This window comes from Leiobunum rupestre, chromosome 1 (genome assembly GCF_980474605.1).
Source record: "Leiobunum rupestre chromosome 1, qqLeiRupe1.1.hap1, whole genome shotgun sequence".
Lineage (NCBI taxonomy): Eukaryota > Metazoa > Arthropoda > Arachnida > Opiliones > Sclerosomatidae > Leiobunum > Leiobunum rupestre.
In genome coordinates this window covers 75,981,634-76,053,722 of record NC_143384.1, presented here as the reverse complement: position 1 = coordinate 76,053,722, position 72,089 = coordinate 75,981,634, and the positions used below count along the sequence as shown (strand labels likewise).

The 72,089-nt window shown below is 36.3% G+C and overlaps 1 long non-coding RNA gene across 1 annotated transcript; it reads right to left on the bottom strand.

Annotated features, from left to right (window-relative positions):
• Window positions 1–34,356: 34,356 nt before the first annotated feature.
• LOC149966645 (uncharacterized) lies at window positions 34,357–42,022 on the bottom strand. The gene is made up of 5 exons (XR_016480340.1): window positions 41,988–42,022; window positions 36,260–36,331; window positions 35,560–35,598; window positions 35,043–35,093; window positions 34,357–34,442 (listed from the first exon to the last, which is right to left on the bottom strand). It is a non-coding gene; the product is annotated as an uncharacterized LOC149966645 (long non-coding RNA).
• Window positions 42,023–72,089: the final 30,067 nt, after the last annotated feature.

Sequence of the window (72,089 nt, the reverse complement as noted above, 5' to 3'; positions counted from 1 at the left end):
TCACGATAGTAGAATATAATTGTTCCCCTCGGTATCAAGAGACGATGATGATAATAAGAAGTTTCCCCCCATTTTGGTTTGTTAGTATATAGTTTTTATATTTTTGTGTTAAATAAAGATTTTGTGATTGATTATAGACAAATGGTTTCCATTCTTAATTTTAATCTCTCCTATTTCCCTTTCCATTTCTTATGTAACCCCCTCTCTCAGATATCATTCACCCCACTAAAAGTCCACGGATCGCTCAGTGTCGCCATCTACCCACGCCTTGTTGAATTAATATCTTGGAGCAAGGGTAGGAATATTTTCTAGACCGTACTCGTTATCCCAAGTGATACAATACGCGTTGTTTGAGAAATATCATCCGAAAGGTTGCATGGCGTACTAGTTACCCGTCGTACATTAAATAATTTTCTCGCTTTTGGGGAGGGACGAACTTTTTAACCGAATATCTTCCCCTTTCCTTGTGGCTCAAAAAACACGTGTCCCATAAAAAAAGGGCTTCGGATAATTTCGGTTCATGTATTTCTGATCTTTCCACCATCATTTTTTCTACCGCTAGGACTACTGTTATAGAAAGCAGAGGGCGCCTTTCAATTCGGTCATGGCTGTTCCCATTTGTGGTTTCTGTAAGCAAGTCTGGGCTCCTATATATTTTGAATTTCGGTCAATAGATGACGACTTAGTACAAAGCTAAACAAGATGCTAAGCTACAATGTATCCTAAAATCAGATCCCTGGCTGCTGATTAGTTGTTTTTTTGACGTATTAACATAGACTATATAACATTTTAGTCATATATTTTTATCCAAAAATATATTATAACTGGCAATCCACTTACTGAATGTGGTTTGTGGATTTTATATAGAACGTACAAGAGGTTGGCTGCTGCATTTTGACTTTCGTGTAGGCAAATATCTCGTGTTTCGTTTTGTTTGATAAATATAAATACTTTATATTTATTAATTACTTAATTACTCATTTTTAGGTGCCACAGTCCCAAATTCATCCTTGTTTCAGACTTAAATCATTTTTTTAGAGTGACAATCGAGACTTATTTAAGGTTGCTTTAATTTGGTTTGAGTTTCAAATAAGTTGGCCAAAATAAAACGTATCTAAGACTTTTTTTAAACTGCCCCCTAGGAGCAAAAAACACTGCACCCCACACAAGGAGAACGAAACCCGTCCAAAGTCGTGTATATTCTTGGGTACAGTTTTCATTGGTTAGACGCTTTAGCGCCTGCTGCCGTCGAATGGGGAAAATACCGAAATTGTCTCCCCCCACCCACCCGTAAAACGTTCAGCGTAAGTGCTCGTCCAATGAAATTTGTACACAACCCTGCGTTTGCGTGTTTAAGGCTAGCTGCGTTATCTTTGTGTTTGTTGCTCCTACCTGCAAAAGTCCCAAATACATCCTTATTTTAGATTTATTTCAGCTCTGCGAAAGTCTTATTTAATACTCCTTATAACGGTTACTTTAAGTCTGATATTCCTCTAAATTAAGTCTTGTTTAAGATGAAAAAGAAGGCTTGTTTAATATTTAAATGTAAGTGTATACTGCTAGTGTTATTCTACACATGTTATTAGATGCAAATATAATATTAATTTGAGTCTCAATTTAAACTGCGAAAATAATGATTATTTTAGTCTCAATTTAAACTACAAAAATAATACCAATTCTGGTACTTATTTAAATCTTTTTTGTAGTTTTAAATCTATAAATGTGTGTGTTGACAGCTTGAAAGCATTATTCTCTACTTGAAATTAAGCACTCCTTTTGAATCAATATGACTTGATTTATATAATACAAAAACTTGGTGTTTAAATTTTACTTTCAGACTACATTCTGTCTTAATTAAGACATAATTCTTTTTCATCCTATTTACAGCCTAAAATAAATCTCCTGTTTTGGTGGGCGAGCTTTACTTTTCGATACTATCAATTATACATGTTGTTCAGTAAACAAATTATCGAGGGCTAATATTTGAAAATACATTTTTGCTAGGAATTTAATATTTTCAGATCGCATAGCACCGTTGGACCTCGAGACTCGGTTCCAATTAGAAGAGTGTTTGCCATCACATTGTATGTCCAAAGGGCTCTGAACCGATGTAAATAAGCCAATACAAAGGCCAGAAAATAAGCACCAAGAGATCATGCTTAGGTGTTAATTAATCCTTTGTGACTAATTATCAAAATAACTTAAGCCCAGGTTAGGTCGGTTGAAATAAATTTGGATTTACACAGTGATGGCGCACACTTTTCGAATCGGAACTAAGTGTCTAAGTCCAACGTTTCTCGTGACAGATTTTGGATGACCTTGAGGACATGGTTCAGGGTCATTGAGTTTTGTATCATCTAATGACCGCTGCACGTGCTTAGAGTTCTGAAAAATTAAATTCCTAGAAAAAATAGATTTTCAATTAATAGCACTGGATATTTTCTTAGCGGACATCCGATATACAGGGTCTTTTTTTTTGCTCGGAAAAGTGTTTTTTTTCAAAAACTATTTATAGTACCGATTTCAAATTTGGAAGGTCAATTCTCTATACCGGGGGACATCATTTTGAGAAATTTGAGAGTTTTCGGTAATGTTTTTCACCAATTTTGAAAAATTATTTTTCGACCACTAGGTGCGAGATAAAAAATTTCTATTATAAAGTTGTAGGCCGTCATCGAAAACCCTTAAAAATTGTTCACTCGACGAAAAACAATTTATTTATTAGTGAAAATTCGAGCTTGAAAAATTTACAAGTTGGTGAAGCCAAATTACGATTGTTTGAAACGATAATTGAAACCGAATTACCTAATCCAGTTGAAACTTTGCTTAAAAAACGACCGGATTTAAAAAACACGAGGCTATAGGTCAATCCTAAACATGCATTGGGTATTTAAAGGAAAACTTTGGGAGATTATTATCAGTGTTTGATAATATTTCGAACAATGCCTCGTTATTCAGTAGCTGAGCGTACCGAGATAGTTGCCATTTACTATGGAGAAGCAGCGCAAAACCTTAGAAGAGTTACGGATTACGGCTACTCTATCTCAAAATCAACCACTCTGTTGTTGAATATGTCATTAGATTATCAGGATTCCAACTGCTTTGTGTACTATTACTGAAAATTAGGGATGCAACGGATAACCGGAACCGGTACCGAGAAGAACCGAGTAAATTCTAGGAACCGGAACCGAAACCGGAACTGATAATATAACAATTTGATAACCGTAACCGGAAACGGAACCGATATTTTTTTAAAAAATGACAACCGAAACCGGAACCGGCACCGAGTTTTTCATTGTTTTAAACGGTTTTTAAACGGTTCTATAACTTTATTTACCAACATTTAGCGCATGTTGAAATTTAGTAATTAAACTTCCTAATTTACTACTAAGCTCATCTTTATCCAGATAACTCTATGAGGGTTTTCTACGTAACTGTCAACTGACACACCCTTACGTATTCTCAATTGAAAATGGGCTCGTCCTCCAAATGTTTGCTTTCAAAACTGGCATAATCTGGAAATCCGCGATAGTTTTAGTTTTACTTTCTTCAGTCGGAAAACTCGACACAATTTCACAAATGTAGCAAAGGCCACAAAAAATATTTGTCATCTACTGCTACTAGTGTGCCATCTGAGCAATTATTTAGTGGGGCAATGGGAAAGCATAATTTTTGATCCCCTTCGCAACCGACTTAGGGGAGAAACAGCAGAAAAGCCAGTGGCGTAAATAACGCCCCGGCAGACTTCGCAATGCGGGGGGGGGCTCCATCGAGGGGCCCCCAAATTGCCAATGGGACTGTGTACAGTCCAACCGCGCGAGGCCTCGTCTAGTTTTTTCTCTTGTCAGCTCAAGTTCATGTTTTACTTGCTTCATATATTTCTTTACGCTCTATTCCCTACATACCGAAAGGAACATGCTGAAGTTTGTAAAGTATCGAGACACGTGTTTTATAGCAGATCGTTAAACCTTGTAAATTAATAACTAAGTTGTGTTTCTGAATTTAAAGTTTTGAAGGTAAGGCTAATTCGTTTGCAAAATATAATCGCTGGCCTGGGTAGTTTTTGTCTAGAAAATTTCAACTTATGCATTTTCTTACATTTCACAAATGACAATGCTTATTGAAATAATATGGACTCCATTTAGAACGATATACTCAACTGAAACCAAAACGAGTCATAGAAATCCAGTCTTTATATTTTTCAATGAAATGAGGCAGGGGCGTAGGAACCAAGGGGGCAATGCCCCTCCCTAGAATTTTGCAAAATTGGTTGTATATTACACTACTTGGAATAATTCAGATTTACAATTGTTAGATAAAGTAGCCGTAACCCGTTACTAACTCGGAAAATATTAAAATTTATGTTTGTTCGATTGCTAAATAAACGGAATTTCCAAACTGCTTTGTTTACGTATGGTAATAACTTGCCACTTTCGGTGATAGAACGTTTGGCAGTTGGAAACCAGATGATTAAAGGCATATTAAACAACTCAGAGTGGTTGATTTTTAGATAGAGTAAGCATAATCCGTAACTTACTCGAAAAATATGAATAAAAATTCAATTTATCCCAAATTTCTTATGAATTATATTTTTACACATTGGAGCAATTTTAGAGGGTAAGACTGCAACAGTTAATAAATAATCTAAATAAGGACCACCCTACTGTATATACAGTGGGTTATTATTAATCAGCCTTTTCGTTTTGCGAAAATGTAGTTAAGCACGAGCCAACTCTTAATTTCAACGGTCACACTCTTTTTGGGCAGAACTATTGCCTCTATCACCCCAAAAACTAAGTCTTATGATTAAATTGCAAAATAAAGAAATATAAAGGTTGCTACATTTATCTAAGACAAAATAATTAAAACCTTGAAAATATGGAATCATGTACTTAAAAGCGGGCTACATTTTGTGTAAAGAGTCAGATCACCAATAATAAAATGCGAGTATGGGAAATTGAAATTAGCTGCGGACTAGACAGATAACTCGATTTACTACATATAGCATAAAACTTTAAAAAACATTTTTTTATCATGTAGTTGCAATTTCATGTGACATAGAAAACCCGTTTCTCATCTTTTCTCAAGGTCACGAAGAAGGGACCCGTGACAATTTTTAGTCTGAAAGTGAAAAATTTGTAACAAAGTTTTACCACTGTTCGAAAGGTGTGGTTAATTTATGTTACGCGTTTTACTGCTGCTCATTTCAATGCATTTGTTCAGTTGGATTTGCATGAATATGCAAGTCTTGAATGGACGATCAGGCTAAAGACAATTTATCGCTAGGCGACTAAAAATCAATTTATAGCATAAAGTGACATTATATTGTTTCTAAACCATATTAAAAATGGTCCTTTAAATAATCTTAGTTTTCAATTGATTAAAGATTGATGGAGTTAGATTCAGTATATAAAATATTATTAAGGTCCATTGTGCATTCCCAAACTGGGTGACTTAAATAAGTCCTATAGCTGACACAAAGCTTAAAATCTGCCTGGCCGTGATGTTAGAGACGTCATACGTCTATAGGCACCTAAAAAGGCAGCTTCCTCAATAAAAAGGTGGAGAGGAAGCATATTCTGTAATGCCGACACAAGCCAGTCTCTGTAGAGTGCGTGCGCAGATCAAACTGCACAGTCTTTAAAGTAACTCTTGGCCACCAGACCACAGCTGCATAGTACTGGATAGGTCTGACGATCATAGTGTACAGCCAGTACACAGCCCTGGGGGAGAGAGAACCCCCCTTGTGGGCAACCACGACTGGTGGGGACCATAAGGGAGTCTTCCAGCAAGGAGGATGTCACTTTTCGGTCTGTTAACATAGATTTGATACCAAATCTTTTCGCAGCCTTCAGTATAAAATATTAATACAGGGTGTTTATTTTGTTGCTCGGAAAAGTTATTTTGTTCAAAAACTATGTTCTCTAAAAAGTTGAAAATTTTAGTGGACGTTATCCATACCGTAGGACACTCGTTAGCGAAATTTCATCGAAAAGGTTTTCACGTTTTTTGAAAATTTAATTTTACATGACAATTTTCAATTAGAAACTTGACGAGCGTCATCGAAAACGTAGAAATTGTGTTGGCGCGAAAACAAAAGATAAATTTTTCACCGAAAAAACACGACTTGAAAAAGTGGCAAGTTTAGCAAGCTAATAAAAGTTTCCAATATTTTTGTATTAAAAAGCATAATTTTTAGAGATATTTTTTCATTTCCTAAACGTTTATACAAATTTGCAACACTGTCTCAATTGTACGACCATCTGTTACGATACAAATTCGTGAAATACACGCTATCTGAGACGTGTTCAAATCTTAGTTAGGGATATTTCATGGCTTCAAAAAAGCGAAGCGGCCTGTTTCGCTAAGCGACGTATTGCGGCAATGCTGATGCAAAGTATGTGTTACCCTCGATTCCAAATACTAGGTTGACTACACTTAAAGGGAGTATTACCCCTCGCGTTTTGTAGGGTTTACCAAGCTTTAGAACGATTTGCCGCTTCGAACAGGAGCAGACAGATTTTTTGGGGACCTTCGTCATCGATTTGAAAGTGACGTCAATTACGTCATATCCTGTGAACAAGGTCTCATTGAGAAGACGTTTTTTCTAGCACACTTATGAGTAATTATGTTACATATGACTCAACTGATGGTTCTCAGATGGATTAAAAAAATTTACATCATAGACAAGTTTTAAGTAAATCTGATTATTTTAGGGACTCAATTTATTAAGTAATAATAATAATAATAATAATAATAATCAGCTAGGTTAATACCCAAGGCGCCACCTTAGGCCTAAAGTCATCAAGCGACCTTTGAAGCCATTAATTCAGGTGGCCGGGTTACAATGCGTAGGAGGGTGGTGGCAAGCCCTGCATGCCACGAGATCGAGCCAACAGCTCCCTACACTAACTATTACCGTTAACCTCGACAAGTTTTTATGGAAGGGGAAACCGAAGAACTCGGGGGAAAACCCCTTAAACCAGTGGGGAGAGAACTTGCAAACTCAACGCAGAAGGAGTGGTTCCGAGTTTTCACCCAGTGCCACAAGCTGGGATCGAACCCGGCTCCTCTTGCTGCGAGGCGAAAGTGCTAACCACTCCGCCACCCCACTGAGTTAGTATAATCTATAGAATTGCTAACTAAACTAAACTAACTAATAATAATCAGCTAGGCTAATACCCAAGGCACCACCTTAGGCCTAAGTCATCAAGCGACTTTTGAAGCCATTAATTCGGGTGGCCGGGTTACAATGCGTAGGAGGGTGGTGACATGCCACGCGTTCGAGCCAACAGCTCCCTACACTAACTTTTACCGTTAACCTCAACAAGTTTTTATTGCTTTCATTATATCACGTCTTTACTCCAGTCTCAGTCGCGAAGCCACTTGCATCAGAAGAATTATTTTAGCGACGTTTTAAAGTAACGTTTCTAGCAGTTAAGGCTGTGCACTATATTCGTTTTGGAGTTATAGCTGCGTGGTTTCTTTTCAATAAAAATTTAGTAATAAAATACTAATTATTTAAAATTGAAAGCATTGATGTGGTTATGAAAACTTTTCCCTTTCGTTTATTGGAATTAACATTTGGTGACTCACGTAAAAGTAATTTTTAATGTTCCTAATCTTAGATAAATAGGTAAGTAAATTAACGTTCTATTTTCGATTCTCTCTTATAAACCATATATTAATTCTGATTATTATGAAATATTTGTTCTTAAAAATACTTAGAATTTTAGCTTCTTTAGGATATACCGTATACATATACATATGTAACTTAATTATAGATATAACGAAATTTTGAATCTTGGAACAACCGAACAGCCACTGTTGTAGACCGAACAACCATTGTTGTAGACCGTACTAATTATATTACCATTGTTTAAATTATAAGCGTAAATAAGGTATATATACTTTTATTTGATTTTGCAATATAATAAAAATTAAATAAGTGGTTTCGTAGGTAGTGTTAAACCATGGGTGACCAAACTAAAACTAAACAAAGAAATTTAAATTAATATTTTAAAAGAAATACCACAGAGTCTGAGAGTGGATCACAAGTAATTGAAAACTCATTTGTACTTACGCCACAACTAAATGCGATTCGTTTGTTAAACGAAAACATACCAAGTAACGCGGCCTTGTCTAATAATCAAATTAAAAGCATAGAAACTGAGACTGCTTCCGTTTCTTTCAATTTTGAGCATGACATAGCTAGTTGTTTAAACGTTGAATTGGATGACTTTACTAAAGAAATCTATTTGAAACGCTGTTGGCTGCCATCTAAAATTTCAAGTTCCCAACTGAGCCTAAGCGAAGACTTAAGTTTCAACCAAACTGGATTGAACGTTTTCTTTGGATTTCCTATTCCCCTAGTTTAGACGGCGCTTTCTGCAGATACTGTGTAATTTTTCATGGACAATGCGTAGGAAAAGGTGGCCATCAAAAACCAGGAGCATTGGTCACGAAGCCATTTGACAAATAGAAGGATTCTATCGAAATATTAAACATCCATCAAGGCCACGAGTTTCATAAGAAGGCAACAATATCTGCTGAAAACCTCTTAAATATAATGGAAGGGAAACAAGTAAACGTTATAACTCAAATTGACACCGAACGACAGAAACAGATTGAGCAAAACAGAAAAAAAAACTGGTTCTAATTGTGGAAACAATTATATTATGCGGACGTCAAGAACTCTCATTGCGTGGAAAAGTAGACTCTGGATCGATTGTTTAGAAACAATCTGATTCAACGAAGAATGACGGTAATATAATTTTAGAGCGTTGTTGCGCTTTCGAGCAGAAAGCGATACAGAGCTTAAGAGTCACCTTGAAACCTGTCGAGGAAATGCAATGTACACTAGTCCAATCATCCAGAATTCAATTCTTATGGAAAAAATAGCTCTTTTCAATTCTTGCTGACGAGACAAGTGACATTAGCGGAATAGAGCAAATGTCTTTGTGTGTTCGTTATGTTGATGTCAACGCCAATATTTTGCGTAAAGACTTTTTAACTTTCGTTCCAGTGATAGACGTTACAGGCCGCGAATTCGCTACAAAGATAACTGAAACTTTAGTGAAATTCGGTATAGCTATGGAGTGTATGATAGACCAAGGATACGACGGTGCTTCGGCAATGAGTGGTCATTTGAATGGTGTTACCCAAAAGCTTTAAAAGTTCACTGTGCGATGCACTCTTTGAATCTTGTTCTTGCTAAATCATGCACTGTGCCATTAATAAGAAATAGTTTTGAAACTCTGAATGAAACAATTAAGTTTTTCCGTTGCTCAGATCATCGTACCGCAGTGTTAGCTGAAAAAATTTAAGGTTATTTCCCAGATTCGCGGCACAAAAAGTTGATATCAATGTGTGAAACTCGATTTGTAGAGAAGCATGAAACTTTTCACCGATTCAACGAGTTATACATAACTATTGGGCAGGCCCTTGAACATTTGGAAATTCTGCCAATGTAGCAACTGCTAGGAGCGCACATCAATTTTTAAGAACGATTACAAAAGGCTCATTTATTCTTTCTTTGTATGCTGATACTTGATAAAGTTTTTACATTCACGCTTCCACTTTGTAAAGCTCTTCAAAAAATTGATTGTGACCTGGTGTCCAGTTTTTGTACATCAAAGATGTGTTGAAAATCTACACGGAAACGCGTAACAATTGTGACACGACGTTTCACTCACTCTATTTGAAAGCTGAAGAAATCGGAAAAGACGTTGGAGCCGAATTTCATATTCCCAGAGTTTGTGGACGTCAAACAATACGTTCAAACGTTCCAGCTGAGAACGCCGAAGAATACTTCAAACGTTCCGCCTTCATTCCCATTTTAGATTTTATGATTTCAGAGATAACTACACGTTTCGTAGCTCATAATGAAGTTATTTCGCATTTACAGTACTTTTTACCGAAAAAGTGTAATGAAGTTGAATAAGAAAATGCTAAATCCACTGCAGAATTCTACGATGATTTTCTTACAAATATGAAGGCAATCTCTGTCGAATTCAAAATGTGGGAAATAAAATGGAACTATATTTCAACTACGTCAGAAATGCACGATGCTCCTGTTTCTGCCGTAGATGCAGTCGCAGTTTGTAATGCAACGTTTTATCCTAACATTTGTGTTCTTCTTAAAATTTAAGCTACCTTACCCATTTCAACCGCATCGCCAGAAAGATCGTTTTCTACATTGAAACGGATTAAAAATTATCTGAGAAATACCATGGGAAGCGCCAGACTGACAGGACTTGCTCTATTAAGTGTTCATAGAGAAATAAACGTTGACCCTTTATATGTGATAGATAGATTTGCTAAAGGACCGAGGCGACTTAATCTCACAATAAAACTAAATAGCATTCCCATAGAAATGTTCAGATGTTCGTAATATATAATTTAAACAAAATAAAATTTTTATAAAAACTATTTATTAACCCAGGCCATTCAATTTGTTGGTCTTTCTATACTATATCGCGTTATCTCTCATACCAAGAGTGTATTTATTTATACCAAGGGAGAATGAATATGTCGATAAGCTTTTAGCTAGTAAGCTCCTCCGCGTAAAATACTTAAAATTTCCATTGACTCTGTAAGCTGAATATCAGCACCTCCCCCCCCCCCCTCCAAAAAAAAAAGAAATACTGGATACGCCCTTGTCCATCCTATTTTGCTGCATGGGCCTTTTTACAGTCTATGACTCTGTGACTCTTTAATAGTGCATTAAAGTTTAGGGAATGAAAACTTATTTTGCTCAGTGAGTAAAGTTTTCTATTGGATTCTCGCTCTCTGATAATTTGGCTAAAATTAATTATTTTATTGTTTTTTTTAAATCGTAACGAATATAATTTTATTATTGCTTTTTAAATTTAAAATGAAGAAATATAGAACATCTTTGGGATAATACGTCAAACATATTTTTATTTGGTGCATTTCTGAAAATAAAAAAAGAAATCTGTTAGACATAAAAATATTTTACAGGCCTATCGACGGATCTATCTAAATGAATGGGGCTAAAATCTGGAATTGAACTTTATGTTGCGTAACCTTCTAAAACTGGTTTAGATAACAGTAGCCTATTTGGGAACGATAGGATTGTACAACGTTTAAAATCAGTTAATCAACAATGATTTTAGAACTAATTGGGAATGTAATGTGTTGTGCACAGTGTTAGAGGTATCGTCTTATTTTAAGGGACATTTGATTGTTCGAATTTGATTTCACCAAATGATATGTAGATATTTTGGCATGTTAAATCTTCAAGGTTTTATGACTCGTTTCAATTTTGATGGACCAAAACGCTCGGCAAGTCGTTCAAATAGAAGATAGGTTTAGTAGAAATTAATTATGAACATATATTTTGAATTTCAGCATTTATGACAAGTATTCTATATTAAAAGAGCGTTACTAAGACAAAAATAACGCTTCACCAAGTAGAATCTGTTTCTGGCGAGTTTTATCTTAGTTGGCAAAATAAGATGAACCCTTTTTTACCCTCTTAACGTAATTCTTCAACTAATGTATCTATCATCGTAGCTAATCTATTACTTTCTTGTTAGTATCACAATAGATGTGAAATAGCCGATATCAATCACATGTACTTTGAATTATATTACGAGATCAAATTAAAATTTGGAAAATAATTAGAGAAATAAGGAACCCAAGCTGTAATAATTTAAATAGTGTAAAGAACATTCAACTTAATGGCGAAACTCTAGATATGACAAATATGCCCAAGGAAGTTACTAATGAATTTAATAAGTATTTTTCTAATGTAGGTTCAAATCTTGCTAAAAAAATTCCTAAAGTAACATGTGTAAGCCAATGTAAATATAACGAAACTAAAAATTGTAACTCATTCTTTTTAAATCCAGTAAATAATGATGTAGTAAAAAAGGGTATAAACGATCTAAAAAACTCGACCTCGTGTGGAGTTGATAAAATTACGTTATAAACTTTAAAAATGAACAGTGATCAAATAATTACCCCGCTGATTTATCTAATTAACATGAGTTTTCTAGCGGACGTTTCCCGCAGTTTGCAAAATTGCTGAAATTATTCCTGTTTTTAAAACAGGACGTAAGATGGAAACTGCCAGCTATCGCCCAATATCAATAGTCTCAAATATTTCAAAAATATGTGAGAAATGTAAGAAAATTCAGTTAACATCGTTTTTGGATCGATATAATATAATATTTAATACACAATATGGGTTTCAAAAAAACAAGTCTACTAATGATTGGCTAAATTCGTTTTACACTTATGTACTAAATAGTATAAATAATGGTGATAAAACATTGGCAATTCTGTAAGATATTGCAAAGGTTTTTGACACAGTAAGTCATAGTATATAACTTATGAAGCTTGAAAATATTTGTATTCGTGGTCCTCCATTACTCTGGTTAAAAAATTATCTAACCCTCAGAAAGGGTGTAGTTAGGATTGGAAATAATTACAGTGATACACTTTTTTACGACTGTGGAGTTCCACAAGGAACAGTGCTAGGTCCAATTCTGTTCCTTATATATAAATACTATATCTAAATGCAATGAATCTGACCACTCTGAGGCATTCGCTTATGGCATGGTACAAATTTATCGTGGAAAGACATGGAATGAGGTTTTCGCTAAAGCTAACAAAGGTATAAATAGTTTAAAAAATATTTTGGATAATCATTTTCTTGGCCTTAATTTCAAAAAAACTTGTTATATTACATTTTCTGTTACACTTAGTGGTCAGCCAATTGTTGATGAACATATAAAGGTTCATAACCGTGTCAGTTGTAAAAATATATTTAATTGTAAATGTCAAGCTTTGGAGAGTGTTAAATCTACGAAATTTTTGGGAATTTACGTAGATAATTGATTAAAATGGGACTTTCAAATTAGTAAAAACATTAAGACACTAAGATACTCCCTTTTTACTTTAAATCAAATGAGAAATATTTCGTGTTTAACAACTATAAGGTCGGTCTATCATGCTACTGTAAACTCTGATCTTTCATATGGAATTAGTTGTTGGGGTAGTGCCACTGCCAATAATTTAGAACCTTTATAGGTCTGCAAAACCGTATTTGCCTAAAAAAACCATGGTATTATTCAACTTCTAAGCTCTATATAGAGTATTATGTTCTAAATATTAGACAATTATATATAATGTTGGTTATTCTACTGCTCTATAAAAATGTTGACAAAAATATTCTATCGCCAAATAATTTTAATTACAAAACCACCTTTGCAGCAAATCAAAATTTACATATTCCTACTGCGATTTATCTCTAGTACGTAGAAGTATTATATTCCAAGGGCCAAAAGTATTAATGAGTTAGATATTGAGGTAAAATTAGCGTTGTCGATAAATTCTTTTAAAGCTAAATTGAAGTCTTTCTTAAAATCTAACTTGAAATTCGGAGAGTGACGTCCCAAATATAAATATAATAAATAAATGTATTAAAAAAAATGTTAAATAATTATCTATGTAAATTATCCCCCTAAATACAAGCACTGCTTAACTAGGGGGAATTTTTGTCCGTTAAAAGAACCCACTGAGGTTTAAGTGGATAAAACAATGTTAATTTATTTTTTTATAATAATTAATAATAATAATAATAATTACCATAAGAGCTCCAATCTTGGTAGTAAAGTTAGACAACGCAGTTACGATTTCCTAAGAGGCAAATGAACGGTTAAATATGGTTAAAAAGCACAAGTTTTTATTTCGAGGGAATCAAAACAAGGAGAAGACTAAACGTGTTCGAACCAGGATTGCTTAAATAGAAATGGTCGAAAATATAATCATTTGAATATATCTCTCGCTATTTTAAAAAACCAATTTGTGCTCACGAAGCTTGAGGTCATTCTGAGCCCTATATGAACAAAAATGTACGCCACTAGGTCATTTTGAACATTGTGTCATTAATTTGGTGTAATTCCTTATATTTAAAATCGCATGTCAAGTTCGTCCTTTGGAACTAGGTATCGTTAATTGTTTTTACCAAAAACTTGGAAAAATATTATAATATAAGATTTTACTTAAAGTGATAAAAACTAGGAATTTGAAAGCATTTTTTCTGACCGAATTAATAGTTGATTCCTTCTCAACATTAAAATTTCAATTTAGTGATAGATTGCGTTTATTCTTACTTCATGTGACCCCAATTCACAGAGATGTGCTCTCATTTCCTAAAAAAAAAATAGTGTTTTCTAAAATAGGAATGATAATTTTTGCCTTTACGTATCATCGCTAATCAAGAAATACTCCATAAATTATAGGCTGGATGACGTTTCTTATAAAGCAAATAAAAAGCATTAAATATAAAATCGTTTAGGACGATGCTGTTTTGTCCTTAAATACTTGTTGAGGTTAGAGGTAAAAGTTGGTGTAGGGAGCTGTTGCCTGGCGTGCCATAAAGGTTTTGCAACCACCGTCCTTCGCATTGTAACCCAACCACCCGATTTAAAGGCATTAAAATTCGCTAGCGGACTTAGGGCTAAGGTGGTGCCATAGGTATTAGCCAAGCTGATTGTTATTATCTTTAAGGAAATTATAACAAAAATAGTGCTAAACGATGGCGTCGTGTCTTACGGATTTCTCTGCAGGCATTGGACAAGCATTAAATTTCATCAGTATAGCTTCCAAATAATCTGCTTCTTTTTGCTGAAATAATGAATAAAACAGATTTAAAACTTTGATATTTCTAATATGTTTTCTAATTATTTATTTAATCCCAATATTGACGTGGGAAGTAGTTCGTAATACAGCTGAAGACTGGATCGCATCTTCCCTCCTCTCGGCCCTCCGTTCGTTATAACAAGTTCCAGGCCATTTTGCTTTATCTGTAATACACTCTTAAAAATAGGTTGTTGACAACTTTTAGTTGATTTTATTCAACCCAGATGTATGGTAACTCTAACCGAAATGTAGCTGAAATTTTCTAAGAGGTCAATTTTTCCTAGGTTGTTAAAATATGGGTTTAAAACATTAGGATGTTTCGATTCAACCTAATATTTATTAATTATGTTTTAGAGGTTTGTTTTTCAACCCAAAAATAAGTTGGGCTTTCTAACCATTTTCATATCCGTTTAAAAGAGTTTTACATGAACATTCCGCAATAGTAAATTTTAGCAATTTCAAAGTGGTGTAGACCATTCTGGGATTGGATAAAATTTTGTCATCGCGAGCCCTTAGCACTACAGTTGTCAGGCGGGCGTGTGCTGGTGAAGCACCTGGTGGTGAAACCCTATAGTAGCGAGCCCTTTTCAACCTGACCCCGAGGAGTTAGCCTACTCTCCACCTCTGCACGGCCATTTTCATTTCCTTTATTTTAGGCTTAAATCAAGTTCATTAAAGGATAATTTATTTCCTTATCATAGTTATTTTTAAGCATGCACTTAATTGTTCACAGTTCATGTTGCATAGAGGTCTCTAGTGGCATTTTTTTAAACAATGAAATACGAAAGATAATTTGTCTGCTAATAGTAACCTTAAAGATTCGGCTAATGAAAAATACAGTTTTCTATCTTTATAAAAGAAAGAAAAAAGTACTATGAGAACCGAGGGGGTCAGCGAAGCTAACAGCATTGGAAATTTTATTTAATTGGTCACCAGGGGATTTAATTTTGTAATTTTTTATGTTTAGATGAGAAGATTATAAAATTTTAATACATCAATCATAATTGAAAAATTTTAAATTAGTGTAGCTAAAAGGAGTCAACACTAATGCCGAAAATCATGTTGAAAGAACACCCGGACTTTGGATGCTAGTATCCTTTTCAAAAACTGTAGTGAGACGTGCTATTCCTATTTCTTCCGAGTTTTGGGGTTCAGAATCTGATAGAGGGATAGTGGTGAAGTGGAAGATATTATCATAGAATTTCATCGCATTTTTTTCGCCCCCTGCTCCCTAGCCCCGCGAATCCCTTAAGGGCCCTAAATTCTAACCAATTTATCTGGAATAAATTAAAAAACATGCGAAAATTGTAATTTTGTTAACCTAAAATTCTAGGCTTAAGAATTGCAGAAAGAAATCCATCTCGCTTACTCTATAAATCAGCATTTATCGAGGGATAAAAAGCTTCATCCTGCTGATCTATGTTTCACAAAATACCTCTACATTCTTCCACTGGGTGCAGCTTAAAAAAAGTCGCCAACCGAATTGAAGTATTTTTACGTACATCGAGTCTTGGCTAGTTTCTGATGGGCCATCTCGATTTGCTGCTTTTTATCTTTACAGTCAGTCTTTGACCATCACTCTTGTCGATTGACACGCGAAAACAATTGTATTTAGCGGTGTAATGGCGAGTGGTCTGTGGATACATTCGCAAACCGTTTTTCAAGTGAGTTGTTTTAAGTAAATTATTTCCGTTAAGTCTGCTTACTTTAGTAAGATATTCATGAATTTATTTTAAAACAATCTGTATTTTTCAATTATATTTATTCAATTTATCTAACCATGTTAATCATACCCTTCACAAACTTAGCCTTTTCGTTTCCCTGTTGCTTCAGCCAAAATAAAAACCTTTCCGTGACCGGCTTATGCCCACTTACGTTTCATAAGTAAAATTTTTTAAAAGCTTTTTTATATAGGTTTAAAATACTGAAACGAAATCGGTTTTTTTACAGAATATTAATTTGTTTACGGTTTCAACAACATTTCAGATAAAAATATCAGTCCATCCGCCTTATAGTACAAATAATAACTGTTAAAAATAACGAAAATAAGGCTTAGGGGTAAGGAGTGCTTTCATCGTTGGATCTTATTTCCAAAAAAATCTATACACTTCGACGTTTATTAAATGATCTGTTGTTGTTTCGTTATATTATAAACGAAGGTAGTCGGATTTTGTACCAGCTTAATAAGCAGGGGAAGATTTTTATTAATTTAATCAATTACTCAATTCGTCTTTGTACTTATTTTCCGTACAAAAAATATAGGAAACTAGGAGTTTTAGATATTAATTACCTTTTAAATAAATTGTATTTAATCAATTTTTAACTCTTTCAAAATGTTCCTTTATTTTAATTTAAAATTGAATTTATTAACGACATTTTAAATATTTAAATTGTTTCTTTTAAAAATAATTACAAAATAACTATAATTTATGACGCTATTTAACTTGTACTTTATAAATAATAGCTTTCCAATATTACTACAAATTTAATAATTTGTTTATTTATTTTTTTATTTTGCGTTATTGTTGTCGCATGTTTTAATGTGGTTTTTATAAACATTCCGTTAGTGTTAATTTATAACTTCGCCTGGAAGGCCTATCGGCCGAAGTACCGTGTATCGGTTTTAAATAAATAAATAAATAAATATATTTTAGTTTCCCCAACCGTGGTGATTAAAAAAACTGTTGTGATTTATGAGCTACGTTGTAAATGTAAGAATAAATATATAGGACAAACTAAAAGACAAGTAAAAAAACGGCAAAAGGAACATATGAATTGTGTAAAAAAACTAGATAAAAGTAACGGTTTAGCAAAGCATATAAAATTGGAAACAAAACACGAAATTGATTGGGATTCGATTAAAGTTTTAGAACAGGAGTCCAACTGGTTTAAAAGATGTTTTAAAGAAGTGGTTTTCGAAAAGATAGAGGGAAATGAAATTTAGATAAGGGTACTGTCAACATAAATGTAAACATAAACTTAAAAAAGTAAAAAATGCACACAACAAAAAGTAAAAAAATAAAAAAAATAATAAAGAAAGGGATGATATTGTTTTTATATTGTCAACGATGTTATTGTGTAATTTGTATATTATTTAGTATGTAACGATTTGGCTGACGAAGGACCACGGTCCGAAAGCTCCCGTTTTTATTGACGTTTTTATTCCATGACGTACCCAGTCTTTTTAACTCTCATTATTAAATTTTAAAACCATGAATCATAATTTTAATATCTAGTATGTGGTAATATTTATATATACATATTTCTGATATGCTCTGGAACATACAGGGTGTTTGAATTGCTCTGACTGGGCATTTTTTTTTTTCAGAAGCGGCAAGAGATAGAGTAGCGAAATTTTCAGGATATTATTTCTAGTTTGGGATCGCTTTAAATCCTAAATTTCAGAAAAATCGGAAATAATTTCGGTCTGTTGTTAAAAATATTTTATAACCGGTAGGTGCTAGAAAAAACGTTTCAACAAGAAAGTTGTAGAGTGCTGTCAAAAATGTTCAAAGCAATTGGTTTCATTGGACAAAGAGCACTTTTTCACGAAGATATGAGCTGATGAAAAAAGCCTTCGCATTTTTGTACGTAAATCAAAGAAATCGCGTTAAAAGATTAAATTCCTAAAAAAATTCATGTAATTTACCAAAACGTCAATTAAGGCCCACAGTAGGCCTAAAAACGTATCAGTAGGCCTAAAAACGTATCAGTAGGCCAACTACGCACAAAGTTCAAGTTTTCAATTAGTATTTTATGTGAAATCTCTTAGTTTTCAACCATTCTCTAACGTTTTTTGAGACTAATCAACATGTCACTAAATTATTCTCGTGATCAGCGTGCTTTTATGGTCGAGTTAATTTATGGTGAAGCCAGTCTTAACTCGCATGTGGTTAGTGAATTGTTTGCCGTTCGATATCCAGGTAGAATACCAGGCCACAACACCGTTCTTGGAGCTGTTCGTGACTTTCAGACTTATGGAAACGTCAATCCCAGATTTCGTGAGACCTTGTTTCACAGCCACCAAAGCAAATACAGCACTAACGTCGCGTAAAACTGGTTTTAACTTCATTCCCTCCCCACCAGAACTACTTTTGATGACGATAAAACCGTCATCGACTGGGAAGTGACGTCAATTACGTCATATCCTTGCAACAAGGTCTCATTGTGAAAAAATCTTTCTGGTATACTTATGATTAAATAAGTTACATATGATAGTATGTAACCAACGTTACCTCTTTCTTGTTTTGGAAACAAGTGGTTCCTATTTTAATAAAATACATCATATTAAACATGTATTTTTTTAAAATGTGTTTAACAGTTTAAGTTCTAGCGGTCTATTAAAAGGCTGGCGCTATTTTTGAGGGGGGATAAAGTCTATGTATTTGTACCCCGCTGCTCCGCCTAAGCACTACAGCGGCCTACGAAACTAACCAGGCCGGGACAAAAGTGCGCTTTGCGAAACAACGTTCGGCCAGTGAGACAGCCATCGTGACTGCCCCGCATATAGCAAACAAACGCCCTCATCATGGCCCAACAAAGGCAACACCATGGGCTGCCCGAAACCCACCCTCGCTGAGGACTAGAGTGACTTCGTCTTCTACTGCAAACTACCCTCCTTAGTAGGTTACAGAATAACGAGTATGGAACACTCAGGAGGTTCCAGTGACCGAGCGCCGCGATCACATGACCTTGAGAGCCGGGTATGGAGCCCCCCACAGGCTCCAGTGACCCCATCACACCACTAGATAGGGACAGTGGGAAAATAGATAGGGTCGAATTTTTTCAACGCTGCCGATTATTTTCTGCAAATTGGTGCGCTACGCCGCCGCCGAACTAATTATCGTTACAGCCGCCACCGTTGAAAATTGGTTCGGCGCTATGCTCTAAACCGAGGCTCGAGCAGAGAGTAACCCAAGCTCGAGCAGAGAGTCACCCAAGCTCGAGCAGAGAGTCACCCAAGCTCGAGCAGAGAGTCACCCAAGCTCGAGTAGAGAGTCACCCAAGCTCGAGTAGAGAGTCACCCAAGCTCGAGGAGAGAGTCACCCAAGGTCGAGCAGAGAGTCACCCAAGCTCGAGCAGAGAGTAACCCAAGGTCGAGCAGAGAGTCACCCAAGCTAGAGCAGAGAGTCACCCAAGCTCGAGCAGAGAGTCACCCAAGCTCGAGCAGAGAGTCACCCAAGGTCGAGCAGAGAGTCACCCTAGCTCGAGCAGAGAGTCACCCAAGCTCGAGCAGAGAGTAACCCAAGGTCGAGCAGAGAGTCACCCAAGCTCGAGCAGAGAGTCACCCAAGCTCGAGCAGAGAGTCACCCAAGCTCGAGCAGAGAGTCACCCAAGCTCGAGCAGAGAGTCACCCAAGCTCGAGCAGAGAGTCACCCAAGCTCGAGCAGAGAGTCACCCAAGCTCGAGTTGAAAGTAACCCAAGGTCGAGTTGAGAGTAACCCAAGGTCGAGTAGAGAGTAAAAGAAGGTCTATTAGAGAGTAACCGAAGGTCGATTAGAGAGTTACAAAAGGTCGAGTTGAAAGTAACCCAAGGTCGAGTAGAGAGTAACTAAAAGAAGGTTTAAAAAAACACCTAGCTCTGGGTTAACAGATGTTAACTTATTTTTGGAGTTTGTAAATAAGGATCCATAATTTAATTACCAGTTTTGGGCTGAAACCAACCCGACCCTTTCCAAAATGTAAGGCCCCTGACTTTTTGCTTACCTCGTTTCGGCCCCCTATCTTATAGCGAGTTCCTAGCTGGTAAAATTTAGTTTTATGAGGGCCTTCTGACATAATCCTTGCTTTATATCGCATTCCACCTACCTTATGGCAAGTTACAGGCTTATGGGCTTCATCTCAGTTTGCCCTAGCCTTGTATTGGACTACCCTCCTAGCTTTATACAATTTATCTTGTTATTAACGATGCATTTTAGCTGAATAATTATCATTTTCCAAAGGTATCTAACGCTTTATCAAAATTGCGAACAGTTCAAAATTAATAAATTAATCTACTTACCTCTACAGCTTTCTTTCTAACCATGCATTCTTTGAATTTTTCGATATTACCTAAAAATAAAAATATATTTAATTAATTTGGCTTATTCACTTTATCGCTTGTAATGTATGCGTGTTTTAAGATAACTCTCATTATGATTATAAATATGGCACCATCCACGTGTTTTTCCTTAATTCCCACGCTTATAATTGTTAAGGTTCTACAGGGTGTTTCAAAAGGTTATACAAAAAATTTAAGGAGTTTTAGAGAGTGAGTTTGCCTGTTTTTTCCCATTTTCCTACGATGAGTGAAAAGAGCGCCAGAGAGCTTCAAAGTGTGGCCTACTAGCCCCTGGAAGTAGGCTGCAACAAGAAAAACCAAACCGCAGAGGTGGCGGAGTGGTTAGCACTTTCGCCTCGCAGCAAGAGGAGCCGGGTTCGATCCCAACTTGTGGCACTGGGTTAAAACTCGGAACAACTCCTTCTGTGTTCAGTTTGCAAGTTCTCTCCCCACTGGTTTAAGGGGTTTTCCCCCAAGATCTTCGGTTTCCCCTTCCATAAAAACTTGTTGAGGTTAACGGTAATAGTTAGTGTAGGGAGCTCGGCTGTCCCATAGCAAAACCTTTAAGGCAACACGATCGTAATTTTGAGATATTTGACTTTTTCAAAACCTAAGTTATAAGATTTTAACGTGGTTATTAATGCGAAAATTAGAAAATCCAAAACCATTTTTTAAGTCATAAATAGTTAAATATTTATGACTTTTACCTGAAACTTTTACAGTACTTTTGTACATGCATTAGTAATACTTATGCGTAAAAATCTAATTTTTCAAAAATTTGTTGGTTAAAAGGTTTTGCCATGGGGCAGCCGAGCTGTTGGCTCGCGTGCCTTGCAGGGTTTGCCACCACCCTCTTACGCATTGTAACCCGGTCACGTGAATTAAAGGCTTCAAAGGTCGCTCGATGACTTAGGCCTAGGGTGGTGCCTTGGGTTTTAGCCTAGCTGATTATTGTTATTATTATTATTATTATTAAGGTTTGGGTTCGTGCGATAGGAAAAAAAAGAGTTTGTAAAACAAATCGAGGTAACCAGCGTCAAAAAGTAAACTTAAACAGTATTTAAAGTCCCTTTTGCTTGGTTTTTCGCTAGTTGCAGTCTACTCCCTGGGGCTAGAAGGCCACACTTTGAAGCTCTCTGGCGCTCTTTTAACTCATCGTGGGAAAATGGGAACAAACAGGCACACTTCTCAACTTACCCCTTACAACTCCTTAAAATATTTCCATAACCTTTTGAAACACTGTTTATTGCAGCAGCGCTTCGCGGAGATGAACAATATCTCGTATGAACGATAAACTGGTTTAGTTTATCAAAATAATAAGAGCCAGTTACATGATGGCAAACTGATTAGTTAGTGACACACTGATACGCAGTATAAAAGATTTTTATATTAAAACCCGAGCGGAATAATCTTAAAAATTAAATATAAAATATAACGGAGAGATTAAATTAAAAACACCTCTCCGTGGTTTTATTTCCCGCTGTGTAAAAGAACTGTCTTCGTTGCTATTCTAAAATACTTCCTCAACGAAGACATGGTTTAATGCGTGGAGGTTCAGGCTTTGGCAAAGACGCGTGAATACCTTGGCTTCATGAAAATATCCGCCAACTGCTCTTCACTTGGTGCTTAAGTGACATCAATTTGACCGTCTTGGCTTCGTGGCTTTATCCAACCGAGTGCCAAAGCTGTGAAGGGTTGTTTTTCCTTCGCGTAGCTTATCAGTCTCCTGATTGATAATCTCGTAACAGAGTTTCTTCAGAGAAACTACTACAAGTCGTTTATATTGATGACCCAATATTTCACGCCAGACATAGAGGTCCACCTTTTTCTCATTCCTTGGATCAGTGGCAAGATATATGGAACTCAATGGCTGCTCCACAGTCATATCCACCCAGAAGAGTGACTCGACATTCCCAGGAAGACGTAAATGCTTTTAAACCTTGATTTTCTCATGCGGGATGTCGTCGCAGTGGCTTTAAAGTCCAGGTTGGTATTTCGATTCATGTGCCAAACATTGTGGATAATCTCGTGACGAACGGACTTTTCGACATTAAAACGTACGTCAGCTGTCATCTGAGCTTTGTTCCCAACTTGTAGAGTGGCAAGACTGTTGAACCTAATGAGCTGAATGAACTTCGTAGCATCATTGGTGATGTGTTACGTAGCTCCGGATTCGAAATACCAGACAGTGTTTGCCGTAGTAAGCCCAACCAGGCCATTTGCCGCAAAAAGACCACCACCGTTGTCGGCGCCAGTGTCTATTTTCTCTAACTCTAAGCTTTCCGGATGGTGTTTTCCCTCCTGTGCAGTCCCTAACGGATGTCCAAACTTCTTGGATTTGAAACATCTCAGCCAATTTCCTCTTAAGTTGGTGCCAGTGCTATTGACATTTCTTCTACCGTCTCGAACTAGAAGACCAGATGATTTTTCAAAAATGATTCCATCACATGTGGAACGACCAATCAGAAGGCGCTCCAACTCAACGACAGTCTGCTTTTCCTCAGGCAATGGGTCTCAGATCATCCCATATTATTCGTCTGGCGGTAAAGACTCTAAGATGCAGGTGATCAGAAAACAGCTATCAAATGAAACGTTCTTTCCCATTTTTGCTATCGTCCGAATGTCTGACCATAGGGAACGCATTTGAGTAAGATGAGTTGCCATATCATCTTCGTAAGATTTCATCGTTCTTATCAACTGAGCGAGTAATTTCCGGGGCCGGTTGGACGACCTTTATTCAAAGATTTCAAAACATTTATTCTACATTTCCCTTCGCAATCAGCAATCATGCTCTGGACTTTCCGGGATAACGCTGACCAGATGACATGGACTAATAGATTTGTATACCCCCCTACCGTAAATAAATACATACCGGGGGTTAGGAAGATAAAGTTTAATAAGGTACGATGAAAAATAAATCTGGAGAAGTTAAGGACGAAGAGAGGAGTTAGGAACCGTAGCGAAACGCACAACCAAGATGACAGTACGGGCTGTACTGTAAGCTACTTTAATATGCTGTAAAAGCTTCGTATCGTCAAGACATCACAGATTTGCATTATCCAGCTTCGCCAATTCTCCGGACCGGATAGTTTCTAAACGTCATGGCGTAGAAGACCATCCATCATGGCCGGAATTAGAACGCTGTGGAACAGGATACGATGTAGACAGGGAACCAGGTTACCACATACTTCAGTTCCGTTGATCATCACAGATAATAGCGTGGCGCAGTAGAAACGTGCGGGGCCCATAACCTATTACAGATTCATAGCAGCAGCACTTCGCAGAGATGAACCAGAACTACGTATGAACGATAAATTGGTTTAATTTATTAAATTAATAGAGCAAGTTACATGATTGAGTAGTGACACACCAATACGCAGTGTAATGGGTTTTTATATTAAAACCAGAGCGGAATTAACTTCAAAACCAATATAACAATTGGCAAGCTTACCAAAATATACCTCTCCTCGGAAGAATTAGCCCTTGGGCGTATTAACTACTGGACACGGTAGTCAACAATATTTCGGAATATTCAGAGCGTCCTTCTAAAAATGTACTCCCGGTGAAGTCCCAATCGGTAGAATATTTTTATTATAATCAAATTGTCTTAAACAAATTGCAAATATCAATGGAACAAAAACCAATTTTAGACCAAAAACCTTATTAGATTTACAAAGAAACAGAAATGAGAAATAGAAAATACACAATTAACATTAGAACGCTCACGAAACGTTAAATTTATACGTGCGAGAAACTATTTTAAAGACAAACCTACCCATTATATTATAGGTCTTAAACAATCTTACAAATACGGAAAACAAAAGTTAAAGTGAAAACAAAAACTAAGTGAAAGCACTAATAAAAACTGCGTGGGCTCAACACGACAGCCCAACAAAGCCGGTAAAAATCAATGCAAATTAAAAATCGTAGACTTGAATTATCCCTCACATTATCAACAACTTCGATAAAAGAAATAAAACATAAATAAAACATGAAAAATAACCAATAGAAAATATATAATAATAACCCAGTCAAGCAAAAAGGTAAATTTTAGAAATATAATCAAGAAAAAGTCACAGTAATAAAATACGAAATAAACAAGAAAAATAAACATTAGAAAAATATAAAATAATAACCCAACCAAGCAATGTTAATTCAAATACTTAGGAATCAAGATAAAATAAATCAAAATACACACGATAATAAAAATTGTAATAGAAAAACCAAAAACACCTTACCGTTAACAATTCCCGGCTTAAAACGCGCAGAAAAAACTCTCTTGAAGGATAAACAACAGCGCGTATCTCAATATAAATAAAACCAACGTAACCACATTAATCAAAATGTATCACACATTTAAAGCCGATAAGTGTAGAAATTGTTTTTGGCTTCGTTTATATTTGTTTAAGTTTTATTTTTTGTAACCTTGGTTTATATTTTCTGTACTCTATACTTATTATATTTTCTTCTCATGTAACACGTAAGCGCGAAAAATAAAAAGAGCCCAAATCCATTTTCTATCCCCATTTCTAGCGGACGTTTCAGGTCGCCATTGGGCCATGACTAAGATCGGAATTTGGGGGTGTCCCAAAGTCTGTACTGAAAAAGGGCAGGGAAAAAGTTAAGAGAGAGGGCTCCTCTCGCCGAAAGAAAGTTTTGGTTTCAGTTAGCGTTTTGAAGTTGAAGCTTAGAAGCGAAGAAGAGCGAGCGAGCGTACAATGTAGAATACATATTTAGCGTGTAATACTTTAAACTATATATTCCCTTTTTGCTTAACTATTCAGTACTTATAGTTGTAACCATATTATTTTAACCAATATTTAATCGCATAATTAAACTGTTCTTTTTTCAATTAACATTATCGTCTGATTAGTCTAATGTCTCAAGCGCATACAGCGGGAACAAAAGTTCATCAGAGTCGCGACACCTAAAACGTGTTCGCAAAATCCTACAATAAGAAAATAAATTACGAAGTTACGAGTAAGGTAAGCAAAACGAAAAAGCTTTTATAAGAGTGCGTTGTACACAACTTAAAATTGTATTCATAAATGACCCTTAATAGTTCAAAAGTAAATACCGATAGAAAAAAACTAACTATGTGGACCACCCAGGGGTTCTACCCTTTAATCCTTTTATCTCTAAAACAAGATTTGACCTTTATAATTTTCAGTGAAGCGTACCATGGTGGTTCTGTGGTAGAACGCTCACCTGTCATGCAGGAGGGCTAGGGTTTGAATCCCGCTCGATACTAACGCAAATTGATAATAAGACGTATACCCTGAACATTTGGTGGAAACCCTGCCATTTGGACGCTGAGACGTTTATCCTAACCCTCAGCACTCGGTCCGTCCCAAAATTAATACGTTGAAGTTGGAGAGTAGAGAGCCCGTACATACAAAACACAAACACAACCTTCATACACACTACACGTAAGCATTACACACACGTCACAAACTTACACCGCACGTATCCGTTACAATAATCAAATTTCTGAGAAAACTGGTTTGTGCTAACTTAAAACCGTCGTGACGGTGAGCGTTCAAAAAAAAAACACCCCGACTCAACGCCGACTTTATGTTGACGCAAACCGTAACGGCGGATTTTCCCTAGTGACCTTTTTTCAAAATTCAAGAAACTGTGAACGCGGTTCTTACCGAGGGGTAAGACAGTCTCAGATAATCTGTACACCGAGTTCGTGCATTTAGCACTGTTAAAGGTACATATTTTCAAGAGTTCGCGAGTTCCATTTAGCACTGTCAAAGGTACGGCAGTGTACACCGAGTTCGCAGAGTGTCTTACCCCTCGGTTCTTACACTTTGCCCCAACATTGTAAATCCGCGTGTTTATAGAGGTCTACGCGCCCGTTTCCCTCTAGCGTTTTTCAAGGCCATTCAGAGTGCGCCGCGCTTTCAACGTAAGACCAGAAGTAACAATTTAGTGTGACACTGATTGACCTAGTTTTCGGCGTACGACCAGAAGATATAAGTGTGACACTTAACGTAACAAATAAGTGTGATCAGAAGTAAAAATAAGTATGAAACTGATCAAACTAATCTTTGTCGTATAACCAGAAGAAATAAGTGTGACACTCAACGGCTGACTAGTAGTAACAAATAAGTGTGATCAGAAGTAAAAAATAAGAGTGACTCTGATCGAAGGAATCTTCGATGCTTTCAAAGTAACAAATAAGAGTAAATACAATTATGTGTGACTGTGGATATATATTGGTTGTGATACCGGCGTTGCAGGTTGCTGTGAATAGCTCAAACAAACTTAACACATTAGAATGATTGTGTGTAGTCTGACCGTCGTACGTCTTGTTTTATATGTATTGATTTTTACGGGCTTCGTTGGGTGGTCGTGGTGAGCCCACGCAGTTTTTATTAGTGATTTCACTTACAGTTTCCGTTTTCGCTTGAACATTTGTTTTTCGTATTTATTTGATTGCTTAAGAGATATAATACAATGGTTGTTTTTGGTCTTTAAAATAGTTTTTTGCACGTATATATTTTGTTTCGTGAGCGTTCTAATAATTTTTAATTTTGTATTTTATATTTCTCATTTCTGTTGCTTTGTTAATTTAATAACGTGTTAGGTCTAAAGTTGGTTTTTTGTTTTATTGATATTGATATTTGTAATATTTATTTTAATTATAATAAAAATAATCTACCGGTCAGGATAGGACTGGGATTACATTTTTAGGTGGCCGCTCTGAATACGGCGATATATCGTTGAATGCCGTGTCCAATAGTTAATACGTCCAAGGGCTAATTCTTCCGAGGAGAGGTATATATTGCCAAGCTTGCCAACTAGTTTAGGACCACTTTGTGCCCTTTTATAAGCTCATCTAATCAATTTTTAAGCTACATAAAATTTTAAAAAACTCACTTCACGTCTCTTTTTAAAAAATGCTTAGGCAGCTGTTCTTTCTGTCTCGGTTTAAATAAAGAATTTACGCATTAACTCATTTCATTTTCAAAAAGAATTAAACAAGCCCAACTTATCTTGAGCACTATTTAATTTTAACGCTCATTTTGAAAAAATTTACCTGTTGATTCTACTTTCTACTGAAGTTGTTTACTTGATTACCAAACCGGTTGATCCAATGAGTTTTCAAAGCATTGATCAAAAAAATATTTTTATTCAATCAATCAAAAGCGCAAAACTCAGTACATCCGAACGTATACGGTACGCTACGAAGCGGCGCATTACAATCAACAAGATCGATACTTTGCCGACATATCTTCTACTGTAACAGGTCTCTTGCCAAAAAATCAGTGGACAATAGATGTATATTGGCAAAATCAAAAGAACTGATCGTTTAACGGATTTTGATAAAGTTAAGTCTTAACCCAAATAAACGAGCAAAATATAATCAAACAACAGATAATCGGAAACTAAATGTTCTAAAATTTTATAAAAAAAACCCTATTCAAGCGGCTTTTTATTTTGCAAAAGTGGTCTTTTTAACTTCTTTTAAATTATAAATGAGCAAGATTTGACGGGTTAAGCCACCCTTTAAAAATGTGCAAGGAGACCTTGCTGGCGTGAAGATTGTACAGAATGGAGCCACGGCTACAAGTTTACTCTACACGTTTCTGAAGTGCGATTAACCTGTCTTTGGTCCTTCTATTGCCAAGGGAGGCAGGGTCAGTTGCCCCCTGCTTTCCTCAGAGTTGGTGAAACTGGGAATCGTCTTTGCCAACCCCTCCCTCTCGCTCAGAGGCTTTAACTCGGAAGAAAGCTTCCTGCAGCACCAGCGTCGGCTCCAGCTGAAGCCCCTCCTTGTAAAACCACCTTCACTTGGCCGTTGTATAAATGGAAGCGAGAGCAAATAGATACAATCCAGGTAAGTGGCTACTAAGTTATATTTCCAATAGACTTTGTTACACCCGTGCGAACAGTGACTTATCGTCACCAGCCTGTCTTAAATCAGGGGTCCCTCAAGGCTCAATAATTTCCCCCATTTTATTTAATCTTTATATCAACGATATAGTACATATAATACCTAAACACTTACTTTTTCTGTACGCTGATGATACGCTCCTTTTGACCGCGGGAAAATGCATAAATACGATAGTCAATATAATGGATAATTTTCTATCCGCAATTCAAGATTGGTTAACTAATAATGGCCTTAAATTGAACATAGATAAAACCGAATATATGGTATTTAGTAACCGAGGTAAATGTGTAAATCTTAATGAAAACGCGATTAAAATAAATAATTTTCCCCTGAAAAGAGTTGAAAAATATAAATATTTGGGTATCTGGTATGACCCTTACTTATCCTGGAACGAAATATTAATGTTTTATGCAAAAAGCTTGCGCGAATTTGTGGTTTAGTTTTTATAACTAAAAACCTTCTACCTCGGAAAACTCTGATAGAGATGTACCATGCGTTGTTCAATTCGGTTCTTACTTATGGCATAAGTATTTGGGGTAATACCTCTAAGTACAACATCGGTCGCTTACAAATATTGCAAAAAAGGATATTACGTTCTATTTTTAAACTGCCTTATCACGCTCATACCAAAGATTATTTTCTAAAAGCCAAAATTTTAAACATTAATCAACTGTACTACTACAATAGTTTAATTGTATTATACAAAGCCGGTAACTTGCTTAGAAAAATCAATTTCATCCGTGCCTACGGTACATAATTTTAAAATGTTACTGAAGAAAAAAACTTTAGATTGCATACCTTAATTCTACTTTAATTTTTAATGTTTGATATTAGTCGTTATTACAAGTATTTTTTTTTCTTTTTGCGTGTATATATTGGTTTGTTTTTTTTATCTTTTTCATGTTTGGTTAAATAATATACGAGGGCTTACAAATCGCCAGATGACTTAGTCCTCGAAACAAAACCTCTCGACATTGTATTACTAATATTAAATAAATTAAATTAAAATTAAGTGACCAAAAAGCAACCAAACAAGCTGATAAGTCGAAACTTTTGTGTGACCTAAAGAGCAAGTGTTGAAAAAGTGAATATAACGTAAAGATAACTATGTAGAAGGCCACATGAAAGCAATTAATTCAGTTTGATGGTAAAAATATGTAACTGCAACTGGGATAATCTTAAAATACAACGTGTATTTGTTGAAAATAAGACTAACAAAATATTAGTTTTTAACGATATTAGCGAATATAGACTCGGCCGGTCAATGATCGTTTGCGCTATCCGCACGCGCCCTTTGCAAATATACGTTTTTGATTATCCAAGTATAATAAACACAATTACACTTAACGTAAGAGTCACTGAGATAGCTTTAGGAACCTGCAGCGAACGCGCAATGGAAGATTGTCTGTTCTTGAAGTTACCGTCATATATCACCACTATAATTAAAAATTTATGGGGAAATAAGGACACAACTTAAAAAATTGTGATTTTTTAAATGATAATTCAGCAAAAATCAAGAATTCCCAATAGCCCCAATTTTAAAATAATCTAATTCTAGTAGTTTAACATTTAAAAGGTGCTCTCAGGCTACTAAACAGAGCCTGATAGATTGCAAATACGTTATCATTAAAATTTAGGCCATAAACACATTCCGTATTTACATAGCGCAGGACAACACATTGGGTTTTGTTACGCAGTTTTTCAGCTCACTTCAATCAAAATCAGTAGCGTTTCGAGTTAAACTGTATACAGGGTGTTTCAAAAGGTTATACAAATATTTTGAGGAGTTTAGCGGGTGAGTTGAGAAATATACCTTTTTTTTTTCATTTTCCTATGATGAGTTAAAAGAGCGCCAGAGAGCTTCAAAGTGTGACCCTGGAATTAGGCTGCAACAAGCCAAAACCCAGAAGCAGGGAAATGCGACTTCAGGGGTAAGATGAATTTGCGAGAAATCGCGGTCCATCACGCCGTTACTGTTTAAGTTTACTTTTTTACGCTGGTTACCTCGATTTGTTTACAAAATCTTTTTTTACCTATCATATGAACCCAAACCTGAATGTTCGCATTTTGCTTGGTGTTGTGCTTGTTGCAGCCTAATTCCAGGGGCTTGTAGGCCACACTTTGAAGCTCTCTTGCGCTCTTTAAACTAGTCGTAGTATAATGGGGGAAAAACAGGCATACTTCTCAACTCACCCCCTACAGCTCTTTAAACTTTTGTATAACCTTTTGAAACACCCTATAGAGCATATTTTAGAAAAAAAAGTATTTTAAATTAAATAGACTTACTACAAAGTTTTCGTAGTTTGGGATAAAATGGCTCCGGAATTTTCTCACAAAGTTCGGTTGAATCAGCCGAAGGAACGAAATAAGCCAGAGCAACGACCAAAAACAGAGCCGCAATATATAATCGAGACATAATTTATCGCTAGTCACAAATTAATTTATACCAAAGCCGTTCTGATAGTGGAAATATGGCCTTATAAACGACGCAATGCTCATTAATATTGGTGTTTATTTTAGAGGCATTTATTCTTTGAGCGGTCAATCGTTTTGGGCTAATTGCATCCTGTTCCTTTTATACTAAAGACTCTTATTCCACCGACTTTGCGATGACGAAATGCCATCCTCCTCCATATATAGAAAAGCCAACCAGCAGCAATTATTAATACGAATAATAATTAATTCATTACATATAGCCCTCCTTTTACGTGTTTTCAATTTTAACGTTGATTTAGAAGCCGATAATTTAAATATATCATGACGTGGAATTATTGTATAAATGGATTTTGCTGTTTGTTCAAATGGCACTTTAATGATTACACGAGATAAATACCAAATGGAAATGGGAATGAAACGGAATGAGTTAAGTTTGGTGGCAAACAGAAATCAGCTTAATTTTTTTAAAGTTTTAGAGGGTTAAGTTTTTTAAAGATAGGCGTTGGGCATTATCTTAAAATGGTATCGCCTTCTTTTATAGAGTGTATCATCTGCGTGTAAACTTGAGTTGATACCTTCGTCCAGATATGCTAATTCATTTAGTAAAAGATGGAATAATGATAATTAAATTGATCCTTGGTTTATTTAATAATATTTTTTTACGAAATGGTGCAACCGTATATTAAAACATTTATAGTAGACATATTGGTCTTTAATTATGCGGTTAATCAATATCACCTTTATTATGAATAGGATTTTTTATATTCTTAAGAATAGAAGGATACCGTCCATAAGTAAATCATAAAATAATAAGATATAGTAATGGGGTCAAAATACTAGCAAAGTCTTGAATAATTAATTTGGGTACAATACTGTCAAATTCAGGAGCAAAAAGACGGGTGGCGGAGTGGTAAGCATTTTCGCCTCACAGCAAAAAGAGTCTGGTTTGACCCCAGCCAAGCGTTCAGTTTGTTAGCTATCCTCGCACAAATGAAAGAGATTATCACCAAGTTCTGCAATTTTTTTCCATTAATACTTGCTGAGGGGATTTCTAACAATCTACCTTACGGAATGACAGTAAACCCTTTCAACATAAAGATATCGCAAAAATCCCTAAAACGTCCGATGTTATTAAAAAAATTGATCCTTCCCCCAATAGCGGCTGCTGAAGCTAGGCTCAGGGGGACTTCAGCATACCTGAACAGTGACTACAACATTTGTGGCCTACCTTTAAGAATTCGTGCGGGGGACTAGACCACGATGCCGGCAGATCGTCTCAACAAAATCAATAAATCATTACTCTATTTAACGCTAACGAGGAGTATACCCGAGGTGTAAATCGCCGATTTTGATGAAACTCGGGGGGTATGTAGACCTTAGGGTAACTAGAATTTTCACCAAGGGAAAAGTTACGCTGGGCTTCCGTTTTGCTATGGCAACCGAAAATGTTTTTGACAAATTAAAATGAAAAAATCTACATTTAAAAAAGCATGGGATTTTCTCGGTTTCACAGGGGGTAACCAGTGAAAAAATTTTAAAACTAAAAAAAAAAATTTAAATTTAAATTTCTACTAAAATGCTAAATTTGAACAATTTTTGGTTAAATTCATCAAGTAGCCCCTCTGTGAAACCGAGAAAATCCCATGCTTTTTAAATGTAGATTTTTTCATTTTAAAATGTCAAAAACGTTTTTGGTTGCCATAGCAAAACGGAAGCCGAACGTAACTTTTCCCTTGGTGAAAATTCATGTAACCCCAAGGTCTACATACCCCCGAGTTTCATCAAAATTAGTGATTTACACCTCGGGTACACTCCTCGTAAGTGACTAAAACCAAACCTTCGCATAGCTAGCGCACAATTAAGGGACGTTATATTGATTTTTAGTCGTTTTAAAAGTGACCTTTAAATAAGCCCTTAAGTGATTTACAGCTAGATACATTAATTATCATAAATCCTTTTACGGATTTCATGAAACTTTAACAGACAATTAAATTTGTTTACCACATTATTAAATAGAAGTACACCCTTTATTACTATTGAGTCTATTACTTTCGAGTTTAAAACCTAAGCTTACGGAAACCCCTTCCGATTAATATCTTATTGTTATTGAATGGGCCAAAAGCACGTTTAATATCCAATTGAAATCTGACAAGGATTCAAGTTAATCAGTCAATTAACTAGGATTTTGCCTTGATTTGAGTCACTAACCGGTTTCTGGATTGCTCATTCTAATCAGTTATAATTATCGACTAATCTTGTAATAGTACCAATTAAATCACTCGCTGTTAATATATTTATTTTTGTTCAATAGAAAAGTTGTAATTTAAAACTAGGTCTTGGCCAGAAAAAAGGTTTCGTTTCCAAACGTTGCTCATGAAATCATAGTAGAGTGACAAGAATTGACCATCTCAATACCGAAGCCACTTCAATCTCCAGCCCTATATTTGTATTGGTAATTGCTCCTTTTTTTGGGGCAAAATCTTTTCTCAATAGGAAAACTCACAGCTGATGTCAAGACCCTATTTCGTATTAATGCTCACTGCTGTTGACAAATTACCCGAAAAAAGGGACATTTGACTGTGGTCAAGAAAGTATTTAGATGATATTTGGTCGATTTGAAAAATGACACGAACCTAAATATTTTTCACTTAATGCTTGACTTCGAATATTGCTTTGAAAAAATAATGTCTAAAATTTCAATAATATAAACAACACCTAGAAAAAAGGTTGATCTTTTTTAAATATATAATACATGTAAAATTTTAATCTACTGAAAATTTTCGATTTTTAAAAAGATAATGATTTTCAATGTAAACAACAGATAACGGTAACTTAATCAGAATCTATGATATCATGTCATTGAATTATAGCAACGCCTCATTTGGGCTTCTTTGAATATGAAATTTGTTACATTGTTTTTAAAAAAACTTCATTCCCCACATAGTAGAAATCGATGGAGGTAACTCTAACGATTTGTCTCATGGAACTTCAATCTATTCAAAAAGGTAAACTACGATCGAGAGTACAAATAGATATAAACCTTTGTAATTCGTTAGTAAACTAGTGATATAATATATTTATTTCGAACTCAAGAATGACGTTTCCTTTGGTTTCGGGACCTGAGTCGGGGCATTTTTAACTGACGAAAACTCTTAAATAGAGCTTTAAGCCCAGGTTATGAAAACTTAACTTGAATCACCGAGAAAAGCAAAATTTCTATTGGATTCCCGCCCTCTGATTAATTGGCTTAAATTAACTATATAATTGTTTAAAAAAACGTGTAAATTAGAATTTCATTAATGCTCTTTGAATTTAAAATGAAAATATACACTACAGTTTTGAGTTAAACAGCAAACATATTTTTCGATGGTTTTATTTGGTGCATTTCTGAAAATAAATTTATAAACTGTTAAACATGAAAGTTGTTTTACGTGTCTATCGACATCTATATAACGACGAAGGTTGTATTGATATAATTATTACAGATGAATGGGGTCATAAAATCTAGATGTTTCAAACATTTACCCGCCAACCTATGGCCTGCCACTTGCTTTGTCTGCCTTAACTTTTAAACATATCTATTTAGAAACGATAAGATTGTAGAAAAATATAAATGAAGTTAATCAACCATGATTTTTCAACTAAGCGGGAGTAAAATGTGTTGTGCAAATAGAAAATGTTGGCACAGTGTTCTAGGGACCATCTAATTTTGAGCAATTTTTGAGTGTACATATTTGATTTCATCATATGATATGTAGATTTTGGGGATGTCAAATCTTAATCGTTTTACAAGTCGTTTGGTTTCAATTCTGATGTAAAATAAGACTATGCACGTCGTTAATATAGCAGATATGTTAAGTGTACGATATTCTACAACTACTGTTTCTATCATCGTAGCTAATCTACTCCTTAGTATCACAATAGGTGTGAAATAGATGATATCAATCACAGGTTCTCACATTGAATTTTATTAGGAGATCAACTTACCATTAGGGCTCCAATTTTGCTAGTATACTTAGACAACTCATCAAGGACTTCCTACGAGGCAAAGAAACGCGACAAACGATTAAAAATGTTGTCAAAGAACACAAGTTTTTCTTTCGCGGGAGAAAATAAAAGAAAAAGACTAAACATATTCGTGCCAGGATTGCTCAAATAATAAAAGTCGAAAATATCAATATTTGGAAAAAAATCATTTTTGCTCACGAAGCTTAAGGTCATTCTGAGACCAATAAGAAATAAAATTGACGCCACTTAGTCTTATTTGGTGTAAATCCTTAAATCCTACAGAGCAATTATATGGAAAGTTCGTAAGACTACATCCTTTGAAACTAAGTATCGTTTTTGTAACCAAAACTGGCAAAGATATTGCAACATCATACCCAGTTTTCACTTCAAGTGAATAATACTAGAAATTTTCAATCATCTTTTCTCATCGAATTAACAGTTGATTGCTTCTTTACATTAAAATTTCACTTCAGTTCAAGATGGCGCTCATTCTTACCTTTATTTTCCCCAAATTACAGAGATGCGTTTTCATTTCCTGAAAAAAAATTAAATTGTATTTTCTAAAATAGGTATAATGTATATTAGTTAATCAAGAGAAAACTAAAATAAATTCTTAATGGGGAACGGTCAAGCTTTAACCGGTTAGATAGCCCTATAGCCCGTTAAAAACTAAAATTTATGGCAAAAACCGCATACAAAAATATTAAATGGTTAATTTTTAATAAAATGAAGAAATTTTTGGAAATTGAAAAGCACGCGTCCGCTGTGACACCTGGTGAGAAACCGGTGAGACAGAAAAAAAAACATAAAAGCGCGCGCGCTGCTGAAGACACGGAAGATTTGTTTTGCACGCGCGGTTCATTCCAGTTATACGAGACCTAAGTTTAAATGGCGCGATTTTAAAAGTTAGGATAGTTCGCAAATCGCTTGGCCGTTCCGCTTTAATTATAGGCTGGATGACATGCAGGCTACAACTGTGATAAAGCATATTTAACAAAATAAATAGCAAGATTCAGTTTTATCCATAAAAACTTGTAGAGGTAAACCATAATAGTTGGTGTAGGGAGCTATTGGCTGGCGTGGCATGAAGGGGTTTCAACCACCCTCCTACGCATTTTAGTCCCATCACCCGATTAAATGGCATTAAAATAAATATTATCTTAAAAAAATTAGTGCTTGAAGATAGCGTTTCTTACGGCTTTGTCGTCAGGCATTGGACAAGCCTTATATTTCATCAGAATAGCTTCTAATTTATCCGCCTCTTCTTTCTGAAATAATGAAAAACAAGACTTCAAACCCGGATATTTTTATATGATTTAAAACTATTTATTTAATCCCAACTTTGACGTGGGAAGTGGTCTGTTGCTTAAGCTACTGATCTCCGTTATCGCCCCAAATTATACCTCAAAGGCGCACTCAGGGAAATGCCTCTTTAAGAAGGAGAACCCGATATATTTTTTCCATTGTAAGTATTTTAATTGATATTTACAAAAAAAACTAGAGATGGACCAAATAGTCTTCCAGGGAAGCACCCGGCGGGAAGGTGTGCAACACCGAAGCGGCATTACCGCGTTGAAGGGCGACCGTGATGCGCTGGATCAAGTATAAAACGGAGCGCGGTTCACCAGTGACGGAACGAATCCTACGGCCTATGGCGTGGATCAGCGCCAAACCCTCGCGGCCGAAGGAGCCAAGGGTTTCAATGGCCACCGGTTTAAACATATAGCGGTGCTCAAGCGCCGAGTATTTGGAGTTCTTCTTCGTTTCAGCCTGGGTAGCGGCCCAGAGAGGGGCTGTTGAAGAAGAACTCAAATACGAAGGAGCGAGAGGATCGCTACAGGTGAAATCCCATACCAAGGATTTCCCTCCGGTCCACGGGATTAAAGACAAACCATCTGGCCGTTTTCCGTCGTCCCTAGACAATCCAGACGGCTCCAAAATAGATGGAACACCCGCGGACGCGAGTGCCCGTTTCCAAATATCGTTGACGGCACTGTGGCGGGAGCGACGGCCCGAGCTCTTTTTGCAGCTGAGGCCATGAGAACCGAAGGAGTCAACCAGGCTACCACAAACGCAGGAGTGTGGCACACAAATTGTAGCTCCCAACCGAAAGCCGACGGCTACGCGAAAGGAATCATCAGAGAGATGGGTTCCAAGAGAAGGAGACGGAAGAACATTTAGCCACGCACCGGACTCAGCCGAAGAAACTGCGAGAAGACGCGCTTCATCACGATCTGACGAGGCTCCTTCAGACAATAGCTTGGTGTTCAAGTCGAAAAAAGGTGTTTCCCAAGTGTTCTGGTGCCGCCAATGATCTTGAGAAGGGAAAGTGGATTCCGAGAGAAGCTCCCATTGCTGAAGAGCGTCACGAAAAACCTGGTCCCAAGATGCGACTATGGAAGGGGGGGATAATTTGACGGACTAAATCCGCCACGCTGGACTGCGATGAAAGAAAGGCAGGCAGGGCGAGCTGGGACGCGTGACGAATGTCAAAGCCTCCTTTGGATATGGGAAGTGACGACTGCACCCATGGACCTTCATCCATTAAAATATTGGTAACTTCTTGAAGAGCAACCCGGAGGGTCTCATCGAAATAGTGAAGATCGTAGGCGCCTCGCCACACCGGAGCACTACGTAGTAGGTAGGAGAGCTTCAGTATAGCCAAAGAGTTCTTAAGCAGGAAGAACCCATGATGAACCGACACCTGTTGGAGGTTTCTAGCCATGACCGATAGAGCGTTGGTTTTCTGGGCAAGACAGGCAGAAATCGCCTCGTCCGAAAGTGGCGCTCCCAGAAGTATGTAGCGGGTACGGTCGACGACCGTAATACCAGGAGCTGCCAAGTCAAACGTGGATCGAAAGTGATCATCGTCGTGATCGCCCGAATGGAGGACGAGAAGCTCACATTTTGACGGGTTCAATGACAGGCCGGCATCGAGTGAAAGCTCTTGTAGAAGGATTAAGTCATTAAGAACTACTTCTGGGCTTCCACCCAGCGAAGAATCGTCTAGGTAACAGAAATTTAATTCCGACCTCATACTGGATGCCACGCGCTGGACTAGGAGGCAAAAGAGTGGTGGTCCCAATGGATCACATTGCTGAACCCCACGCTATGAAGGGATTGAAGATTCGCCGTAGGAGAGATGCGAAGGAGTTTTGTAGCATTGGCGAAGAAACAAGAACAAATCGGGAAACTCGTTGTAAACGCGTTCCAAGAGGCGATCGCGACGAACCATGTTGAAAGCATTTAGGAAGTCGATTTTAAGTAAGATTCTCACGGTCTGGTGATGGTGATTTACATATTGGCGAGCCGCATGGGCTGTGGCTTCTGCTCCCCCACGGGTACCGAAATCAACCTGCGTCGGGCGAAGAAGGGGGCCAAGGGTCGGCATTAAGTTCGCGCATCCCAATTTGGCGACAATGTGGCGAATGGTACTACCCACAGCAATCGGCCGGATTATGCCAATCTTTCTTCTTAAGGGCGCATAGGGAAGCGTCATAAAGGACTGGGCAGATTTCCGGTGGAACGAGGCCGACGAACATCAGGTTGCAGAGTTTGGTGATGGCCTTGAGTAGGGAGTCACCCGCAATCCCCACATCAGCCCCAAGTAAATCCTTGACGTGCTGAGGGCTGAGGGCTGAGGCAATTTAACCCGCTCGCCGAACCAGGCGGGAAGGACATTGGATTCCGAAGCGATGAAGCTAGGGAGAGACCAGTCAACCGCTTCAAACTGATAATCTTGGTGATCAGCACCAGAGGGATGCTTGGCTTTTAAAATGACACAGGTAGCGGAATCAATGGGAGCGAAAGAGTCTTCCGAACAGACGACGCGAACGGCACCGGAAACGTCCCCGTCGGCGAGCTTAGCTTCAACGATCTTAACGATGTTCCTTTGTTGAGAACGAACCGTATGACGGGCCGAGAACTTGCGCGAAACGGAAGGGAGAACGAGACCGTCCGGAAAACCCACGATGTCACGCTTAACCGAGGTTGCTAAGGAGACAGGTGTACCCTCAGAAACGAAGGTAACCTGAAAACACGCCGGAGCAAAGCAGAATAAAGCCTTCCAACACTGCGCCGAATTATTCTGCACGACGTTGTTAATAATGGTCGATAGAGCCGAGGCCGCAACGTGTCTGGCACCCTTAGGGATACGACGAATAATGCGACGGGAGGACTTTAGTTCAGCAAGGACGGTGACTAGGTCACCAACCCCGATATCCTTGGAAGGCGACGAAGACGAAGCGGCCCGAGCCTCAGCGGAGGGTTTAGAGCACGTGGTAGATCGACCATAATGACCGTTTAGACTTTTGTTAGATTATCTAGATTGCATTTTAAATTTTGGTTCGTAGTATTTTATTAAAACATTTTTGTCCCACTACCATAGACAAAACGTTATTACTCTCCGTTTATTAAATCAAAGTTATTTGTTTGAAACTTTGTCTTATTTAAATTATATTATTATTGTGTTAACGTTCATTGTGGGATATTTTCCAGCTTTGTCTAAATTGGATCCTTTGTATTTTTCGGCCCGAGTTCAAATTCTTAGTACAAATTAAATAGTCAATAATTTTAGATTTAGGAAATATCCCTATTGGTGGTTCTTCTAAACAGGATAAAAAATAAAATTTGTGAAACTCTCACCTAGAATAATACAGTTGTTACCGTTGTTCTGTTGTCAATTTAAAAGTATATCAATTCTGCTAAAATCTAGACTCTAGCGCCATGTTTTAAAATTTGTAGGTAGTTTAATATGAAAAATGAGTAACAATCTGTTATCTTATAGCTTAAGTAGGAAATATACTTGTTCGTGTTTCCCACGTTACGTAAAACTATAAATTTCTTAAATTAAAATTCTTAGTTCTAAAAATTTATATTTGCGTTAGTTCATATCAAATCGACAAACGAGATACCACTTCCTCCCCGTCCAATGACATTATTCTATAATAAGTAAAAGTGGTCACCTAGACTGAATTTAAATAGAAAATCATAGTTAGTGTTTAAACAGTGGGGGATAAACTTCTACCTGCGTAGGGGCGTATTTACCTCTTGGGCCAAGTAGGTGCGCGCATTAGGGGAGGGGGCACTTTGAATTTCAATATATCCCTTTAAGAGTCCGAGAGGCCTTGAAAATAAAATGGTCCAAAAACATTTGACCAGAAAAACAATATTATTATGTCGCAACCAACGTAATCTTTTGTGTCTGTCTCCAGGACTAAAAAATAATGTCTTACATAGACACCAGTAGAGACGCTACTAATTTAGTTTATGGTGCGCTTCTTCTTTCTGCTGTTGAATACGAAAAGTGCGCTTTGTATGCATTTGTCCAGGGTAAATGCAGAAGGTGAAATCTCGAAAGCAACGATTGCCTCTTACAGAATGAGCACTTTTTAAAGAGTGGTGCTGTGGAAGCCGGCAGAGAGCAAATGCCGCTTAATGGTACCTTTTGTCTTTCACGTACACTAGCCGGGCGAGTCTTCTTGGAAAACTTGAGCTAAGTGCTGGCCACAGCTAACAAGGAGACATCCCGAAGTGTAACCCACAGATTTTGTTCAAACTCGGGGGATGTATCATGAAAAATCCTAAAGGGAATTTATTCAATGGGCAACCGTTTTGCCATGGCAACGAGAAATGTTTTTGACAACAAAATATTAAATTTTCCCATTGAAAATAACATGGGATTATGACCTCAAATTGATCAAAAGTTGATCAATTTTGTTGTTTTTTTTTGTCAATTTTGATCTATTTTTTAAAATTTTGGGATTTTCGAAATTTTGAAATTTGTTAAAATTTTTTCCCAAATCGGTCAGAATCCCATGTTATTTAGGATTTTTCATGATACATGAAGGTCTACCAATCCCCCGAGTTTGAACGAAATCGGTGGGTTACACTTCGGGATGTCTCCTTGTAAGTCTATTCATTTTCTAAGCTTAGGTTAGATTAAGTTAGAATAATGATGAAAAAATGTTTGGTGGCCAAAAAGTCGGAAACATATCTTACCAATGCGTAATACTGGTGCATGTTTGTATTTTATTGTTTTAAGAGGGCACTAATATTTTCTTCACCTATGGGTGCCAAAAGTCTAAATAAACTACTGCAACTGGGCCCCTAGGCTTCAACTGCAAATCTGCAATAGATACCTGACTTTCCACTTCTCTCTTCTCAACCTTCCCTCTACCTTAAAGCAAGTTCCAGGCCGATAGGGGGCCCCTTTAACAACTGAAGCTTGGATCTAACCTTTCCTCTACTCTGCCAATTATCCTATAGCAAGTTCCGGGCCGGTAGGTTTCAGTTTTATTAGGGCCCTCTGACTTTGTTCTAGCTTTGTATCTCCTTCCACCTACCTTATGGCAAGTTACAGGCAAAGGGCTTCACCGTCATAAGGGCCCCTGAGTTTGCTCTAGCATTGTTTTGGGATACCCTCTTAGCTTAAGGCAAGTTACGGGCTAATACGTGTATGCCTACTAAGCCTATTGCTTGATCCCTAAATGTCTTCTAAAAGTTTCTTTCACTAATGGTAAAAAAATATTTTGGGGGTGAGGGGTGGGGATTAATGGACACCCATAAATCGTAAATGACGTCACCTTCGATTTTTAAATTAGAAAAGCATAAAACGACCTACTTCAGAGAAAGAGTCGTCATTATTTCAAACTTCTTTCAAATACAACATCCAAGTAAAAAATAAGTTAGGTTGTGGTATTTACACCGATTGATTTTACACGGACTGACCCAATTCTAGTTTAGAATTTTATTATCGGATCCGGTTCGTGGTAGATCCTTTCCGGATTACTTCAAACATGAATAGATCCTACTGATATCTTATAACTAACGATTCTTCAACTTCCAAGGATTTTAACTGAATATAATCATTTTGCAAAGAAGGTAGATCACGTTTTACCAAAATTAGTAAATTAATCAACTTACTGTACAAGCTTTCTTCGCGACCATGCACATTTTGAATTTTTCGATTGCATCTAAAAACATAATCAATTTGACTTATTTACGTTATTTTTAAAAGGTTAATTAATTACGGAAAACTCATGAGATTGTTATTTAATTAGAATTTTATAAAAAATGCATTTAAAGAAACAATAATAAAAACGTGGTCCTTAAATGGCACCCAACGTTCAAATATGCTTATTTATTAGTTCTGTAAATTAGATATAATGACGTCATGTTTCTAGTTTTTTATTAATATAATAGATAAGTCATATTTGTTTAAACTTAAGCGTTCGTTGGACAATTGATGGTACAGTTTTAAATATCGGGGAGATAACACCATCACTATCTTATTTTAAATTGCCGAATATGTTAATTTTAATTTTTCCGCGATTTTGTCACCTGTCCGGGCTGTGGACGCTGGCGTAGGCCACTATGATGATAGACCTCCGGTAGTATGGTCTCTGTTACACTGATAGTTTCTCTAACGTTAGATCCAGGGCATGCCCCACATGCGATTTTATAAATTATTTATCAACTTATTGTTAAGGTTTTTAATTACATTTTCAGTTGGATTTTTAAATAGTGTTTTAAAGGTATCACCTTTTTGATAGACTACATTAACATTTATATTTTTCAATTTACGTTCAAGGGCGTTATTGGAGTTACCAACACAAGATAATTTTAATTAAACCTTTTTTTGTTTCAATAATTTACAAGTATGCAAATTGGAGTGGTATCGGGAAACTTTTATGCGGCTATTTTGAAAACCACTGGTTTTATTTCGGAATCTTATATATATTAATGCAACTATGCATGTGAGATTTTATTTTAAATGGTTGAAAGGAGCGAAAATTTTAGAATTGTCCTGAATGGGTGAGATTTTGGTATAATTGAGTTTTTAAGAAATTGTTTGAATTGGTAATTTTAATATCTAAAAAAATATTATGTTCTTCTAATGTAAATTTCATGTGGGTGTCATAATTATTTAAAATATGAAGTATTGCTTTTAGGGGATTATCAATAATAAATATGAAGATATCATCGACAAACCTATACCAAAACATAGAAACATTGTGTTCTTATATACACTTTTTTTATAAATCTTGCATATACATATTCGCTGATAAGGGGGACAAACGTCCACCCAGAGGTAAGCCTTATATTGGCTTAAGAATAATTCCATCACACTTGAAAAAGTGGAGTTTTAGCATAGTTCTATCGCACATATTCTTGTACATTTAATACATTTATAATTAAATAACAATCTTTTTACATTTATACACCATGACAAAAACTGATTCCATTATTTACATGTCTCCTCGCAAACAATGTGAGTTTTTAAAATTATCTCAAGAACATATTTGTATAATTATTTTGCAGTTTAACTCTAATTATGTTTATAAATAAGGCGCCATCTACGTGTTATCCTTAATTCCTACGCTTACAACTATCGTGGGCATGAAAGTATTTAAAATTTTATCAATAAAATTATCCGCAATCAGGGACATTCCACCAATTAGTCCAAGTGCAAAAAAAATTAAATATTATAACATATCGCACTCTTTTAATCTACAGCTTACTCGTTAGTGCCATCTTATAAGCTCATCTAATCACTTTGGCTCTTATTATTTTAGCAATTGATTTGGAGGGCAATGTTCCTTCGCACGTACGATCAATTTTCAAGAATAACAACGCTACAATTTTGTCGTAAATATATCATCCCATGATCGTTAAAATTTAAGAAATATAAGACTGGATTTTGTTTATCTATATACCCTCACGTGCATCACCAAAATCGAGATTAAGAATTTGATGACTTTTCTTCGAAACTGACAAGTCAACAATTGCTATTCTAGCGGTTTTTAATTAAACGCCATTTTTATTTTACAAAAGTGGTCTTTTAAATTATTTTTAAACGTTTTATGTTCAAGATTAGAGAAGTTAAGTTACCATTTCAAAACGTGCCAAAACTTGTAGGCGTGTAGATTGTACACAATAGAGCTACGTCTACAAGTTTCCTCTACACGTTTCTGAAGTGCGAGTAAACCTGTCCTTCTTAACCGTACGTTTAAGTCTCAATTTTCTGTCGAGTGACTAAAGAGTCACCAAAAGTATAAAAGCAGGGTGTTGCCATGGGAGGCAGGGGTCAGCTGCCCAAACTAGCTTTTCAAGGTCCATTAAATCTCAGAACTCACGCAGTAACGTGGGGAGAATAAAGTTAGTCCTGGGCTCTGACCGCGACTAGAGAGCATTGTGTATGCGTTATGTTAAAATTATGAATCTGAGTGTTCATCTCTAAAGATCAAGCAGCATGCATCTCAATGGCGAAGAAGATATTTCGATAATAAGGATGGTCGCGGGAAAATCTAGTGTAAGGATATTTTACTGTTACGTTTCCAAATTTAAACAAACGGGTCTTCAGGACTGAAAATTTACGATATTTATATTTCTCAAAGCTAACTTAGGATCGGTGATAAAATTTATTGACTACTGGTGCTTTCATAATGGTTTTTTCGTGTTCCATGACTAGATTTAAAGCTAAACAATCAGCTTCTTCTACCTCGAACTCTTATACAAGCGTAATAAACCCAACACTTTTACAAGCAACGTAAGAGTCACTTGGCTAGCGTTAAGGGTCTGAGGAGAACGCGCAATGAAAATTGATCGTATGTTCTTGAATTTATTGGCGTATAACACCACCATGGCAGCAGGCTTGACCGCAGTAAAAGACTTTCTTTACATTAAAAATTACAGGAAAATCAATATAAAAATTATAGTTTTTTTAATGAGAATTCGGAATAGTTCAATAAGTCCCAATTTGAAATAAATAAACAACTTCTAGCAGTTTAAAAAGTACTCTTGGGTTACTAAACAGAGCCTGATAGCCAATACCTTATCTTCAGAGGGTATGCCGTAAAAACAATCCGTATTTTCATAACGCAGTGCAACACATTGGGTTTTGTCTCGCAATTTTTGCCCTCACTGCATTCAAAATTGGTACTGTAACGAGATCTCTACTACCCATCTCTCTCTCAAACGCTTATGGGTTTTATATTTCATATTTTACCAGAAAGTATTTTAAACTGAATAGACTTACTACAAAGTTTTTGTAGTTTGGGATAAAAGGCTTCCGGAATTTTCTCACAAAGTTCGGTTGAATCAGCCGAAGGAACAAAATAAGCCAGAGCAACGACAAGCAACAGAGCCGCAATATATAATCGCGACATAACTTATCTCTAGTCGTGTACTAGTTTATTCCAAAAATGTTCTGATACCCCAAAACTGAAAATAATGCCGCTTAGCAATGAAAATATGGTCTTATATACGACGCAATGCTCATTTATATTTGTTTTTTTTTAAAGCTCTGATTCTTTGAAACGGAATTTTTTTGGGGCGGAGTCAATTTGACCATTAACTCACGCCAGGCATAAAGACTCGCTGATTCAACTGAGGTAGTAGCTAATTGAATCCTGTTCCTTCTACACTAAAGACTCTTATCCCTCCGAAATTGAGATTACGAAATAACATCCACTTCCTTATGTAAAAGAACCCGCCCACAATCAAAGAATAATAAGAATAATAATTAATTGAGTACTTATAGCCCTCCTTTTACGTGTTTTCAATTTTAATGAAGATTTAACTGAATATCTCATGACGTGGTATTATTGTATAAATGGATTTCGCTGTTTGTTCAAAAGGCACTTCAATGTTTACACAAAAAAAAACCAAATGAAATGGAATACGATAAATTTGGTGAAAAACCGAAATCCACTTTAAATTGTAAAAATTTTAAAGGGTTTAGTTTTTTAAAGATAGGCGCGGTGTGCACTATGGGGTATTAATTTGAAATTGTATCGCCTTCTTTTGTAGAGTGTATCATCGGCGTGTAAACGTGAGATGTTACCTTGGTCCAGACAAGAAAAAGATGGTATTATAATGATGTTGAAATTGACCCTCGGGGTACTAAGCATAAAACGTTTTTCTAGCAGAACAAGTTTCTTCTAGCCTTGTTTGGGTTGTTTTGTTTTTAAAGTAACTTTCAGTGCAATCTAATGCAACTCCACCTACACTCATAAGGTTTTGTAAACACCAAAAATTCATGGTTAATAAAATCCAATGCCTTTTTTGGTCACAAAAACAGCCATGAAAATTTTCAATGAATCGACCACCTTAACAATTACGCTGTGTACGTTAGCTAGAGCGTATTCAACACCTCAGTTTTACCGAAAGCCAAATTTGGTTTCGAATATTATTTATTAACGAAATAGTACAACCGTATATACAAACATTTATCAACGATTTTAGCCAAAATGAATAGTAGAGATAATGGTTTTAACTATGCGGTTCGGAGGGCCGCCTTTTTATGGATATGAAATATTTTTATATTTTTAGAATAGACGGATACCGTCCATGACTAAATCATAAAATAATTGACCACATTAATAATGAATTTAATGTGGTCAAAATACTAGGAAAGGATTGTATAATTAATTTGGTTGCAATAGTGGGTGATGGGAGGGCGGAGCGGTAAGCATTTTCGCCTCACGTTGAGTTTGTAATTTATCTTCTAACTGGTTCTTCAGTGTCTTCTTGCCATAAAAACTTGCAATTTCTAACAGTCTATTTCACGGTCTGACAGTAAGCCGTTTTCACATTAAGGTCAATGAAATCGCTCAGCTATCGCAAAAATCTCTAAAATGTTTGATGTGATTCAAAGAAATTGATCCTTCCCCCAATAGCGGCTGCTAAAGGTAGGCTCCGGGGGGCTTTAGCATACCTAGACAGGGTTTACCTTTTAGAATTCTTAGCGCAGCTACCTTCTCGTGCTGGATGGGGTAACGACTCGATCACTGTGCACACATATTGCCTCAAGAAAGTTATAATTAATCAATTATATCTTGTTCAAAATTCCACCAAATAATCGATTCTATAAATAATTTGTAGTTAGCAAGCTTTGAGATGACATGTTTTAAATTAAACACATGGAAGTATATTATTTTAAATTTTTTCTCTGCTGAGTAAAAGTTTAAAGTGACAGCGTTGCCGGAAATATCCTCTGGTTTGAAAACACGATAGGATTTTATATTTTTGAGCGAGCTAATGGTTTAACGAACTACAATGAGTTCAAGGCATGACCCTTCTCTCATTATGTTAGTTTGTAGACATGATTGAAAATTTAATTTTAGATTTTATGAAGGCACAATTTTCTAAGATTTTTGTTTCGATAATATTGCGCCATAAGTACTTAACAAAAGAAGATATTTTTTAATGTTAAATATTTTCTTAAATAATTCCAAAGTACAGCTAAACGCATTAATCACGCGAATTTTCAATCAAGTATTTCATTTAATTATAGTAAAATTTTCCAATTATCTTTTTTTTAAACACAAACTATTGTTGAATTTATATTATGTGATCAGACCTGGTGTTTAAACAGGATGTTATATTTTCTGGCATTCTTTCTTTACACTTTGCGCTCTAAGGTGATATTTCGCGATCTGTTTCACGGAGAAATTTCGTTTCCAGAGCGATCTGGGAGAGCACTTTCAGCTTTCCCGGAGTAGGAAAATAAACACGTTCAAGTTAATTCTACCCGAGTTGACGTCGCGTGCAACTGGCACAGAATTTAAAACTAGTCCGCCTGTATACACGGAAATTGAGACGAAATGAAAATAAGAATATTGGTATTTCATTTTTTCTACTATAACTAATTTACTTAAAGATAATATACAAAAAAGAATTGCAAAATTTTTCAAATAAAATTGCCCAAGTATAGTTTAAATAGTTGAAAGAATTTTGTCAGAGATGAAATTATTATTTCAGCGAACAGGTGCTGCCCACAATCTCTTTTCGATCGTGGGTTGTTACCGTGCTAATCAGTGCTTATTCCGGGCGAATAAAATATCTTTAGAGCGAGTTTTGTTGTATTTGCAACGCCCATACATGATAAAAAGGTTTAAATTTTAAAAGCATATGGCATTAATTAATACATGAATCAAGCCATTGGTAATTTAGAAAAGAATTTTGATATAACTAGTAGAATCAAATGATTCATAATTCCACTATTGTCCCGTTATTCTAAAAGAAAACAATCTTTCACGTTCTATTTCTTGGTGCAGTTTATTGTAAGTTTCATTCCGTTGCTTTGGCTGAGCACATGCCGCAATTAGTTTTGAAACACGTTGTTGAACGGTCTTATGAGTTTTTTGTAGGACATCTAAAAACATTCTTAGGGCTGGATGTGTTTTTGCAATGTCGTGGTTGCTCGGTGGTTGTTCGCGATGTTGAAGGTAATTCAATGCGCGATTAAGTATTTTTTATAACTGCGTGGAATAAACCAAAGCTCAAACAATGCGAACGTATTTTGTTTTACTACAGTGCGCTCTTTAAAGACATCATTAAAGCGTGCTGTAAAGACTCATTTAAATTAACAACGGGTCACGCGGTATTGACCAAATACCTCTCTGTTCCCCTAAATACTTTCAAGCTCAATTATAAAATAATCATAAAGACAGTAAATGATTAAATAATAAAAATTTCCACCAGGGTTAAGGATAGCTATAGAAATAAACTACTGCGTGACTGATACTTCATGGTTAAAAAACGTAATTTTATTTTTAAAAATGAATAAAAACTTTTCTTGCTGATAAAGCTACATAAGGAAAATACCCCTTTAAGATTAATTGTTTCATCAATTAATAACGTAACGTACGCAACAGCAAAAATATTAGTTAAAATTATTAAACCTCTAATTGGAAATAATGGTCACAACCTTAAAAACTCTTATGAATTGGTCACCAAATATAAAGAATGTAACATTGATGAAGTTTGGACGTAATTAGTCTGTACACTAAAGTACCAGTAGAGCAGGCGCTAAATATTTTAAAACAAGAAATAGAATCAGACATATCATTAAAAAATAGAACATCTAAGTATCGATACAATTCTAAAATTAACTGAAATTTGTTTAAAAAATACATTTTTTCAATTCAATGGAAAATTTTATAAACAGAAAGAGGGGTTAGCAATGGGTAACCCTTTGTCAGGTTTCATTGCAAATTTATACATGGAAAAAATTTAAATACAAATTATTTACAATCCAAGTGTTAAAAATAAAATTGTGTTTTGGTATAGATTTATGGATGATATTATAACGTTAAAAAATCAGAATCTTCATGTTGAAAAATTAACAGAAATTTCGAATTCAATTGATGAAAACATACAGTTCACAAATGAAATAGAGGAAAATTATACACTCCCATTTCTTGATATGAAAATTAAACGAGAAAATAAAAAATAAAAAAAATTAAATTAGCAGTTTACCAAAAACCAACCCACTCCGAAAATTATTAAAATTATACATCAGGGCACCCGAATAATATTAAAATAGGAATCCTAAAAAGCCTAAAATACAAAATTGAGAAAAAAATCCGATTCCCCTAAAAAAGATGGAGATATGTACTCGAAACAATGAGAAAAATGTAACTACCTAAAACATTTAATAGAAGACGTATTTAATGCCCATATAGTAAAAAACCTGAAACCCAAAGAAAAACAATAAAATTTGTTAATTTTACCATACATTAAGGGAATAACCGAAAAATCTAATAGACAATTTAAAACATAAATATAAATTTAAATAGTAAAAAACCAGAAACTTTAGCAAAAATCCTTATTCAAAATAGATCAAAAACAGAAATAAACAATGAAACAGGAATTGTGTATAAATTATCTTGTGAATGTGGAGAGTCATATGTTGGTGAAACAAAACGAAGATTTAGCGTAAGAAAGAAGGAACATAAAAAATGTATAAGACAGGGTGAAAAATATAATGGAATAGCGAAACATGTATGGACAACGAAAGGACATGAAATAGACTTTTATAACGGTGAAATAATAAACAAAGAATAGCATTATTTTAAAAGACAATTTAAAGAAGCAGTAGGTATTAAAAAATTTGGAAAATTTAATCTAGACATGGGTAAATTATGTATAAAAAACTGGGGGGAGTTAAAACCAAGATGTATAAAAAATTAATTTAACGATAAGATAAATGTTAACTAAGATAAAATTATTACAAAACAAGTTGGCAAGCTTGCCAAAATATACCTCTCCTCGGAAGAATTGTCCCTAGTGGTATTAATTTCTTGAGATGATCCTTAAAGATATCTCTCCGCAATTCAAAGTTATTTACTAAAAACGTAATCCCGGTTCCATCCCGCCCGGTATAAAATTTTAATTATAATTAAAATAAATGAGACGAAACAACCGATTTTAATTTATTCAAAATATTATAAATTAAGTAGTTACAACAGTGAGTTAGACGTACTAAAACAATGCACAATTGAATTTAACCCTTTTTACAGTACAAGTTTATCAGTTGAATATAATACGAAGCAAATTTTAATGAAAGAAATATCTACAGATGGTATTTGTATTTTTCTCGCTTACGAAATACTTGCCGCATCTTTAACGCTCATTTTATTTCAACACTCGTAGACTTCTAGTGGACGTTGTGACACATACCGCATGAAAAAGACCAATGCCGTCCAATTTCCAATATCATATAATGACTCGCACACCCAGGAAATCATTGACTGCGTTAGAAATCGTAGATATCCAAATATCCACAACAAATATATTTACAAGAAACAAAAACCTTACCATCAACAAAGCACAGAGAGCCAATTGACTAACCGCCAGCTCTTAAAGCAATACACGTTGAATTATCGCCTTTGCATTAACACAACTATATATAGGTCGTTAATAATACCCGTAAATAAATAACAAAAAACTAACAAAGTGGACTACCCACAGGGTCTACCCTTTAACCCTCTTATCTTGGCTGACTGCGCTAAAACAAGATTTGACCTTTAAAATTGCATACGTAAAAAATTTAGACTTTAAAAACCATTAATATACTCTTCCGCTAAGCTGAGTTTATAATTTTCAAAGAAGCGTAACATCCATCGGTGGTTCTGTGGTAGAACATTCGCCTGTCATGCAGAAGGGCTCGGGTTCGAAACCTGGGTGGCGCTTTCGTTTTTAATCAACAGAGAATACGCTACATTAGAATTACTTCGATGCAATAATTTAAATGAAACACGAAATTTTGTTCTATTTAATAATAACCAAAATTTAATACTCTGTTAATTTGTAATAAACGTTTCCGATAAAGCTGAAGGTCTAATTTTCGATAAAGCGTAATAAGTGTCGGTGGATCTGTGGTAGAACGTCCGCCTCTCAAGCAGGAGGTCTCGGGATCAAATCCCGCCTGATGCGATCGCAAATTGGTACTAAGACGATTACCGTAAACAATTGATGGAAACCCTGCCATTGGAAGTTGAGAGATTGCCATAACACTCGGCACACGGTCCGTCCCAAAAGTCAATAAGAAGGAGTTGGAGAATACGCACCAATAACAAACGTTGTCTCCTCGGAGAGGTAAAATTAAATCAGAAACTAAGGACATTTTTTATAAGTTATAAGTTATTTTTACACAGTAAATAAAACTAGGTGACCCGGGATCGATTTCTGCTACCGATCACATTTTACATAAAAATAATTAATTAATATTAAATTCAATATAATTCACAAAATCGTAAAATGTTGTTGAAAAAAAATTTACAAAAGTGTAAAATGTTGTTGGAAAAAATTGACGTCAATCACTTTATAACAGCGTAAAGGACTATCGCTTAGCTGTTTTTGAAAAACACCGATGCTTAACAAGCGTCGGTGGCTGAGGTGTTAGAGTAAATCTCTCCACGCAGCAGACCCGGGTTCGATTCCCGGCCGGCGCCAATAATTCGCAAATAGACACTAAGACGAATACCGTGAACAATTGGTGGAAATCCTGCCATTGGAAGTTGAGAGGTTGTTAAACACTTAGCATTCGGTCCGTCCCAAAAGTAAAAGTTGGAGATAAGATGCACGTACACACCACCAACACTATTACAACCAACACTAACACAACCAACACTAACACAACCAGCACTAACATAACACATTCAACACCCACAACCGTCATAACACAAACTAAACATTCACACATTAAAATAACGTAATATCCAATTAAACTGCATCCACACTGTCGCGACGGTGAGCGTAAAACCACCAAAACCAAACCCAGCCGCATTGTAATCCGTCAAACGGTGGTTTTGCCATCCGTTAGACTTCGCTCCCTAATTCCTAGCAACTGCGAACGCAAAGAGCCCTAGCAACTGCGAACGCGGTGATTTCAACACAAAGCGTACGCAGTGATTACACTTTGCCCCGAAAATGCGTACGCGTTCGCAGGACACACACACCCACACACACACCCACCCACAGACACGGTGATTGTATAACCCCTCCAGGGTAAAAAATACCCTCGGAGAGGTAATTAGTTGCTTGAGACGGGTCGGCGGCCCAAAAGCTCAAAAAAAATGCAAGAAACGTTTTTATTCATTTTTAAAATTAAAATGACGTTTTAACCATGAAGTATCAGTCACGCAGTAGTTTATTTCTACAGTAAATGATTGTTAATTACTAATGATATAAAAATAATGCCGTTAAATTGGGCAAAATGTACCCTATTGGTAAATTATATTATCATCTACACCACAAATAACTCTTTAAAATAATATTAGTCTGGTGGTATATTTTGAAGTAAACACTGAACGGGGTTCTTGCACCTCGCTGGAAATTTTCAGAGATAATACTTAGTTGCACAAAGGAAGATATGAAACACTGCGCTACAACAATGATAAAACCGCGTACAGTGTCTACGCCTTTTTCTCCCTTTTGCTACGCCTGCGCCTGAGTGGCAGGCAGTAAAAACCTTTATTTTCGACAGATCATTTATTAGATAGCTGGACGGTCAACTTTTAGTCCGAATGGCGGTGAAGTTGGAGGGTACAGGGTCACATTGTACCCACCTAGATTACAGGCGGAGGTGCAATCAATGTATTTGTAACCAGGGCCGTGCAGAGGAGGGGCAGGGGGGGGGCAAAATCCCCGGGGCCCGGGCGAAAAGGGCCCACGAGGAGGGCCCGTAGCTGTAGGGCCCATCGAAGGGGCTCGCGAGTAAGTTTGTCCCCGGGCCCCAGGATACCTCTGCACGGCCCTGTTTGTAAACCCTTCTCCCCAAATTTCCCTTCCAAAAATTTCATAACTCACATTTTGATCTATAATTTTCCAAAACCCTCCGAAATGGTAATTTGATTAAACTTAGTATAAAAAATATAATCATATAATTATATAAATGAAGAAAGTGATTAAGGACCCGTTGCGCCGACAGAAAACTCTCGTAAATTCACCAGAAAGGGGGCTTTTCTCATTAAAGTACGATACATTTTCAAAAACGCGTTCCAAAGTTTAGTATTTTCTACGAAAGCGTAATATCCATTAAATTTATTTCAAAGGCGTAGACATACAGCTGGTAAATGTATTTTTATTTCAGGGTTATTAATTATTCGATTCTAAAGGCGAGATCACTGAAATAAAATTTTCAATTTCCTTTAGAATCATTTCCTAAAGCCTATTCAGTCTTTCTTGATTTTTTACAACAGACAGGGCAGCATGGTCTAATGTTTCGGCACTGCTAGTAGCAATAGGTTCACCTTTAACATGTATACCAAACTATTACTTATAAGTTAATTTATGTCAATCTGTTTTTCGGGAATGTACGAAAAGAGCAACTTTAACCATACCACTTTTGATTTTTTTCCTACCGTTGGCCTAGGCGGATCTGCCCTTGCATCCATTAAAAAAATGTAACTGAGCTAGTAAGTAATATATCTAAACCGACTGTTTCTAAATATACCCATTTCATTGACAAAATCTTGCATCATCAATCTTTGTTTTTTGCCTTTGTGTTGTCATCAATATGAGAAGCTTAATTAAATTTGAATTAAATAATGTTACCCTCTACTTTCTAGAAATATTTTACCACGTCTCTTTGAAGCCAAATTAATGGGAGCACTACCACCCACACTCAGTGGAGTAATCATAGGATTTATGTGAAAACACCCCGCACTTGGCGTACCAATAAAAACACCACTATTTCTGGCTGGTGGTGGCCCACCCCCCAGTCGCTGTTCTGATCCTTATAATATCTTGGTCCTTTTCCTATGCTTTTTAGTCCGACCACGGTGTTGTAATTTGTGGGTCAGTTCTTTTAGTCCCCATACCAACGGTTGACACTTCCTTTGTAATCTCTTTACACACTTTTTCTACATTTCGTCGCCGTTAAAACAAAACCACGTAACTTGAGATACGTGGTTTTGTCAAAATTGACATATTTGGATTCTACACCCCAATTTACGTATATAACATTATAAACATTAATAGGTTGCAATTGGATTTATTTTTTTAAATCGAGAAAACATTTAAACGTATCTTACAACTTATTTCACGCAAAAGCACGTATCTTGCTTATTTTCAGCTCCTATCTCACTTCATGACGCAAAACCACGTATCTCTAAAAATTTCCCTTTAGCAAAATATTTTTAAATTAAAATCCTCATAAAAAGTCAATATTGAAACGAAATTATTTAACTATAAAATTAACTCGCATGTAAAAACCTAACACACGATTTCACAAGTCCCTGCAAAATTACGAAATCCATTTTTCTCAAAAAGGCCACCGAAAAGATTGTTTTAACGGCGACGATTTTCGTAGGCAAACCCATTTTAGCTTCAAGCCTAGCAACAATTACTTCTTTTTCCCTTTCGTTCAACCTTGGTTAAACTTTTTTTGCCTTTTGCTCTGCTTCTTCGCTACCCCATTTTTAAAACAATTTCACGTTTATGAATAATAAATGTTAATAATATATTAAAACAAATGTAAATAACAACAAAAATTGTAAATATACATTATAAATAAAATTTAATATGTATAATAAAATAATGATAAGAAGCCAAGATTATGAAGTTGAAAGTGGAAAATTGCCGCTGTTTACAAGAAAGAAATAACAGACAACGCGATTGCAGTGACCCGCTTCCCGCCGATATTTTTTGGCGTTTCTATTGGCTCCAGCGGGGGTGGAGCTTATTAAGAAAAGGCCAATCAAAATTGTCTCTGGAATAAGTTTGAAATACGAGAGTTTCGGTCTCGTAGATTTGGTCTAGTAAGTTTTTAACTTACTAGACTTTTGACACTGTCTCTGGAACGAGCCCTTAGTGTCGTGATATTCAATCCCAAATAGGCCATACAAATTTAGAAAAACAACAAGTTGGCAAGCCAAAATATACCTCTCCTCGGAAGAATTGTCCCTAGTGGTATTAATTTCTCGAGATAACCCTTAAAGATATATCTCCGCAATTTAGAGTTATTTGTTAAAAATATTAACCCATTTCTATCCCGCCCGGTATAAAATTTTTATTATAATTCAAATAATTGAGACGAAATGACCAATTTTAATTTATTCAGAATATCATAAGTTAAGTAGTTACAACAGTAAGTTAGACGTACTATAACAATGCACAATTGAATTAAACCCTTTTACAGAACAAGTTTATCAGTTAAATATAATACGAAGCAAATTTTAATGAAAGAAATATCTACAGAGGCTTTTTGGAATTACTCGCTTACGAAATACTTGCCGCATCTTTAACGCTCATTTTATTTCAACACTCGCCCTTGATGAAGATACCGTAGATATCTGGTAGTGGACGACTCGTTCACTTCCTGTTGACGTTGTGACGCATACCACATGAAAAAGACCAATGCCGTCCAATTTCCAATATCATATAATGACTCGCACACCCAAGAAATCATTGACTGCGTTAGAAATCGTAGATATCCAAATATCCACACCAAATGTATTTACAAGAAGCAAAAACCTTACCATCAACAAAGCACAGAGAGCCACTTGACTAACCGCCAGCTTTTAAAGCAAATAACGTTAAATTATCTCCTTTGAATTAACAGAACTATATATAGGTCGTTAAGAAAGTGGACCACCCACAGGGTCTACCCTTTAACCCTCTAATCTCGGCTGACTGCGCTAAAACAAGATTTAACCTTTAAAAAATACCAGATTAGGCCTTCATAAATTCATTAATAAAAAAAGACTTTATTACCTATTATGCTTACGATGCCTGTCTTAATTTCAGTGAATCTAAGCAGCTATCGGTGGTTCTGTGGTAGAGCGCTCGACTGCCAAGCCGAATGGTCTGGGTTCGAAACCTGGGTGGCGCATTTGTTTTTAATCAATAGAGAAACTCTAAATTAGAATTTCTTCGATGCAATAATTTCAATTTCAATTCTATTTCAATTAAACCAAAATTTCGTACTCTATTAAATACGCTTCCGATAAAGCTGAAGGTCTAATTTTCAATAAGGCGTAACAAGTGTCGGTGGTTCTGTGGTAGAACGTCCGCCTGTCAATCAGGAGGTCTCGGGTTCAAATCCCGCCCGATGCGATCGCAAATTGATACTAAGACGAATACCGTGTACAACTGGTGGAAACCCTGCCATTGGACGTTGAGAGGTAGCATTACACTCAGCACTCGGTCCGTCCCAAAGTCATTAAGAAGAAGTTGGAGAGAAAACGCCCATATAAACACAACAGACTCAACATGCACATCCATCAGAACACAAACACAACAAATTCAACACTCACAACCTACGCATAAACATTACCAAAACCGTAATACACCAAACCGTCACGTAGGTGAGCGAAAAAAACACCATCCAAACCAAACCGCAAATGCATCCGTTAACGCTCACCATCACACGGTGGTTTTGCCAACCCTTTGAGAAACTGCGTACGCAGTGATTACACTTTGCACCGAAAATGCGAACGCGTTCGCAGTCCTGACAGACAGACCCACATACAGACCCACCCACAGACAGACGCGGTCGTTGTATAACCCCTCCTAGGGGACTTTGTCCCCTCGGAGAGGTAAAAACCGAAATCATCATCCTTTTTGACTTAACAACAAACAATTTTCTAGGAACGCTGTAGCTGCGTTAGATTTTTACTTTTGAACCCCACCAAATATTTCCATTCCGCCGGCACTGCTTAGTCCTTTCTGTAGTCTTAAGTAATTTAATAAAAAAGATTACTGTCCATGGCAAGCGATATAATATAACTTTAAAATAGAAGAAATACACATAGAGATAAAACAAGCAATCTTCCATTTTCTTTTTTCTTTGAAGCTTTGTTTTAGCGATTAGAACATTTAATTGCCAAAAACTGGCCTAATCTAACGTTGAAACAACCGCGGCTGTAAAGAGTGTTTTGTGAAAAAGGTGGACCACTGCCTGTGATACAAGAGGACTGTGATGATTGGGATGCGAGAGGACTGTGATGATTGGGATGCGAGAGGACTGTGATGATTGGGATGCGGGAGGACTGTGATGATTGGGATGCGAGAGGACTGTGATGATTGGGATGCGAGAGGACTGTGATGATTGGGATGCGGGAGGACTGTGATGATTGGAATGCGAGAGGACTGTGATGATTGGGATGCGAGAGGACTGTGATGATTGGGATGCGAGAGGACTGTGATGATTGGGATGCGAGAGGACTGTGATGATTGGGATGCGAGAGGACTGTGATGATTGGGATGCGAGAGGACTGTGATGATTGGGATGCGAGAGGACTGTGATGATTGGGATGCGAGAGGACTGTGATGATTGGGATGCGAGAGGACTGTGATGATTGGGATGCGAGAGGACTGTGATTATTGGGATGCGAGAGGATCTTATTAAGGTCTTTCTTCTCTTGAGGTGCATTTCGGATTCAAATAAGACATTGGCAAAACTATTCCTTATTTCAATTTTTGCGCTTCAAAGTTCGTGAACTCGCTGAACTTTTTCGAGATTTTAAAGATGACTATATCGAAAAGATTTTCTTAGCTAACTCGTCAAGTTAAAAATCCGTCATTAAGCATTTCGGATTCAAATAAAACATTGGCAAAACTATTCCTTATTTCAATTTTTGGCTGGAAAGTCTTATTTGTGGTATTTTTTAATACGTAAACAAACTACATCATAAATTATTAGTTAGGCCGGTGGTTTCTTCTGTAATTAACAAAACCTGCGCTTCAAAGTTCGTGAACTCGATGAAATTTTTCGAGATTTTAAAGATGACTATATCGAAAAGATTTTCTTAGCTAACTCGTCAAGTTAAAAATCCAACATTAAGCATCATTTCTTTAACAACTGATGTTCGTACTACTTTATGACACAGAAAAATCTTACTTTCAACTATTTCGATTTCTAAACAAAACTTCTTTAGGGAAATCTGATTTATTTGAAAATCCAGTCTACTTTTAAACTTGTATCTTGTTTCCAAAATAATTTTTTTTCCAAGATGGGTAACAATGAGTTTCACTTTGCTGCTTAGTATTTGATTCTAGAGGTAAAGCTATTCTTAACCCTTTGTTGATGGGCTCGCCTAGAAATTAGTTATTATAATTCATTATGGATAAATTACCATTAACATTACTAGTTTTACACTATTATGATTTGGGAAATATAAAAGCCAGCATCTGGATATATATTTGACACCCGAAACATTTTGAAATCATTTATTGCATCTGTACATTGTTTAAAAATGTATCAAATTCCTTTATGTCCTTTGGTATTAAAATTTTTTATGTCATCTCCTTTGTTTATATCTCGGAAACGTATACAAATAATCAGATGTCTCACTATAAATATTAAAGCAATTAATTCGGTGCCATTTTAATTATGATCTTCGAAATATTTACAAATATTGCAACGTGTTTTTTTGATAAGTTCTACTCCATTCCGCAAGACTGCGCCACGATACGGTTCACGGCCTCCCGAAAAACTTTCATATCTGCCATAGCGCACCGCTCTGGCAAATATTAGCTTTGTTTCACCTTCAAGGAAAATTTAGCTGGTTAAAGTTCTGCGTCAGTGGCAAATAAAAAGAGGAAATATTATCCACCTAGATTCAAACGCATTTCATCGTACGACAGTTAATTGACATTTTTTATTGAATCACACTTTTTAAATGTATGGTTCAATAATTTCCGCGTCAGATTTTAAAGTTTTAATCATTTATTCTTTTAATTACTATAAAAATTGTTAACTGTGGAAATATAACTAAAACTTAATTTGTGAAGATGGCAATGACCACGTGGGAAGGTGGGCAAAATCCCACGGGGTCGTGACCACATTATGCAATGTTATCCATTTGCTTATCTAATGGGGGCCGATGTAGGGAATTGAGTTGTAAATGTCCCCCCCCCCCCATTCGGCTGAATTACCGAAATGTGCGGCTGATGCGGTAACATGCCCTAAAACGTAGCCAGTCCGGTCCTGTTAACAAGACTAAAATTATGAGACCTTTATTAACCTGTTTTTATAATAACCTATCAACTATCCACGATTTCGCCAAACTATTTTATTATAAAATTTGATAATATGTGGCGGCATCGGGCGACTAATTAATTTTGATTTATATTTTAATTATTTTGTAAACTTATAATTTACCAAATGTTAAATACAGAAGTAGATTATTTTATTATAATTTTTAAACTTAATTTTAGTTTTTATTCTCAAGGAAATTATCCCAGATGGCGATTAAGTATTAACCTGACTTTTCATTAAGCGCGGTTTTTAAAAAGGGGTTTCCTAATTTCCATAGACTTTCTATTATTAAACCTATTTCTTATGGCAGAATTGTCAAAATTAATTTAAGTTATATTTATATTTTTCACATCAGCAGTGCACTCTGAAACGTAAAAAAATAACAACCTGATTTCTAAAGAGTTACTAGTACAATTAATACCGTTTATCCATTATCGCAAATCAGAATATTTGGGTTCAGAACGTTCGGCAGAACAAGATGAATCTTTTTGAAAGATAATAGTGTGACAAGGTGTTTGATGCCCGCCTAGCGTTTACAAGAAATACCTTATTCAATCTTGTGCCGTTATTCCGTCGATTCTGCTCTCGAAGCCAAATCAGACGCGAAATACTTGGAACTGTCGTGCATTTGCGTGCGGTGTTTATACATTAAAAATTTAAAAAACACGAGAAAGAATTGGAACACTGTATGTGAACTTAACACATTATCTATGCGCACTACAGAAAGATGATATCAAATCTTGTTCTGAGCCTGAGGATATCAAGCTATTTTCAAAGGGAGCTTGGAACGCTTATGTTATAGAACTAACTTGGGCGGGAAGCGCCATCTATCACAACAACCTTTTTTTTAACAGTCCAAGATCTTGGGTTTCCTTATAATGCGCCCCGATCTAGTTTTCTGATGTGCTAGTGGAATTGATACTGCTGGTGTGGGAAATGGTGTCGAAGGTATTAGTGATGGTGGGATGTTGACGAATGATATTTGCGGGAGCATTTTTTCCTTCATTTCTTTGGGCTTTGACATGAAAAGGCACTTGCTGAGAGTCCACATGGTGCTGGATTGTTGATTATTGAGGTTGATGCGTTGGTTATTGATGTGTTGGTTGATAAGGTGCTTCCAGTGATGTTTATGTTGATTTACTGGTTGTTGAGGAACTTGTTGTCCTGGTTGTATGGGTGGAATTTGCTGTGGAGATGGAATTTGTTGTGGATAGCGGTAATAAATTTTCCCTAATTCATCCCATCTGTCTCTGTATGAAGAAGTATGATTTGTCTTTGTATATGAAACGTGCGAATTCAGATCTGGTGAGCCCTGAGACTTCACATTCTCTATACAGGAATTATTGTTATTCGGAGAACTTGATGATGGTAATCTTTGACGCAGATGTACCCGTGTCCGTCTAAAAGTTTTTCCGTCTTGTGTTTTGATCAAGTAATAATGGGGTTCCGGTGCTCTAGACGTTATTTTAGCAGGGAGCTAGGTGCGATGATTTGCCTGGTAGTATACAAGGTCTCCAGCTGAAAATGTGCCAGATGTGGGATGGTGCAGCGTAGGCTGAGTCTGAACCATGTTTTCTCGTCGTTCTTCTAAAACCCTCCGGATGTGGCGAAAAGGGAATTGTGGCTGTAATGTGGATCGGGAAGTAATATTGTGGGTGCGAGGTTGGCAACCCATCAACATTTGGGACGGGGTAGGTAACTTCCCAATGGGTGTATGACGGTATTCCATGAGACTGTAGTGAAGATTCTTTCCCTCTGCCTGTGCCTTCACTATCTGAATCGTCTGTACTGCACCTTCTGTAAGGCCATTTTATCTTGGGTAATGAGGACTGCTAGTACTGTGACTGATGCCCCAACTCTTTAGATACTCTTTAAATCGAGCAGAGTTAAATGGAGGACATTGTCTGAAATCAAACGCAGGGTAGCGCCGTATCGTGCAAAATGAGGATCTTAGAAATTAATAATGGCTTGAGTATTAGATGATCGTAATTCCTTAGCCTCAATAAATTTTGAAAAGTAGCCAACCAAAAGAATCAGCTTTTTATTCTGGACCTGAAATATGTCTGCTCCAACAGTTTCCCATGGTAGTTTCGGGACTGGATATGGATTAATCGGTATGGAAGAATTAGCCGGGTCCCGTGTCCTGCAAATTTTACAAGATTGAATAAAATAAGTGATATCACCAGTCATCTGGGGCCAGTAAACATGCATGTGAGCTTTAGATAAGCATGCAGTGATTCCTTGATGTATAGAATGAAGTTGCTCTATTACGCCCCGACGCAATATAGCAGGAACTACGAGGTGCTTACCACTGTATATTAGACCATCAGATTCGTGCATGAGTCATATATAACCTGCTCATTGGTACCCCAGTGAAAAGTGGCATCTTTCCTGAGAAGAGCTCGCAAGGGATAGCTTTCTCGGAGTAGCAAAGTAAAAATCGTGTAATATAGTTTATCATGCCCAAGACACGTTGAAGCTCTCCAGGATTCTTCGGCGAAGGTAAGTCCATAATTGCTTGAACTCTCTCGGGATTAATAGCAATGATGCCTGGTGTGATAATATGGCCCAGGTATTTAATACCTGATACAGCAAGTTGCATCTTTTTAGAACTGAAAGTTAAGCCATAATCTAGAGCTGTCTGTAAAGCCCGTGTCAAAAGCTGGTTATGGGTGTTCGTATAAGTAAAAAATCATCAGTGGAAATAAAGTATTCTTAAAGGTATCGAATGGAAAACAAAAAGATATATTACTTGCTGAAAGACCTCTGTAGTGGTACATATGCCAAATGTTAGAATTAAGAACCGAAAGGTGATAAATGGGGTGGCGGAGGTGCAGAGAAAGGAGCTCTCTACAGTCATTTCCACTTGCCAAATGGTGCTCTTGGCATCGAGAACTGTAAAGACCGTACATCCATTAAGTTAAGAGACAATTTCTTCAGCCGTGGGCGAAGGAAATGGTTGACTTAATATAGAATGATTCAATTTTGTGGGATCCAAGCAGAGACGCAGACTGCCGTCTGTCTTACGTTCCCCGACCAGGGGATGAACCCATGCTGTCGGACCACTACATAAGCAACTGTCTTACCATAGATTCATTTTCATAAACAGAAGAAAGTTAAGCGGAAAACCGATTTCCATCTAATAACGTCCCGGGGAAGTCAACTCAACATAGACCAATTGCTAAAATCCACTAAAATCGAAGTTCCGTACCAGCGGTCGCAACAGTCCAATCCAAGTAGCAAGACTAAAACTTAAGATAAGGCAGTGCAATCTGCTGTGAACAATCAGGAGAGGCCGAACAATATTTTATCATCAATCTTCGGAGAAAAGGTCAATCAACGTTTGGTATTCATAATGCGTTAGTGCTTGATGCATCCAAAATAAATCCATCCTCCTTAAACATATAATTTACTATTAAAAATAAAGTTAATACCCCATATAAACCCTGGCTCTTTGACATTTAATTAATTAATCATTCAAAATAACATTAATTACCTTTCTCCATTGTCTTCTGATATCCCATTTCATTGTACCTATTTTACTATATTCATTGTACGTTTTTTCTCGCTATTTCTGTCAGCTGTTGTTTTCTTTCCCGAAAAAGCGGTCTCCATCTATTATTTTTTCCTTAAATAAATAGTCAATTTTACGGTGAATTTGAATTCTGATAATATATCCAGACCTTCGTCAAGGTAGAAGTTGTACAAAATGGCGCAAGCGAGAACCAATTTACAAATTTTGTAAGGTTTATACAACAAACTCCTTCCGTAGTCACCCGACGCGCGCCATTGAGATTTGAAGAGACCGTTGCATCTTTCGATGCAACTTCAAGCTCTTCTGAGATGCCGGTTCAATCTCTCCTGCGATTGAGTTCCTGGATGGAGAATGGGACGCATCATCCTAGGTTCCAGAGGATAGCCACTGTCTCCAATGAGCCATCGAGGAGAGACGTGTCCTCAGGTCGCAATTCGTCCATATGCATCGTGAGTAATCTTAGTCCAGTCCGCCACAACATCCTGGATTCTAGTGGTGGAATCGCAAACCTAAGTGTTATAAATGTAAAAGAATTGTGCAAATAATAGAAATGGAGAAACATATTTTTAACTTCACAATTTCCATATACAAAAATATGGCTTACCAATTGGACATTAATGGAGTACCGGCCTTTACGATTCAGATAAACATGTGAATTGGGAGTACTAGGTTTTTGGATGGGGATGTGGGTACAGTATATGCTTTCTAGGCACCCAGGAAGACCTGCCTTTTCGATAAAGCCTAGCTTTGTACGGAGGGTTGATGGGAATTTGATGTAATGATGCATGCGACTGTTGATAGCCGCTGTCACACGACAGATGATGCGGCGGACAATCGACTTGACAGTTCTGTGTCGATAATCATTCGCCGTGACTCACTGAATACTCCCCGTCGCCTAAAATGCAAGCATCTGTAATAAGATAATTTCATTATACAATAGCTCCATTAGTCTTTTCAAATGCATCAAAACTAAAAGACTACACTTTAGTCGTTATTCTATTCGTTTTATGATATACAGGGGGTTTTTTTTTGCTCGAAAAAGTGATTTTTTTTCAAACACTATGTTTTCTAGAAAGTTGAAATTTGCACTGTACTTTAAACATGCTGGGGGACACTTTCTACCAAAATTCCATCTAAATCGAAAAATATTTTCACGTTTTTTGAAAATTAAAATTTTAACCGCTAGGTGCTATAAGAAAATTGTCAAAGAGAAAATTGTAGAGCGTCACCGAAAACATAAAATAGCGTTGGCGCGAAAAAAATAGACGTCTTATTCACTGAAAAAATACGACTTGAAAAAGAGACTAGTTGGGCAAGCTAAAATAACTTTTTTTGAATTCCTTTGGGAGAGTAGTGTAACTTTATGAAAGTCAGAAATCTGTTAATCTGGTGTTTAATGCAATATTTTTTGGCGCCAACGCTATTTGTACATTTTCGGTGACGCTCTACAATTTTCTCATTGACAATTATCTTATAGCACCTAGCGGTTAAAATTTAAATTTTAATATTTCCCGATTTAGGTGCAATTTTGGTAGAAAGTGTCCCCTGGCACGTATAATGTACAGTACAAATTTCTACTTTCTAGAAAACATAGTTTTTGAAAACAATCACTTTTTCGAGCAAAAAAAACACCCTGTATATTTAAATATAAAATGATAAGATTGGTCTTTCTCTTCTATTCGTTTAATTATTAAATAATGATAAAGAAATGCAGAGTCAATTGGACGACATCTCTGTGTTTGGTGATCCAAATCTCTCACGATACATTTTTTCTCTCTGTACATCTGGTTCAACATTATTTATACTTCGATTTATCGCATTTGCTCCACGAATGTATTTTATTTCTCTCAAATGACCGGGACCTGCACCCACAGCTCCATCAACACTTTACATTTCACTCATACTCGGTTCGGAGGTTGATTTTTTTTAAACCTTTCATGTATTTTTTGGGTGATTGCTTTTCATTAGGCGACAGGAAAGGGATGAATTTGTCTTTTAATGACAGCTACATTTAAAATTAGCAAATCTACTTCAATAAATATATACGTGTTGGTTAGAAATTGTAAAATATTTTATAACAAGGAGGCAAATGTAATTAAAATCAAGGGGTAATACAAAATAATTTAACTTTTGATGTTTAAACTGTGAATTATTCGACAAACACTCAACTTGACAGTTCTGTGTCGATAATAATTCGCCGTATTTCCTAAGCAAATACAGCATATGAATATGAGGATCTATAATAAGATTTAAAATTGCTCCAATAGTGATATTTTACGATATAAAAATGAAAATTTCGTTCTTTTTTCGTTCTCCTTTTCGTTTTATTATTAGATAATAATAATAAAGGTAAAGGAATTCTTACTTGAGTAGCAAAATATATAGGGCGCCTTTCAAATACGGCCTTGGCTGTTCCCATTTGTAGCTCAATAAATGCGGTTTCAGGTAAAAGTTTTATTGCTAGTGCCCAAAATCCCTTTTTTATTATCAATTCCTGGTATTTGGTCACTCACGATACATTATTTTCAGCGAAACATCTTTTTCGATATTGTTTACACCTTGGTTTATCACGTTAGCTCAAAGAAACTCTGCCGCCATCTTTTCATAATTTTCACCTCCGAACGCGTTAACGAGAGCTCGCGAGCTTTTGTAAAATTACTAAATTTTTGTCTCGTTTAAATGTTTCTGGAACGCATTTTTGGAAAAGTTTCGTTAAATAACGAAACACGCCCCCTTTTTCGTTATTAAACGAAACTTATTCGTCTCTGGAACGAGTCCTTAATCTTTAAATTGGCCAGTTTAATGTTTAAAGCTGGCATCATTATCATCCAAGATGTATGATAATCTGTTCCAAATTGGTCAAATTTGTACATTGAAATTGATGTGCAAATAAGCCCATGATAGAAGTTGTGTAGGATAGGTTAGAGTCACCACTCTGCACAAAATTCTGCATTGTGCACTATTTTCTAACACCTTATATAAGTTGGAAATTGGAAAAACTTAACTGTCAACTTAAGTCATAAAGATTCGTTGATGCAACGAAATGAATTAAATTATTTAAAAACCATGTTCTCAAAGCCATACACGATTTGAATTACTGTTATGATTTATTTATGAGTTTACCACTAGTTTGCGTTTTAAAGGTAGATTTAAAGGCTGAGAAGTTTATTATCTCGTGTCTTAGTATTTTTGTGAATTTGGGCTTTGGTGTTTATGTAAAAGGGAACACAATGTTTACTTTAAACGAAACAAAAAGCCGAAAAAATGGTTGCAAAAAAATCAATATGAGGTAAAATACATTTCGTGACAACTCAAATTAATTTGAAAGTTCGACTTTAGCCAGCTGCTAACTGTAACAATAATGAAAAAGTGAATAATAATCTTTACATAATTAATTCCTCGGTAGATCCTCGGCTGATTTTCGACATTTTTCGGGAAAGATCAATGACATTAAAAAACGTATTTATGGGGTAATTTTCATAAAATTAGCGAATAAGTAGATTAGTCCATTAAGAAAATTAATAAAAAAGGTAAACCCTAAACAAAATTGAAGAAATTTTAAAAACTTACAAATAGCTGGTACTGATAGGTCTTCGAGCAAACAAAATGACGCGAAACTCGGACCAAATAGATCTTCGAGTGAAAAACTAAATTAAATAAAATAAAATAGCTAGAATTTCTAACGGTAGACCGGTTTCGTCCTATTTGGGACTCGTCAGTACCGTGCGGGAAGGCTGCTTGCAACTATAGCACCGAAAAGAGAAACTAAGTCTAAACATGAAAAATTTCGCGTCATTTTGTTTGGCGGGTCCAAAATTACGGCAAATACAAACAATTTCGAAATTTTCCAACAAAAATTAAAAATACTTGCGGCCGCCAGATAATATTTTAAGTATTTGTTTTGAACTCCCTATGGTCTAACTTGACGAAATCCAATGTTTTAAGGGGCGTTATGTAAACTGACATTTTTTGTCGATTATGGAGACTCCCATTGCAAACTGATCATTTTGGACCATCTTGACCACTCCCATCGCAAACTGACCATTTAGGACCATATTGACCACTCTCATCGCAAACTGACCTTTTTTAACCATATTGACCACTCCCATCGCAAACTGACCATTTTGAACCATCCTGACCACTTCCATAGAAAACTGACCATTTTTAACCATATTGACCACTCCCATCGCAAACTGACCATTTTTGAGCATATTGACCACTCCTGATTCAAACAGACCATTTTGGGCCATTTTACCCAATTTTAACTTTGAATGACCACTTTTACGCATTTTGACATGAGCATAACAAAAGTCAAATTTTGGAAATTAGCACATAAAATCCCATAAGGAATTTCCGGCTCGGCTAAGGTCAAAATTTCGAAAGTTCATAAAACTTGACCTTTTGACTCTGCTTAAAAATCCGCACGGCTGATAACTTCCTAGAGCATGGTCTAGGGGTTGCCGGCCCTAAATGGGTTAGAGTGTGCAATAACTGGTGGCTTTACCGGGGAGTCGGGGTCCGGCTCTTGTAACCCATAAGGGCGGTGGCGCACTGGGAGATGTTAGCTCTGATCAAATGGTCCTATCTCCACCTCCGACTTCGGTCAGGTTTGGTCTGGATACTGAACTTCGGTTCAGGCTAACGGAGAGGGTCCAGGCAAACTGGCCGCCTCGGCGGATTGGGTAGCCTGCTGTGGGGCGGCGAGCCTCCATATGCGGGCACGGCGGTCCTGTTTCCCGGCCTTTTGGGGCCCACCGGGATCTCCGGTGCCAGCTGTGCCGGGTTACTTGGGCTGCTGTGCGCTCGTCGTTCCCCTTTAGGAGCTCTTTCCAAAGGGTTTGGCTCCTTACCTTCATAGGTAGGGTGTCGGCTGGAGTTGCTATAGCATCCATTCTAACTCCCACTGCTGTGTGCGAAGTGGGGATTGGTCCACCCATTGCTGCACCTTCTGCTGGGTTGAGTGGCTTGCGTCAAAGGTGAGACCATCAGTAGTGGGGTTCTGCTACCCATGCTGGATTTGTCACCTGTCCGGGCTTGGGGACGCTGGCGTAGGGCACTATGATGATAGGCCTCCGGTGGTATGGTCTTTGTTACTAGGTACACCGGGCTATAAATTCTGACACACTGTCTAGGGGTTGCCATAACTTTTTATCGGATCCCAGGCTTACAGTCCAAGACCCTTGTCAGTGGCAAAGCAATTTCATTTATGGTTTTCGAGTATGCTTGTTCATTGACAGTTTTCGTCTACCACCTACCTAGCATTAAAAAAAATAAAATTTGCCGATTGCGTCCATCCTGAAAATTTCACATTTCTAGGTAATAAAGTTTTTTGAGCAAAATGCCTGGGGTCTGAAATTAAAACAACCTGTATACTAAAAATATTAACTTTTAAAATTAAGTCACAAAGCAGAACTTTATTAATCCTGAATTAATCTGCCGACTCTAGCGCTCGTTTCAACTTTCCATAAAAACATGTAAACGGTAATAGTGAGTCAAGGTATCTGTAAGCTCGCGTGGTATGAAGGGCCCCTGAACTAAAGGTATTCAAAGTCGCTAGACGACTTGGTTCGTACACTCAATGTAGCCCTTCTTCGCCGACCGTTTATTCGGACGAAATCCCCGGACAAATGTATAACTTCCAAGTTTATTGTGATAGTTTTATATTGGTAGAAGATTCATTGATGATTATTCCTTACATGATCAGGGTCATACTGTCAAAGAGGGAAACGATTCTTTGTTATTTACAGAAAGTGAGTCACCAATACGCTAAAACATTTGAGAATTAACGCTTTCTACGTGTTTTTGTCGACATATGGCAATAACTGTTGGTCACTATTAAGTTTGTGGTTTGGATAATAATGCCCTATAATGTGAAATAATTATAATTTAATTCTAATTTAATTGAAAATTATCGTTTAATGAGTTTAGCACGCTCCATTTTATATAAGTACGTTGGCTTTTTTGTGAGAAGTTTTTTCATTTATTATACGTGCGCCATCTGTTTAAATGGGCTCTGGTATTTAACGTACTTTGTTCCTTGTGAACACTTGGTACGCACTCGGATTATATTGAGTGATCCATTTTGAATTGAAACTGCGACCACTGTTCAACCCGCACGTTATTTACAGTATTCGGACGAAATTTAGATTAAAGCCAAGTTTACGGTGCGTGCCGATAGTTAATTAATAATTTTAATTAATATTTTACCTGAGTCCATGTTTATTGCTGAAAAATTAAAAAGGGATTAATGGTATAAACCTACTTCTCAATAAGAGCCCTTTATTCTAAAGTTTTCATACATAAATTGAAATGTGTTAGAATTATTAAATATTACCTATAAAATAGCCCAATTGTAATATAAGTTGTTGAAAGAAAATAATAATTGATGAAATGATTATATCTAAACACAGACTGGCTGACTGAGAGCTCGGCGAAAGCCGTTAAATTTGCTTCACGGTGTGACCGTTATACGTAGTATGGATCCTATCTGCCTCAAAAATGGCGCTTGTAGTACGACTCATCAGTTGAAGAAGAATACTGTTTACCCTTCATGATGCGTTTAGAGGGTTTTCTATAAGGTTCTCAGTGTGAATGACGATAAATATGTACACTTTATTTATAATTTGACAGCAAGGCCTCTGTGGTACGGTTCCCTTAAGCGGGTGTTGAATTACGTACTATCAAGAAAACAAAATGTAAATAGAATCTGATACCTCCTTTTCGGAGACCCTTAAATAGGTGTTTTTTTTATTTAACTCCTTTCATAAAAAAGGATTGTTTTAAATCTTGGCTATCATATTTGTTTTCAAGCAGAAAGTCGTCATGGAAAAAACAAAGCAAACCAATCAATTTGGAGTGAGAAACTAAAGCTTATTAAACAATTTGTGCTGTACTTTTGCAGATAGGCCTTCAAGGCGAAAAGATAACTTGAGACTTATAACTTGAGACTTGTCTCTTCAGGTCGAGTGCAGTTCTCTCGCTGTAAAATTTTAAAACTGAATTAAAATCAGTACGTTTCTACACATTGAAATGCCGAATATGTAAATTTGAAAGGAATATGAGATAAGTATCAGCTATTCATTTCTCAAAAAGCAGTCGGAAATTAAACACATTCTTAGGGTTAAGAAATTACAAATTAATGTTTTCACTTATTGATACGATTAACTTGAATTTTCTTAATCGTCGTAAATATTGAATCAGCTGGCTTAAAAAGTACAAGAAGAATCAGTTGTTATGAATAATAAAAGAGTTTTCAGGCGGCTTCAAGATTACCATCAGCTGTCTTCAACAGTACAAGTATCACCAGATATATTCAGTGAAAGTACATTGAGGTGTCTATCAAAAACATCCTGTGTCCTTAAACGTCCCACAATTAACCTATTTTTTATTATTCTAACGAAAATATCGTTTTAAGCCTTGAAAGATAATGACATCGCGTTTGTATCCCTGTGTGTCTTTTACGAATCAACGAAACCTTTGTTTGAATACCGCACCTGTTCAATTATTGAAAACAACCTCTTGCGCTCCAAATTAAAATTCGTCTGTTGAAAATGAATATAAACTGAGTTATTAGTTTTATAAAATAACTCCAAAGATTAATTACTTTCTCAAATTTATATAAATTTTAGTTTAAATAGAATATTTAGTATCTTTTTCAATTCTTATAGTTTAATTATCCCACGATATGGAACGTTTTCTTGAATTCCAAAACCATGAAAAATGCCACGATTTTACTGAAATTTACAATTGACCTATTCCGATCAAACCAATAAGGTTTTCTTGTTTATTGACAGTTTTCGTCTACCACCTGGCGTTAAAAATACATAAATTCCAGAACCGTGAAAAATGTCACGTTTTTGCTTAAATTTACAAATAGCAACGACTTTCCCCGATAGTGTACATCCTGAAAATTTTACACGTCTAGGTAATATAGTTTTTGAGCAAAATGCCTGGGGCGATCAAATTAAATCACCCTGTATAATAACAGTTTCATTATTAATAACGATACAATAGTCTTGACAATTATTTGATCTAGGTATTTGTTCAAAAACGAAAAATAGTATGAAGTGCGTTTGCAACGTTGTTAAAAGGGCATCGATGGTATTCCAAGGAGGCTAATCCCAAAATTTATTTAACCGTTTAAGGTGTATAAACAGTAAATCTCAAAATTTTCAAATTGGGCGCATCTTTGTCAGCTTCAATGTGCATTTTTCTAGGTAACAAAAATTATATTTCAAGTTGTTTCATAGGGCGCTTAAGACTTTATCTATATTGGGGCATTTTGTTTTGTTTTCTTTTAGAGAAGAACTTAGAAATTAAGTATTGCTATAGATTTTGGCCATAATTTTCCAAAGCTTTATTAGGCAAAGCAAATGAAACACCACAAATATTCCAATGGAAATTTGTTACCAGTTTTAATATGAACTACCAAACTTGAATGATGGAAATAATGGAATATTATCCAATTTGGTCTGAAACCAAATTATAATAACTAATTGTTTATAATTAAATGTATTATTGATACTTAAATCAACTTCATCAATATCAAAAGAAGAATAATCACTTTTTGTTGCTTTGGCACATTCCGCTGTAATAGACTCACCAGAATATTTTGACGTTTTTGTACTGGCACTTTCAACTAGTGCACGTGGCCTTTCAAACGTTTCTGCAAGCACATTTCACTACCTTCTAAAATTGCATGTGGAGCCTGTAACTCACAGGCAGAATTTGAGGGAGTTTTGGCTAAAACATTAATACGATCAAAGAAAAATAGTGTCGCCAGGCTCTTTGGAAATTGATTTAATTTGTGACAGAATGTTTGATGTGGTGAGGCGTATTACCAACAAAATTATTAAACTTGTGACAAAGCCCTTTGGGCTGGAAGGTGCATACATATTAATTAAAGCGTATTAAACTCTTTAAAGGCTTTTTAACTGCGTCATGCATTTCGTTTAAATGACTCGGTTAATTATAATTCGAATGCCAGTTGTATATTTATTATGATTTAATAAGACAATAAACCCAACTAATTTGGTTTTATAACATCTTCATTAGAGGAATTCAGTTTTCTTAATTACTTTGCGGAAGTTAATTCTTTCGTTGTGCTGTGAAAACGTGGTAAATTAGGAGGCATTACGGGTTTTCTGAATTGAAATTTTATGTTCTGATGTGTAATTGTCCATGAAGAAGAAACAGATACTCCGAAAAGATTAGTTGT